Source organism: Metopolophium dirhodum, chromosome 6 (genome assembly GCF_019925205.1).
Source record: "Metopolophium dirhodum isolate CAU chromosome 6, ASM1992520v1, whole genome shotgun sequence".
NCBI lineage: Eukaryota > Metazoa > Arthropoda > Insecta > Hemiptera > Aphididae > Metopolophium > Metopolophium dirhodum.
Window position 1 is genome coordinate 30,431,382 of NC_083565.1, and position 72,089 is coordinate 30,503,470.

The 72,089-nt window shown below is 27.9% G+C and overlaps 3 protein-coding genes and 2 pseudogenes across 6 annotated transcripts in view; 2 read left to right on the forward strand and 3 right to left on the reverse strand.

Annotated features, from left to right (window-relative positions):
- Positions 1–20,290: 20,290 nt before the first annotated feature.
- Positions 20,291–23,634, forward strand: LOC132947678 (kelch-like protein 2; annotated as a pseudogene).
- A 75-nt stretch (positions 23,635–23,709) lies between these two features.
- LOC132947228 (uncharacterized) lies at positions 23,710–55,647 on the forward strand. Of its 3 annotated transcripts, none has more exons than XM_061017469.1 (16): positions 23,710–23,820; positions 23,886–24,183; positions 24,260–24,399; positions 29,590–29,746; positions 29,818–29,928; positions 29,994–30,291; positions 30,368–30,507; positions 47,137–47,957; positions 48,022–48,285; positions 48,356–48,540; positions 48,624–48,874; positions 48,938–49,216; positions 51,939–52,127; positions 52,238–52,279; positions 52,347–52,602; positions 54,936–55,647. In XM_061017469.1, exons 8-16 carry the CDS (start codon positions 47,698–47,700, stop codon positions 55,091–55,093), a joined length of 1,884 nt encoding a protein of 627 aa, XP_060873452.1. In that variant the 5' UTR covers positions 23,710–23,820; positions 23,886–24,183; positions 24,260–24,399; positions 29,590–29,746; positions 29,818–29,928; positions 29,994–30,291; positions 30,368–30,507; positions 47,137–47,697; the 3' UTR covers positions 55,094–55,647. The 3 variants fall into 3 exon arrangements, 2 of the variants coding, with proteins under 2 accessions (XP_060873452.1, XP_060873453.1); XM_061017470.1 differs by having other exon boundaries at positions 48,022–48,276; XR_009664858.1 differs by lacking the exons at positions 47,137–47,957; positions 48,022–48,285; positions 48,356–48,540; ... (4 more) ...; positions 52,347–52,602; positions 54,936–55,647 and adding an exon at positions 30,570–30,723.
- On the reverse strand, positions 37,289–39,088 carry LOC132947358 (uncharacterized; annotated as a pseudogene).
- Positions 39,904–40,808, reverse strand: LOC132946227 (uncharacterized). The gene is made up of 3 exons (XM_061016110.1): positions 40,460–40,808; positions 40,235–40,394; positions 39,904–40,007 (listed from the first exon to the last, which is right to left on the reverse strand). The coding sequence occupies exons 1-3, from the start codon at positions 40,670–40,672 to the stop codon at positions 39,904–39,906; spliced, it is 477 nt and encodes a 158-aa protein (XP_060872093.1). The 5' UTR covers positions 40,673–40,808.
- A 16,288-nt stretch (positions 55,648–71,935) lies between the features above and the next one.
- Positions 71,936–72,089, reverse strand: part of LOC132946793 (uncharacterized) — a 6,095-nt gene continuing 5,941 nt past the window's right edge. For both annotated transcript variants that reach the window (XR_009664775.1, XM_061016870.1), the window contains one exon: positions 71,936–72,088. Coding sequence is in view for 1 of the 2 variants with exons in the window: in XM_061016870.1 (XP_060872853.1) it covers positions 71,961–72,088 (128 nt within the window). In the remaining variant the exon portion in view is untranslated. The remainder of the gene's footprint in view (position 72,089) is intronic.

Sequence of the window (72,089 nt, forward strand, 5' to 3'; positions counted from 1 at the left end):
ACTTATATTGATATTATTAAATATTATTAATACCGTAGCCGGTTAAGGTGAATTATTATTATTTGTTTATTATCATATTTGTATATGATAATATATTTTAGACGTTTCAATTACCCACGAATAATATTTTTAAAATAGGTATATATATTACAAGTTACAACGAATTAAGAACGATATTGCAAAAATTAATTGCCGGAAATCATTAGTTTTTAACTGAAAACGACAGGGAAGTCTGAACTTGGCAGTCAGTCTTATTTTTAAGTTATATATATCATTGCCAATTGAAATTTTTGGTATTTTCATATGTACCAGGTGTGGTCACTCGCACACTGCGCTTGCTCGAACAATTATTAAAATCAAAAACATCCCTCGACTTGTTATGTAAAACCACCATGGGTGGGTTGTCAGAATTATTTTTGTATCATCAATTTTAAAACGTTGATTTACCTAGATTAAAAAAAAAATGAATTTGTAATACTTAAGCTCGGTAAACTTTAAGCGTTGTACGATTGCGTACAACACCGAAAATCGTGAACTTCGTAAGGCTATACCATAAAAACCAATGATTTGCAGGTAGGCGAGTTTTGGACAAGTACCTACATAGGTAACTTATAATAATTCATATTGTAAATTAATTAGGTACCAAAAAAATATAACTTCTCAAACACTGTGTCTATTGGCACTGGCGGGAGAATGTATTAGAATGTCTATAAACTTGCGGACCAGTTTGTATAGTTAAATTTGGCATGCGAACTATAATTGAAATAGAAAACCAGAATAGGTGCATTGCAGATCACAAAGATGTCTGTAAAAGAACATACGATTTATAAATATACCTATAAGTATACTGAGTATAATACTATAATATATAAATTCTTTGGATTTATCATAGTAAATAATATATTTTATAATATCTATGGCAATCGTCAATTGTCGAAATTCGTCGGCGACGGTTAAAAATTCTAATAACATCAGCAAATACTATTGTATTATAAATATAATATACCTATTGTATATTTTGATTTCAGTGAACAAAAAAATAAAAGGCCACAAATATAAACGGACAGTTCGTTAAACCGTATATATTATAATGTAAGTTTTAACACAAACTCGCAAATTTCGTTATGATCAGGTTATTTTCATAAAATATTTCGATACTTTCAAGTTTCAGTTCATCGGAGTGAGATGATTAGATGAAGATGGATGAAGATAGCAGTTTCTTCGCCGATGGCGGCACTCTAGCTACGTTTCACCGGAAGAGTAGATGTTTACGAGTAAGTTTCTTTTCATATTATTACCTTCTATTTTACATTTACTTTTTAAACTTAAATTAAATATTTATTGCCACGGACAATCTGTTAACTAGGTGGCGTAGAAGCATTTATAAGTTTAATCCCAATAGCGCAATTTATAAAATACGCGAGACCGTCTTCGTTTCTCCACACCAAGTTTAATACGCACCTTTTTGCATGTTATACAATACGCCGGGTATCACCTTAGGTTTGCGCGAAGTATTTAACCCAATATAATATTATTAATCTTTATATTTTATATTTTTACATACATAAATACATTATACACCTCATATATTTTATTAGCATACTTACACCTTTTTTAGTGTAGTTTATACCCTAGATGGTTATAGATATAGGTATTAAATGTCTTACAATTATATATTTTACTATAATTATTAATTTCATTATAATATAATATAACAATACACTTTAAATTAAATTAGTTGTTATCAAGACAGACAGTCTTAAAACATACTCTTTTCTGGACGTTTTCAAAACGTATTATGCTAAAAAAAAATTGCACAGTTGTCGTAGCATTCAGTTTCTATATCGACCCGTGTGACATAAAATAGGAACTATTCTTGTTTTTTTAAATAGTTTTTTCGAAAAATTTATGTAACGTGTATAGCTCATATAATTATGAATTTATAGTTAATGGAAATGCGGATGTTTATACTTCATAGATATTTTTTTAGTTAATAATCGTGTAAATAATTTGATTAAATAATCAGGTACCTACTCATCACTAGTATCAATTTTATTATATTACGTGTAAAATCACCGACACAAGGTGCATACTGCATTTAAAAAATTAAAAACATAAAATAAAATATAAAATAATGTTGTAGTAGAAGCTAGAAACTGTAGTTTATTCTTATTTATAATCCAATTAATGTAACCGAGAATGTAACAATTGAATTCATCATTGAATGATTATTCAGAGATCACTTGGGGATAAATGTAAATTAAATTAAAAATAATTAAAAAACATTTTGTGAAAGGAACAAGATTACTGCTAATATTTAAATCTTAATTATTATTAACAAATAAATACAAATAATAGATATTTTAATAGCTTTTTACTATTAACACTCAGTGTAAATATATTTTCTGATCGACTTACCTATATGTCAGTACCTTCTATAAAATAATTATTCATATCAAATAATCCTAACAATTTAATGCAAGGATTCTCATAAATAGATCTTACAGCAGCCTTAAAACACCAAAAATACATTTGTACATCATTTACAAAATTTTAGTTCCCTATTATGGTGTGGGTATTAATACAAACAATATATTGCTATTCGAAAACACAATTTCGTATACCTATTATTATTTACTAAATACCTACAATTAAACTAAACTAAAAATAAATATATGATTACATACTGGGTGCCTATAATATAATATTATATATGAAAATTGAATCTTTATTACAAATACTTATCGTTTACACAGACCACAAGAAAAAATAATTAAAAATATTAAAAAAATAAAGAACACATCATTGTAAAATTAATAGAGTCATCGATCCGCTCAGAATCTAAAATTATAGACTTGGAGTTTTAGAAATATAGTTGGTATTATAGTATTTGATGAATTTACTGTATACGTTTATGGCTTTATGTCAACTCTAAAATACAGTTATCACATTTTTATTTAATAATTCATAAAATACAATATACTCTAAGCGACAAACCAATAACTAATAATAAATTTATTACGTACTTACATTTAACTTACCGTGGCACAATCTATAAAGAAGTGTAGCTTATAATATTATGTAGTGTACCGACTAGACTCTAGTTACTTAACTAGACTCTTCGTATGAACAAGAAAAACTGATAATACTCAATAAATATTAATGATACAATTATTATTTGGTGTAGAATCTACATATTATATATGAAAAAAAAAAATAGAAATAATCCAACAATATTGTAATAATGCATTCGTGTCACTTATTGACGTATGTTATGTGTTAACGCTGCTGCGGACCTCCAACATGAGTATCACAGACCCCAGGGGGCCGCGGACCACAGGTTAAGAACCGCTGTACCTACTAGCTGAATACTATTTTCTTAAGTTTGTAAATTAAAAACTGTTTGGTAATTACTAGGGCTAGGGACTTTATGCCCTTAAATACCTTAAAATATGCATGCACTTATGCCCTGGAAAATGACTAATATTAATATGCTATTAAAATATGCATTAAAAAAAATCATAATACCTATTGAATAAAACCTTTTTATTTTAATATCTAAATAATATTTTCAAAATTATTAATTGTAATTTATAATAAAAATCTTTTATAAATAATAATATAAATATTTGATAATTTTTTTTCTTCTTACATTGAGTTTTAGTGAATCACGCATGTGGTTTATCAATAAGTAACAATGCGAGTGATCGGCGAGGAACACAAACACCAATTTTAAAAATATTTATTTTCTATAAATAAAACCATCATACTAATATCACAAGTCCAGGAAATCTATTTAAAATTAGAATTTTTTTATTTTATTATAAATCTTACACCTATATATTATAAAAAAAAATTTTGTTATGCACTTATAAATATAAAATGGTCAAATATGCAAAATATTAAACTATAAATTGTACTGCCATCAATAAACAATTATCAGATTCTTGATGAATTCTAATCCCGGAGTTGCTGAAAATTAGATTTTTAAATTGAAAATCAATGTGTTCATCGTTTAACTCTGTAAGTAATAGGCCTTTTGTATGTTTATTTTTAAGAATAAAATCAATTGTATGAGGTTAAGTTTTTAATTACATATTACGTATATAGTAGATGTAGTACCATAGTCTAGTATATAGTCTTGGTATAAAGTTTAACTGCCTGCAGCTGTAATGGTTAACTTTTTCGCACATATTTTTTAAGCGTTTTCATGTGAATACATTTATTAATCTAAAAAATAGAATGCAATTTCCATAAAAAAAAATATACAAAAATCAAATATAACGTTAATTTTGTTGATATTTCCGGTTTCGTTGAATTGATAGGTTTTTTTAAAAAGAAGGTTACCGCTACACGTTATCCCTTAATATTAAATATTTGGTGATTACTGGTAATTGTTAATCGCTTCTCAACATTTAAACTTACTAACCGGGAAGCGGTTACTAGACCCAAAGTTGGTCATGGTAACCAGTAACCGGTTTCAAGCCCTAGGTTCATCTAATAGGTTTTGAAAATCCTTAGTTTCTAAAAAACATTATATAATCAATTTTTAATCGATTGAAAATTATATTTAGATAATCAAAACGTACTTATTCCAGTTTTACGCCAAAACGTACTATTGTCCATGTTAAAAGAATAGGCACTAATCATTAACTATACCAAAACGAACTATTTCTGTAAATTATTCCAAAACGTACTTTTTTTTACGTTATGTCAAAACGTACTATAGCCCGTGTTGTAGGTATAGGGAAATAAAATAGTTAATCTAATGCGTACTAAAATATAATTTATAATTTATAATATTAAGTTATTATCACAATCATTAAGTTTGAAATTAAATTAAAAATATAATCCTAGATTATTAAACACATTTGAGTCGTTTTTAATAGAAATAATATATTATTAAATAATTTAAAAAATCTTCCTTGTCTTCAAAATTACTTGTCTATAAGCGGTTTATTTATATTGATAATGAATATGTTCCCGCGAATATTTTCTATGACCACGATGCAGTTATTGTTTGTTGCTCGCTTAGTCGCACGACGCACACTCGCATTGTTTTATAATAATAATATTAAAAATATTATAAAATATAAAATATGAATACAAAGAGAAGATCTAGAAATCTGGTGGAAGCCGCAATTAAAATGAACGTAAGTACATATTATACATTAATTTATTTTAATAGCTATATTAGTAGATAATTTATACTGTATTCTTAATTTATTATAATATGCTTATATTCTTTACTCTATGGTTTATAAGCAATAACTTTATAGGTAGTATAATCTATATCATCTGTTAAACATGTCAAATATAAGTTAAGACAGTAAACAATTATTACCTACATTAATGAAGTTGATTTAAAGTATGTGTTATTTGTAATTTCTTGTATGCACCGTCAACCTGATATAATAGTTAGGTACAAAAATCAAAATTCTACTCGATGTACCTACACAGTACCTACACTTCGTACCTAGGTAGTCAAAAAAGTATTAAATTAATATATTTTTTTTAATAACCTAGGTACCTATTTAGTTTGTATACATCATAGAGCATTGACACATATTTTTAGTATATTTATTCAGTAGGTATGTAAATTAATATTAGAAATTCAGTAGATGTAGAAAATAATACAGCTTTTGACTCTCAAATTAATTTACATGCTGAATATTATAATATTATAATATATTAATAATAAATTAAATTAGCTGAACCACAATAATATGATTAACTGTATTTTATACACTTTTCAGGAGATGCAAAAAAATAAAAACCATTTAAATATATATACCACTATAGTCATTGATTTAAATATCTACTTATTATTCAGAAACTTAATATCATATGAGTTATTAACTACCAAATAATTGGAGATACGACATTGGAATTAAGTATTTACGACTTACGTGTCATATATTAAGCATATCATTTTTGAATGATGGTAAAAAATGTTAAAATGCAAAAACAATAAATTGGAAATTAATAATATTTTTATTTTGGAAAAAGTACATTTTGGAGTACATTTTATTAGGTTTTCCAAAACGAACTATTTCCATTAAATTTTCCAAAACGTACTATTTCCATTAAATTAATGGAAAAGGTTTTGGATTATTGTACATTTTTATATGACAAAAAAATAGGGTTTATACTTAAAAAATGATTTTTTTTTTTTTTAAAAATCGCTTTAACTCATTATACTTTACATTTAAAGTGCTCCAGTTAATTGACAATGGTTATCGAAAAGAAGGTACAGAAAATCGCTTCTCCTGAAAAATCAGTATTTTGGCAATAGTACGTTTTGGATTTCCACCCCTCAAATATTCAGTACCTGATCAATAAAAATATGTTTTTCTTTAACAATATTATAAAAAGTAAATTTGATAACAATATTTGTTCTTTGGTCAAAAAACTTGAGAATTCAATACAAATGTTCAGCGTATTACATTATTACATTTTTATTACATTATTACATTGTTATTAGTTTATTACATTAATACATTATTGCGTTATTATATTATTACATTGTTATTAAATTAATACATTATTACGTAATTACATTATTAAATTATTACCACAGTATATGCAAATACAAATATACAATATACAATATGACATTATTTCAGCGCAAAAGTAAAGTTAGAAGGTATATAATCTATATGCTCTAAGACATACGACCGCGAAACGGCACATAACAGCTGGTGGCGAAGAGCCGATGGTACAGTGCATGAAATACGTGAAGCAAACCTACACTAACTTGGTACAAACAGCAATGGAGGACACGATAAACAGTTTCAGAATCCTGGCCGGACACAATAGTACTAGCGAACATGGGAGTGAGATAACAGGGGGAGGGGAGGAGGCTTTTAAAAATCTTTTAAACTCTATAATATTGGTACATTTACTGGTCTATCATGTCAATAGAACCACAACAGCAAAACAACCGCCTGACGAATTTCTTCGTCCAACGCCAAAACGAACGACGTGAACGTCCGTGTTTGACCACGGTTACAGACCCTCCATCCGTGTTTTTCGTCGTATTCGAAATCTGCAACTCTGGAGCATCACCAGCCAAATTTGGACGCGCGGGAATATTCGTCGTAGATATACACAGACTGCCATCCAGCAAACTCTTGGAATCATGAATTTCCGATGATTCCGGTCTCTGCGTATCGCTGGTGATCTGCCAAAACTTTAAATTTGGCGTTGATCGCCACCCCATATCTGCAGGTGTCTCGCCAGCTGAATTTGGACACACGGGAATATTTGGCGTAGATACACACAGCCTGCCGTCCAGCAAACACTTGCAGGAATCACGATTTCCCGATGATTCCGGTCTCTGTATATCGCTGGTGACCTGCCGAAACTTTAAATTTGGCGTTGATCGCCACCCAATCTCTGTCGATTTGGCTGAGGACATTTTACCCATTACGGTTATGTTAGGCAAAGATGCATATCTTTTATGGACCCGTAAACTTTTCATATCCCTGCAGCTATCAGCCAAAGGTTTTGGTATGTTTTTTCGTAAATCAGCGAAAATCAGCTGCATCATTTCACTCTCGGGTGTGATGTTGATATCGGACATATTTATCTGATAATATATAAGCAGAGTAATTAATAAATTATACGGAAAAAACGTTTTAACTAATTGTTGACCTCAGGAATGAAAAATAATTCGTAATGAAGACAAGAAATGAATATTGACACAGCTACGAATTGTATATTTTTCAAACATTCATGGCAACGAGATTTTTGTTGTTTGTGTAAATCTGAAAGTTTCTATTATTAAAAGGGGATATTAATTATTTGTTAAAATTTTGTTTTTTTAGTTATACTGATCAAGAATACAAAACTAAAAATATTTATTAATGTTTAAATAAAATCTATTATTTGTAAATTTGGAAAATAATACTAGATATTTATGACCAAAGAAAATTAGAATATACAAATCTAAATATTTTGCTGTTTTGAAGGATTATGCGGAGTTGCGGTGCACAGTGGGATATTTTCATAAAAACCCGGCCAAAATATTATAATATAAAGATTAACCAAAATTTGAATTTTTCTTTTTTCTCTGTGAAATAGAAACGATAAAATCAAATGACATACACATGGGCACGCATATGTACGAATGTTTATTATAAACTGTACAATATTCATAATAATTCATAGTTAACAAATCCTTTAATAATATGCTAAACATCGGATGATATAACAACTGATGCGCAATATTAGTCATAATTTATAATCATATTATATTTAATCATAATTCATAATCCGATTTCAGAATTTAGAAGCGGAGTTTGAATCTTCGTTCTAGACTATTTAGTTCTTACAGTCCTTCTGGATCTAACAGCAGGTAAGTCTTCATAACGATTGACAGCCTATTTAATAGAAGTTTATGATTATATTATAATCAAAAATAAGGATCCCGGTATATCGTTACAATAGCAGTTTAAAAATACATAGGCACAATTTTTTTTTAGAAGTATTTAAAGTTCAAATTTTGACAACTATGTTGTAGTTAAAAATTTATAAAATGTTCAGCTATTATAGCTAAGGATTGGAAATTAAAAAGAAGGTTCCACGTAAATAGGTTATATATAAATTACTTTATTCACAATAATATCATCAAATATACTTAGTAATATCAATATATCATAGGCTGACTGACTGTCTTCGCTCAGAATCGTTTTTATTATACAATTATACTATATAAATATCATTGAATTCAAATTTAACACTATCCCTTACAGTGACCCACTTGTAACCTACTGTACAGCAGAGCGACACCCACTTGCCCACTTTTTTTACTTTGTCCCTTATTGTATTCATGGTCAATACATGTGAACCTTTTAAAAATTTACATAAAAACAATATTATCGTAATTATGTTTAGTATAATAATATGCTGATCCAATTATATCATCATAAGATTCTCCAAATATTAATTATAAGACTTCAGAACTTAATAATAAAAGGATGTGATAGTAATCTTACTTAGACAGGTTTTTCAATTTTCAAGTTGGTGTTTTAAAAAGTCCATTTTGCTGGGTATTAGCCGTAGAAAAAATAAAACGTCAGATGGTTTTCAATTAGTGTTGGGTATTGTATTATTTGTGCAACATGTTCGATTTTCCAAATAAGACTTAAGTAATTTGTATGCAACTCCCCTTATGCCTATATTTTCCAATTTTAATAACAATAAGTTATGATCAACAGTATCAAAAGCTTTTTTTAGATCTAAGAAAACAACAAGCTTATATTTTTTATCTGTTTTTATATGTGAAATTAATATAGTTATTGCGTCTTCAGTGCTTCTTCTTTCCCGAAAGCCAAATTGTGAACTAGACAGTAAATTATTTTTATTTAAGAAATTAGTTATTCTAGTATAGATGCATTTTTCAAAAATTTTTGCAATATTAGATATTAAAGAGATTGGTCGATAATTATTGGGATCTAATTTGCATCCAATATTTTTATATATAGAAACAATATCAGCGTGTTTAAATTCACTCGGAAAATAATTTTTTTCTACAAATGAATTAAACATACACGATAAAGGTTTAGAGATTATAGAATGTTTGGATTTTAATAATTCTACACTAATTTTATCGGCACCTGGAGCTATATTATTTTTAAGAGAAAAAATGTTTGATATTATTTCATCTGGACTAATTGGCTCGAAAAAAATAGAATTTAAAGAATAATTGCATTTAGTTTTTAATTTGGCTTCCACAGAAGGTATTTTAGAAGCAAGTTTAGGACCTATATTTACATAATGATTATTTAATTTATTACAATCAATGTCGATAACAGTTTTCTTCTTATTAATTTTTAAATAATTGCAGAGTAATTCCCATTGTATTTTAGGATTTTTTTTGTGAATAATATTAATTTGTTTTATAAAGTGATTTTCACGTGAAATTTTGATATAATGCCTAATTTTTGATTTGTAAAACAATCCTAGAGATTGTTTTTTTCTAATTAATTTATTACGTATTTTTATAGAAGCAATAATTCCTTTTGTAATCCAAGGATTACAAACTGTTTTCGACAAAGTTGTTTTAATAAAATTATAATTATTTTGGTTATTAAAATATTTCGATAAAAATATATTTACATACTTACTATAATCCTGCGATGGATTTCCATCCGTGGTTACAGCAAGTCCGTTGGTCGTTTGATGTAACACTCCTTCCCCCCTACGTCTGTCATGATTTAGCGTCAATTCGCTATTGCATGACAAATTTCAGGGAGAGTGCCAGCGATGCGACCAACAACTTTTCAGTTCAGCCGGCGAGTGTGAATTAATTATGCTCGTCGATCGTATTTAATAACTAATAAAATTATTCTAGAATATTCGATAGACGTCATACGTTATCTACGGTTTTCCTCATATAAGTAAAAATACCACATAGATAATTATAATAAAATATTTGTTGACCTACATATTATTTCTACATACATTTATTTTAAATATTATTACTATAATGTATATATTCGTAATATAACATATAATCTACGCAAAAATATATAAATATATTTGTTAAAAACATATATATTTGTATTGGTATATTGGGTCTTGAAAATAATATAAAATAATTTTTTGAGCAATCGTATTCTAAAATACGATCCCATGGATGATAATCTATGTACCTATTATCAAATTTTTTAAATACAAACTCAATTTTCGAATGTCTACATTTTGTTAGTGTAATTAACCCGAATTATTGTCTTTATTCTATAAACGAAAAATTAAAGACGTGCTGGTTTATAATACAACTAATAACGATTTCGAATCATTGCCACTTTCCTATAAAACGGAAAAGATAAAGGCGTGCTGGAGTGTTACTCAATATATCTACTCTATAAACGAGTATCTGTATATGTTAAGGAGTAAACGTTATTATGATTATTATACATACGGAATGTGGATATTCGAAAATATTATGTATTGAATATATTAATTATATAATTATATTTTCAAGAAAAACATATCTTGAAATTAATATTGCAGATAATAACACTTAGAAGAAAAAAGAAAAAAAGAAATTATAGGATTGTTCTAAAAATAATTTTATGATCGTTAAAATTAAGTTAACATTATTAAATTAAATTACAATAATTTTTCAAATGTAATCAAATGTTTTTTATGACCATTCGTCAATATTTCCATCCCGTTATAAATAAAAAAGTAATTGTTATCCAAATTAAGATCTTGAACATCTTTTTTTGTTAATTTAGAAAGTCTATCGGGTAGAACTAGTTTAAATTCATTATCTAAAACAACAGTTAATTTTTCACCATATTTAGTTTTGATAAATTCGAAAAAAGATGTGTGGTATTTTTTTCTGATTTCCAATTCGCTAAATTTTACAAATTTTAAATTACTCCCGGGAATATCTAAAAGTGTCTTAAGTTTTTCCATTTTTATTTGTTTATTTATTTATTTAATTATATAAAACAAATTGTCTATATGTAATAGTATTGAGCGGTACATGGGTGGGAATATTCGTCTTCAATTTTTAAAATATTTAAATTTTACTAATTGTATAATAAGTTTATTTTTCAGCTAAAAACAGTGTCTGACATTCAACGAACAGATCGGCGGAATGTACGAGATAACACCTGCAATAAAATTCTATAAAATTTAATTTTAATAATGTACCATTATTAGAATTATCGTATAGTTATATATAAGACAGTAAATAAAATAATATATCTTCTATTAATTTGAACAGAAAACTCTTAACTCCTTATTCTTACTTGGTGTAATCTTAAACAAATCTAATTGAATTTTTATTTTTCTGTTAAAATCTATTTGTGAATTTTCCATTGATTTTTCCATCCAATAATTCGATATGTAAAGATGTTCCGTATTTTCAATAGCAAATATATACCTATTTTTTCCGCGATATTTTGTCATAGCAATGGCTCTTATTGTTAATTGTGTATTTTCCCCAATTGTCTCTAAACGTATGCAATCTTTTACTAAAGGTATTTTACATCAGATAATTCAACTTTAAAAGGAATAAAAACTGGTTTTTCATAGGATTTATATTTTTCTAAGTTAACACCAATTACTTGTCTAATACCTGAAGCTGTTTTAGTATCACTATTTAGTAAATATGGTTTTTTTGCTTTTACACCATGCCCTGCTAATTTAAATTCTGAAAATTCGCCTCTCAAATTACTATTGTAACTACCACAATATAGTTTCTTAACTAAAAAATTTTTTTCTGGTGTCTCATCGCAACATCTAAAATCTAATATTTTTGCTACCATAATATTATCGCAAAATGGCTCTGTTATTTCTTTAAAATCTTGCAATAATTGTTCTCCTTCTGTGTAATTAATATCCCCAACATTGGTAACTAAATTATTATTATTTGTATTCTCTGTTAAAATCTTAAGTAATATGTTCTCCATTGTTGGTTTAGCATTTTTTCCAAGTATATTTTTAATATAGTGTATATTGGTAGTTGACATTTAAATTTTCAACTACTTTATTAAAACAAATTCAATTTCTTTTTATATTTTTTATAACGGTATATAATGTAATATTTTTTCAGAAATAAACTAATTAATTAATTAATGTTATAATTTTTACAAGTTTACTAAAGTATAGCTTTCAAGTTTTCCAACAACTCTAATTTCGGAAATGTTAAGGTCGACTGGCAACATTTATGACATTTTTTCTACAACTCAAACACTTTCCAACAGCTCAACAACTCAACCTCTAAAATCTATAGTATTAGATTAACCACTCAACAGGAATCAACATCTCAACAGAAACAAAATCTCTATGGAATATTTTAAAAACTGTATAACTTTTAAAATCCTAAGACAAAATTGTGTATAATAGTAATGTGTTAAAAATTGTTTAACTTAAAATCCTAAGGCAAAATTGTGTATAAAAATATTGTTTAGGGTAGTTGAAACTAGGTAGTTGAAAGTATGGTTCGACTTTTTTCGTACCTATATGATTTTGTAAACCATCTCAATACACTAATTAGAAATCAAAATCAAAAAGATTAGAAAAATAGATAATAATTACGCGCACCCTATTTGGGTGCGCGTTAAATATCAATTTCTTTTTAATTCATTTTTATTTTAAATAGAACAATTCTATTAAAAAATATTTTAATTATTATTGCATTTAGATTTTCTTAAAAAATATTTTAAGAAATATTTCATTTGGAATTTAATTAATTAATTTCATAAGTTTTGCGAAAAATATTTTAATTATTATTGCATTTAGATTTTCTGATCTTTTTGCACATTGTTTTCTTTGTGATCTTTTATTGATATAATATGGACTGTGCCAGGAATGGTATATATATACTACTTACGTATCTTAGATACATTTGTATCTTGTATCTTGTATCTCGATACAACTATGTGAAGTATCGAGTATCTTGTATTGCGATACATTTTTAGTCAATGTATCGAGTATTTCATGAATTAATTTAATCGAAAAATACTCGATACATTAATGCGATACTTTGAAAATTTAATTGTTTACGATTATTTTTACTCATCAGAAACCACTTTTGAAAAGTTAGTGGTGTAATGGTTGTATATAAAATATAATATTATGTTACACACGTACTTTGAATTGGACTTAACGTCTGTAAGACTGTACCTTATTTTTCTACCATGTAATAGTAGGTACACCTTTCGCGATAAGGTAGGTAATGAACACGATAAAATTAGTAGATTAGATTTTTACACAAACACTGCCGGCTACACACCTGGTGTTCTGCTTTTTTTAATGATAAGGCTAAATCGTTAAATATTCTAAACAATTATCCAATTATAAAAAAACTTTTTATTAGATTTAATACCAGCTTATGCTCCTCAGCAAGGGTGCCCGCTAGTGAAAATTCAGGGGGGGGGACTTCCTTAATTTTTATTAATAATCAAACACTTTTATACTAATTAAATACTTTTATTAACTAATTGAACACAAATTGCAATTTTATTTTATTTTTCCCAAATTCATCAACAACTTTTTCAGCTAAATGAAGGTCTTCGATTTTTTTTCTATGTAAACTTAACATACATAATCCGGATAAACGATTCTCACACATTGTTGAACGTAACCAGGTTTTAACACGACGTAATGTGCTGAATGATGTTATGTTACTATTACTATTGAAATTTTTTTAATGTATACTATTGAAAGTGTCAATGTTTTTTATTTTATTTTTCATTCTTATTTCTTAATGAAGTGGCCACACCCACAATAATAAACAAATTTTTAAAAATCCAGTGACTAATTTTATTAAAATGTATTGAGTATCGAGTATCGAGTATCTTGTATCGCGATAGTCCAAAGCCAAGTATCGAGTATCTAGTATCGCGATACTCTAGAGCCAAGTATCGAGTATCTAGTATCTCGATACTCCAAATCCAGGTATCTAGTATCTACTATCTCGATACTGATTTTTGAGTATCTTGCCCATCCCTGGGTACCACCTACATATTAATATATTATGTTTTAAATTGAACTCTAAAATAGTTATATTTCTTAATTTTTAATACTCTAAAAATGTGATTAAGGAGTTTAATTAGGTACTTATAGTAGTTTTGTTTTAAATAGAGATGACACCACTATCGTTTGATGTACTCTGTTCGCAGTGAGTTGACCCACTCCCCCCCCCCCCCCGCCACGCGGAGTATGGTGAAAACGTTGTGACAATTTATACAGTTCACTACTTATAATACATCGTGGTGTATCCTGACGTGAAACTGTAGAACTCCAGTGAACTGTATTATCACAACGTTTTCCCCATACTCCGAGTGCGTAAAAAAAAAAATGTGGGTCAACTTAAAGCGAACAGAGTATAATAGATGTGGTGAACATGTATTTTTTTATTTTATTTTTATCGAAAGTAACAAGAGTATTTTTTGTTACTTCACCGGACATCCTTTGTTTCCAAAACTAGAACCGACAAGCGTATAGGGAACCACTATAAGACGTCACTACCTGCAGTGCCGTAAAAACCGGATGTGCAGAGTGTGCACCGCACTGCACAGTCCTCAGGCCTCATAATGTATTGAAGGGCCTCAAAAGATCTAAAAACTCTTATTAGACTATTATAAAATTATTAAAATATATAAATTATTTATCATTGATTTGGAAACGAAACCAATGTTATGTATAGTATCTATTAAATAATTTACTATTACCGTTATCCATGGCCCTATAAGAATTGATAAGTATACCTATATCATACATTTTTGTCAGTATTATCAAAAGACAATATTATTCAACTATGGTAGGTACTGAACACACGTTTTTTTCTCTGTCAACCATCAACATTTTGTGTAGAAACATTTTTACGCAAATCCAATTTTTGAATTTTATTTTTTAGTGTAACTCAAAAACTAATAACCATATAGTCATATAGACCTTTAAAGTTTTCACCATATTACATGATTTGAAAAGACAATTTTTCATGAACTTCTAACTCAAAATAATTTGCAAATTTTCGTCATTTTTACGTATTTTGTCAATATTTGAACTTTAGATGCTTATAAAAAAAATTGTGACGATGGATTTTTAATATTTTTCAAATATCTTATTAACAATATAGTAGGAGCCTTGTATTAAATTTTTGAGTTTTTCAACCAACAATTAAAATTTTATTAATAATTATAGAAAAAAAAACTGAAAATGTCCGTAAACAGCTCAAAATGTTTGGAAAATGTTATGGTGTATAGAAAATACTAATATTAACATTCAGTCATAAATTGCATGTACCTATGGTCATTTGTTTTAGAGTTGCACCAAAAACAAAAATCGATTTTCTCAAAAACAGATTTTGCGTAAAAATTTCCGTTTTTCCTTAATTTTTTTTCTGTTTTTCACGTCGCTTTTGAAAACTACTAGGAGATTTTTACTTTTGACCCCCCAAAGTACCAACTAGATTCACTTTCCTATCAGAAAAGATGACAGACACAAGAGTTTTTGTGGTATGTACTGAAAAAGATAATATGGGGCCACAATATTTGGTTTGCACACAGGCCTCAATAGTAGCCAGCTATAGTTACGGCACTGGTCACTACATTGTAACCTGGCAATTTACAATGACAATTTTACAAGAGATCCATTGTCCGTAAGACCTCGAGTTTCGCGACCTGCTCTGTTATCCACTAGACAATAATTGCAAAAATAGTTATAATATCTTAGTACCTATACCATAAAAACAATTAAAATCGCCGTAAAATATCGTGCTGCATATGAAAACATGTGTAAGAATTACAGAATCGGGAACTTCGTTAAACTATAACTTAACTATAAACAATAATAAGTTCGATTGACAAATTCTGATCGCACCGTCGTTCTTAATTCGACGAAGAAGGTATATAAGTTTAAAAAAAAAAATCAATATTCTTTATAGTCGCGGAAAGCTAGAGTGACGACGAATTATTAAAAATCCCAAAATACTGAACTTCATTAGGTCATATTATAACTTCAAAATCAATTGACACTGCCAAATTCTGAACGTATCTATCATCGTTTTTCGTATACCAACTGCGTGAGTTAATCTGTAAATTGAAAAAACTTCGATTACCAATTTTGACTTAATATTATATTTTAAAGTATAAACATTTTTAATTAACGTTTAACATAACTTTTTATAATATAACACAATCATAATTTATTTATAAATATATTGTTGGACTATAAGTAATGTTTGGTTGTTACCAGGTAATCTGTAAATTTTAAAAGCTAATTATTTTTTTAGTTTAGCTTGTTTGTATACCGCTATTGTATACTATTTATAACATTTTAAATTTACTTATACTGTTTAAATCTCATCAAACTTTACGACATGTCAAGTGAGACTAAACTTTTTGGCAATCCTCATTTTACATCGGGATATTAATATTGATCCAATGATGGTAAATGATGAAATGGCAAAAAGTTTTCTAACCTAAATTCAAAACAAAGACTTTTAGATTCTGAGCGGAGCGATGAATGTATAGACTTTACAATGATGTGTGTTTATTTTTATTTATTTTGTGTCTGGGTAGTACAACTTCAACGCTTTTCTTCGACTGTATCTTGTTCGATTTGAAGGGAATCTAGTTGGCGCATAATATAGGGAGGTAAAAATAGCCTTTTCAGCTTTTTTAAAGTAATTATTTTAGATTCTGAGTAGAGCAATGAATATGTATTGAATATTGATAATACAAGTACGTGTATTTTATTTATTTAATAGTTATATTTTCGTGTCTGAAAACACTTTATTTCTAGGATATTTTTATCCATCTCAAATAGTACAAACTGTCCGCCATATTGACAGTTATTACTATACCTAGTATCTAAAACCAGTGTTTGGAAGGAATGAGTTTCAAAAGGAACGGATTCCTGGAACGAATTCCTTTTTATAAAAAAAAAATGAGAAAATTAACTAGTTCTTTTTTTAAAGGAAAAATAACAAAATTGTTCGTTCCTTTCTAGTTCCATTATTTTACGCAGATAAATATGTAAATAATTGAAATTAAGATATATTTTTTTTAATGTGTATAATGTATACCCAGGCGCGTACTACAGGCCCACCGGGATACCGGGATAATAATAAATAATAATTGTTTTAAAATTGAATAATAATTGAAAAGAGAAAATTACATAAGCGACAAACAACAATTAATGTTGTTGGTTAGTTTTAGTTTCTGGTAATGCAACTTTTGGTGTACTGGATCATATTACTATTACGTATATCCGTTGAAAAACACATATTTTATTTTAGATTTCTAATGATTACTAGACAAGACAAAGCGGTATGCGGGTATACGGACAGTTTAGATTAGGCTCCGAATGTTTCTGTTTATAATAAAGTTATTTATAAATTACATGGATTATTTATTATCAATGATAATATTATTAACCTAGTACCTATTATACATTATTATTTTATTTCATTAATTTGAATTTCGTCGACGGGTTTAGTTATTTTCTACAATTTTAACAGTTTGAACTGATTGCCATACAGCCCAAACAGGTAAGTTTCTGATTATTCTTAATTTCTAGAATAATAAATGTCTTAAGTAGGTAATAAAAACTATTAAAGTAATAATTTGAATAAATTGAAAATAGTTTATAATTTTAAAGCGGTTTTAGATTTGTTGTGTTGAACCTAATTAGTGTTATATAATTATATACATAATAAAATAATAATCATATTAAGACAGGATTTTGAAATTAGTAGGTACACAGAAAAGTCAATGTAAAAGTTACCTAGATACTATTGAAACAATGAGATGTAAGTGGAAAAAGTATTACTACTTACTTTTTATTTTAAATTTTTCAATAATTCTTATTACGTAACTACTACTATTGTTGTGTTTCATAGGTAACATAATATTACTATGAATTTTGTTTATGTTTAATATATAATAGTTTGAATAAAAATCATTACTATTAGCATATTATTTAGTATTGACTATTGATCATAATAATATAATAAGGCGATCTTTCTCGGCTGGATTGTATGCACAAAATTTTGCGTTTATGGCGTTGTGTTTAATATTTATTAAGCCAGAATTGAATGCGTGCGGCTGATATAAACCTCGGAACAAGTAATAAACTTATTGTGTGAAAAAAGTACAAAAATGTTAAGAATGTTGAAAATTTAGTTTTTAAACATTTCATTCAACTATTTGTATATTATTTTTTCTGTATAGAATTAATTTTAAGAACATACTATTCATATTTTATAATTTATACTATGCAATCATTATCATTTAAATAAAAATAACTATGTTAATATTGTTGTGTATTTATTTTTTTTTATAGAACTTAAATTTAAATGTAGATTTGGTTTATTATTTAAGTTCATGTTAATTGAATAATTTTTTCTTATTTCTTCTGGCTTAGGATATAGGTATACATGAGACCCATTGCTATTAGTAAGTATAGTAAGTGGACCTTAAAATTAATATTTTTTTATATATAATTATATTCAATTTCCCGGTAAGGAAAATGGACCTATTACGCGCCTGTGTTTACCTATTGGTTATCGAGTATCGACGTTAAGACAATAGTTGGCCTGCAACTATTTAATGTTGAAGAAAATCTCAAAATAGAATTATAAAATATGTAGGTACCTACTCGTAGTTATATATTATAATTAAAAATTAAAGAAGTATGCATATGAAAAAAAAACATTGTGATGATTAAATTAGAATTTTTATTTTATTTGGAACTAAAAAAGGAACTCGTTCATTTTCCAAAGGAACGACAAAGGAACGAATTCTTTTTTTTTAAGGAACAAGGAACAGAAAGAATTGCTTTTTATAAGAAACTTGCCAAACACTGCCAAAAACAGTAAAAACCGTCCACGGTTTTAATTTTTTCTAAGTGATCGTACAAAGTGACCTACAACCATGCTGGTTGTGTCGCTGGTCCAATATATAGGTAGGTACCTACTATACGCCACGATAAACATATTGAGCTCTTTACGGCGGCTTCGAAGGTGGAACTTAATAAAATAATATAATAATATATTGATTTATTTGATTTATTGCGGTCGGTGTATTATTAATATATTATAATGTATTGTAGACACCCGAGAAGAGCGATATCCATAATACATATAGTTATATATACCTATTTAAGTCAGTTTTCCACGGGATGGATTCGAGATCGTTCGTTTTTCCGCGGGCAAGCCGGCCTCGCACAATCCACGGCCCTCTTTATAGGTAAGTTTTTATTTCGTATTATTATTACTATTATGTAATAGTATGATCTAACTATCTAAGGTGGTAGGACGTACCTAACTAGAATAATATTATTATAGTTCGCCAACCATCAGTGTATTCATTATCTGGATGATGATTTATGATAAACCACAGATATATAAAAATATAATTTTTATATATCTGTGTGATAAAGAGATAAGAAAAATAATTGATAATCCAATGATAGCCGGTTGATTAGTCGCATACGGCAATCCGCTGCATTCTGCCGTGAGCCCGTGACGGTAATATTGTAGTGATGAGAAATAATATTATGTTCTTGACGTTATATGCTGTCTACGTAATTCTTATTCTGTACTATTTCTATTGACTACAGAATAATATAATATAACACGGCTTTAAACACATATAATACTAACTTCAGGTTAACTACAAAATAAAATAGGTAAGTTCATACATAATATTAATATGTGTATTATATTGAATCAAATATTTTATCATGTTTTTAGGTACTCTGTATAGTTACCATACTGTATGTCCGTAAAAGAGATGGATTCGGTAAAACGTGTTTTACGATGGACAAGTGGCCAAAAGCAAGTTCTGAAAACCAACGGATGTAAACCTCAAATATACATAAACAGCTGTCACACTCACAGTTTATTTGAAGTCCTACAAAGTTTACGACGTTTTAGTCATTTTAACTGCTATCAAAATAAATAATAATAACGAGTTTTATGTTTTTAGAGAAGAAGTGTTATGTGATATTAAGTTAGAAACAGATGACGGTGTAATAGTGTGTGCACATAAAGTTGTTTTAATATCAGCTAGTCCATATTTCCGTGCGATGTTCACCAGTTTTGCCGAAGAGGATAAAGGTGTTGTAAATTTAAGAGAGTTTGACTCCAACATCTTACAACTGTTAGTAGATTATATTTATACTGGTGATATCATGGTCACCGAACATAATGTAATGGTAGGTATATAATATAAATATTTAATTTTTGATAGCCATATGCTATGTGTCAAATAAAAGGATGTAGTAAAGAAACTCAAACACAATATGGATTTTTATGTAGTGTTTACGGTGTACTTACCATAGGTCATACAATTTAAAAAAAGAAAAAGTTGGGCTAGAGGGTACTGGTCAGCTGTACGCATGATGAGTCTTGTGTATCACTATAATGGATGTGTTAAATTTGAATTCAATGATATAATATTGAAGATTATATATTGTTATACTATTCTTAAGTTTAATTTATATTATAATATTTATCCAAATAGTTTTTTCAGATTGCCATTTATTCCAAAATAAATAAATTTATATATAACCATAGTATAAGAAAAACGATCGTGAACTAAAACTAGGTCTGTCAGTCTATATAATAATTATAATTATATTTTTGAATTATAAAAAATTAATTTAGATTAAATTTGAGCTTAAAATATCTATTAAAAAGACTGTATATGCATTTTTTTTTAATTTTAAGTTACACTATGAAATAGATACATATGAGAAATATTGTTTTAGATTTTCAAACCTTAAACTATGATTTTTAAATGCTTATGAAACAAAATCATGACAATATCATTTGATAGGAAATCATTAGTTTACGGTTTGAAGAAAAAATTGTATGAATTTCTATCTTAACTGTTCATTTTCTTTTTTAAATCAACTAAAAACAATTGTGATGATATAAACAAGACTAAATGATTTAGCAGGACTTCACGTATCTTATATAGAAACACCCTGAAAGATGTAAATTTCTACAAAACTATTTTAAAAGATTTGTTTTTTTATGAATTCTTCCAAATTTACTGAAAATTAAAAAAATTGTATGGAGTTTTGAATTTATATATTAATGCTTTAAAAAACTATTCAATAAAATATGAAAAGTTGCAAATGTTGCAATTAGGTAAAATATAAATGTTCCAACCACATGGAATTTTTAAAACTTTTAGATTATAACCAAAATTAATTAAATTAATTATTTTTGTTTATTTGCTAAGGTTTTATTACCAGCTGCAATGCTCTTACAGTTGGATTATGTTAAAGACATGTCTTGAGTTTTTACTAAAACAACATCCTGCAAATTGTCTTGGTATCAGAGTATTTGCTGACTTTTATAACTGTATGGAATTGTTGTCAAGCTCTGAAGCATACATAAAAACACATTTTTTGTAAGTTCTATTAAATAACTGTCAGTGGATTTTATAAATATTATAGTCATGATTTTCAGAAATGTTGTTGAAACTGACGAGTTCCTATCTTTGTCTTCTAAAGAAGTGATTAATCTAATCTCCCGTGGTGACATTAACGTTCCATTTTAAAAAAAAAAATATGCCTCCTAAAATTCGTAATTGTTGTATATAATTAGGTATTGATGGGAAATCAATATATTTATGCTGTTTGTAAGGAATTTAATCGAATCACAAGATTCACAAATACTAATAACAGGTGGGTGGGTGTTTGGGTAGATGATATATCTAATAAATTACGTACATTTTTGCATTATTTAAAAGTTTTTAGCAGTTTATTAAATTAAGTATTTAATTCTACAGCTTGTTTGCTGATTACTAGGCTATACTGCTACAGTATGGAATAATAGGTGGTTATACTTTTGTCGATCTGAATAAAAGAACCCCACTTTAACTTTACCATACACAGCCATTTGTTATCTCAGACTTACAAGCACGCAAAATAAGACATTTTACGCTCAACAGATCATAGTTAGATCCACCAGTTCAAAAAAGAATGAATTGACCTCTTATAAAATGTAAAGGTAAGATTATTATTATTATTATCTAGGGCATCATCTAAGCTTTTTGTAATATTTTAATTTTATAGGGAGTTTATTATATTAAGATGTACAAACAATTTACAATTCTAAAATACTCAACTTGCTTTACAATTAAAATATGATAAAAATCCATAAGATGCCCTAGATAATAATCACACCTTTAAATTTTATAAGAGGTTATTCACTCTAATTTTTAAACAAACAGAGTTAAACGTTATTTGCTGATCGTATCATTTGGTATATTACGCATTTTTAGGACGTAGATAACAAATGTCTGTGTAGAGTCCTTCTAAGAGAACATAAGATGATATTTTAGAAGTTAACAGTTGAAAAATAATAAATTTGACTCGATAAGTTAAAAGTTATTACTGAAAAAATTATTAACTTAACTCAGTTTAATAAAAAGTTTATGTACTTTTTGTAATTAGTATGTGGATCACATAAAGAATGACTGCGTTCTTTCTAATTACTTAAATTATAATATTGTAATGTACAGTGTATATGTCTATTTTACATCACATGATTTTTTATTTTTTTTATTAGATAACTTGCGGCAACAGTGGTCATTGGGTGTGGGGGAGGGAACTGTAGGTTTTTAAATTGGGTAGGTTGCTATTTCTGTGTGTTGTGTTTTGGCAGAATTTCTAATGGGGCACCCGTAGGTTTCTGCCATGCCCCGGGTGGGGGGATGGCAGCACTTGTTCTCCGGACACCGTGACTTGCCCGAAGAAAATTGGTATTTTTTAAAAATCTTGAACCCCAAACTAACACCATATTATGTAATTATTCACTATTCATAAGTTCAATCGTTTAAAACATATATATATTTAATTTTTGAGCAATACCCTGAAATATTTTTTTGTTTTTATCTTAACAAATAAGTACCTCTTTACGCCAAGGAAAAAAAAAGTTTGCTTATGTAATTTGATTTAGTTATATATTAATTTAACCATATTTATTTGTTGCAGATATTTGAATGTGTTAGTAATCGGGTAAAACATGAATTAGATTGTACATATGACAGTTTGCCTAAATTAATGGAACATGTTCGTTAGTCGTTAGTACCCCAAGAGAATATATCAACAATTGTAGACGAGGAAACTCTTCTTAAAAATAATCCTAAATGTATGTTTTTTTCATCATTGTGCTTTTACTGTAAATTTATAATCTTATATAATATTTTATAATATTTTAAGGTGATGATTGATTTTGTCAATGAAGCTTCAAATTTCCATATTCTAAAGAAACAACGGCACATTACTATGCCACAAACAATTCGTAATTCACCTAGACAGACTGGACTTAAAGTATTACTGAATTCTGATTTCAAATTATCTTTTCAATACCATTCTATTTACTTATTTTTTTGCAGTGTCTTCTTGCCATGGATAGTGGATCAGGAATGAGGAAGTGTTATACAAGCTGGTATGATCCAGCAACCAAAATTATTGTATAAAAAAATAGAAATGAGTATGCAGTTTGGAGGAGGATGTCGTCTAGCCTTAATAAAAGAACATTTCGTTTTTGCCTTGGCTAATAAATATATTAATTCAAGATCAATTGAAATGCTTGACTTATCTTCACAATCACTCCAATGGAAATCAACAGTTAACATGTTAGTCGATCGCAATTTTTTTGCTGTTGGTGTATTAGATGATCGTATATACGCTGTGAGTTATACCATTAAATAACCTAACCTATAACTAATTTTGTGTTATTTATAATTATAATAATATTAAATGATAGGTTGGCGGAGCAATTGGTGTTCTCCTTTAAATAGTGCAGAGGTGTTTGACATAAGTATTCAAAAATGGCAATTGATATCTAATATGTATACTGAGAGAATGGACCCTGGTGTTGCAGTACTCAATAATTTTTTATACGTGGTAAACTTTTTTTTTAATTATTAGTTTTGAATATGTACATTTAATTAAATTAAAATCTGTAGGTAGGAGGTCATAACCACCCATCTTCTTTGAGATCTGTTGAATGTTATGATCCTAGCCTTGACACGTGGACACCAGTCACACAGATGTCTACAAATCGCCCCTGGTTTAGGAGTCTTAGACGGTGTAATGTATGCTAGGTGGTAGTCATAAAATTGTTTTAAATAATTTTAATTTTCTATTATATTATCTCTGAGTAGACTTCTATTTAAAATAATCTACATATTTTCTTTAAATATTTTACTGAAAATAAGGTCTACTTATTTACAGAGTAGGTAATAGCGTAATACCATACAGTTGACTGCAGTATCACACATTTTTGCCCTTCACCTAAATTATTTTTAGTAGAAAAGAGTAGGTTCTAATTTGTAAAACAGAAGTTTGTATCGACACATTGCACTCTTCAAGTAGTACAAAATAATCCCCATAGGTACTTTAGTATATACAAATTTCTTTCTATGTAATGTTAATTCATTGAAAATGTATTGTGTATTGTTGTCAACTCAGCGTGTTTAGAAAGACTAATACAAATGGAGTAACTTTTGTTCTAAGCAATATTTAATAATTTATTTTTTAATTTATCTTTAATATTCTTATACAATACTAAATACTATTTCATAGCAGTATATAACATAAAGTAACATACATTAACAGTATTTGTAAATAGCAAACAGATGACTATAATGACGTATGCCTCCACGTTTTTATGTTTTTTGGCCTGGATACACGTTTTTCGTTTTACTGCTAATTATTTTGTGATTTTCGTTGTCATCGTTATTTATTAACCAAAAAAATTTATGGTTCATAAATCATTTACTTATAGATGAAAAGTACCGAGTTATTCTAGATAACCTTCACGCGATATGCATAATATACAAAATGTCCCTAAATATCCTATTCCTTGCACTGCCCAGATTTTTACGAAAAGGTGATATGTATACAATTTGATTATAATATTATATTGAAGTCTGTCTACAATATATGAAACCCGTCGGAGGGATGTGACCGCGTCGTCAAAAGGCGTGAAGTAGCTGCCCTCGCGACATATGGCTAAAGGTGTAACAACCCCCGAGGGAATGGTCTTATACTCCCCGTCACACAGTGGTTATCAATGTCTACAATATACTACAAATTATTTTTCATTACACTCATAACAGATTATGACAAATTATGTATCAACAATAATTGAAATAATACTATAACATTCTAAGAGTCAACATATTTTGATAATTTCATCAAGTATTGACAATTTTTGAATAAATTACTTATCTGTATTGGTTTCTTAGCTAAGTTTTTATTTTGGTTTTCCGGACGCTCTTGAAAACTTCTAGAAATGTTTTACTAATTATCCTTCAAAATACCATTTGAATTAATTTTCCTACCAGAAAAGATACTGAAGTAAGGTGACGAAAGACACAATCAATTAAAAATTAAACACATTAGTGTAAAATCAATATCGCTCCACTCAGAATCTAAATTATCTCTCAGTAAACTTCTAACTAAATCATCTACATATTTTCTTTAAAATATATTCTTATGAAAATAAAGATTATTTATATTCAGTGTAGGTAATAGTATTATTATTCTATACTGTTGACAACGTATTTTTGACCTAAATAAATTTCAGTAAAAAAAGGTTAAGTTCTTATTGAATAACAGAAGTTTGTATTAACAAAAGACACACCTTAAGTAGCACAAAAAAAATGAATGAATTTGAAATAATTTGGTTTTGCCCAACGCTTTTAAATCAAATTAATGGTGTTAATGTATATTATTATGTTATTTTTTGTTATGTTATATAAACTGTAAATAGACACCTTGCCCTCATCGTATGTACGCTCTGAGCTAATGACTCTCTAGAATAAATTCAGATCAGCACTGTTAGCTTTGTTTAGGTACAATGGTGTGCGTTTGTCGAGCCTACGGTATCTAAGCCTGGGCATAAACGAGTTAAACAGTTGATGTTAAGTTAATTTTAACCTTTTAAAATTTTATATTTACTAACTTGACTAATGTTTATTGATATAAACTTAATAAATAACGAGTTACTTTTTATCAAATCCAAGTTAAGTTAATTTATAAATAATTAAATAATAAATATAATACAATTATTATTGATGATACATATGATACTTTTTATTATTTTAAACCATATTACTGACTATTTATATATTAAAAAAAAAATGACTTAACTTAACTGAGCTGAAAAAAAAATTAGGATACCTAACTATAAACTTTAAACTTATTAAAACGATTTCAATCAACTTAACTTAACTCAATTAAAAAATATTATCATTAACTTGTCCAGGCTTACAGTACGATCATCGCTTCTCGCGTATGAATCACTTATTGACAACGTGTCTGAGGTTAATGTGATGCTAAAATGCGATATATTACTGTAGCCTCAGCGATCTTACTTCTCTGGCCTGACCTATATTAATAATAAATTAAACATCTTAAGATATAACCCACCTTATAATTTTATATTGATGACCGTCTACAATCTACCATTTTTTGTACGTAACGTTAATTTATTCATATTAGTCAAATGTGTATTGTACGTAAAATGTATAATTGTGTACAACATAGGCCATAGGGTGTACAGGATGACCTGACAAATGAAATAACTTTTGTTCTTATCAATATTTAATGATTTATTTTGTATTCATCTTGAATATCTTAATACAATACAAATATTACTATTTCATAACAGTTTACAACATAAAAAAACATACATTAACAGCGTTTGTGACTCGTAAAGATTTGGCTTTATGATTACGTATGCCTCCACATTTTTATATTTTTTAACATAAATAATAAAGTGTAAACGTTAAAATAATAAAATGTTTTACCTTGAGTAAGCTTTTCGTTGTCATCGTTTCTTATAAAACAAAATAAGATTTGAGTTATTGTCGAGTGTTCGAGTTATTCTGGCTGGTAACTTGGACGCGATATGCGATCTACACACATTGCCCCTAAATTTCCTAACCTGTGCGCCGCCAGTTTTACAAATTTTCCGCGATTCTATAAAATTTGAAAATTAAATTGTATATTATTTTAGTTGCCGACTTACTTATAATACTTTTACACTAATTTACTACCCGATACCATTTAGGAGGGGTCTGTAGTGTGAATTATATCGAAAAATAATTACTTCACGTGGACAATTCTCAGGCCTAGTAGAATTGTCGGATTTTGATAACTATTTTTTGATCTGAAGGAAAAAGATTTCCTACATACCGCATCGAACTCCGGTTTTTTAATTTATTAAAACATAAATTATGGGGTATAAATCATGTTCACAATTCTTAAATGTTTGTAAATATATTTAAATACCTACTTTCCTAACCCTTACTTACCCCTGTCGGCTGTCTATGTAGGTATGTATGTATTATTTTTTTACCTACCTTAACACCTTATAAGGCACAAGAAAATACTGGCAAAAATTAATATTAAAAAAAGGTGTGTAAGTAGGTGTCGCTCTGCTGTACAGTAGGTTACAAGTGGGTCACTGTAATGGATGGTGTTAAATTTGAATTCAATGATATAATAAATATTATTTATTGATTGTATAAGAAAAACGATTCTGAGCGAAAACAACCATCCAGCTAATGATATTACTAAGTATATTCAGTGATATTAAGGTGAATATAGTAATTTATGTATAACCTATTTACGTGAAATCTTGTTTTAAATTTTCAATCGTTAGCTATAAAAGTTAATGTATAACATTTTATAAATTTTTAACTACAAAATAAAAAAACACACGTCATTGTAAAATCAATACATTCATCGTTTCGCTCAGAATCTAAAATTGTGTATCAAATAACTAAATAGAGAATTTGTATAAAAATTACATTCTAAATAAATTTAGAATTTAATTATTGATTTATCAAATTGTTTGATTTTGTCGAAACACAACTGTAATAGTTCTGTATAAAATAACATAAACTAATTATTTAATATTAACCATGCATTTATATAATTATATGGTATAAAATATGTATTAAAAGTTGTAATGTTAGGTAGGTACGGACTACGAAGTACCTTATTCTATAACTTATATTACGAGTTAGGACACATAAGTACCTAGTTGGTGCAATTATAATACATAATAACTAAATAATTAATAAATACACACTAATTACTATTTAGAATTTACTATATTGCACATTTGCACCAATTGTATTGTTGTAACTTGTAGAACTTATTACTTGTCAATCGAATTTCAAAAATGACTAACTAGTTAGGTACCTACCTATACCTTCACGTGTAGGCTCAAACTTAATATGATCCTTATGATGCTATCAATGTGTTGATTATAGTATATACCTATAAATAAATTATACTATTGAAAAGATATAGTACATAAACATATTATATCATATTAATCAATACAAAATATTATATTCAATTTATACATTATTAATTATGCTTACAATAAAATAGTACTTTTTATGTGTATAAAATGATTAAATTAAATATTTAAAATTAATAATAAATAATTTAAATTTTAACTTTGATCGCGTATTTGATAAATGATAAAAAGAAAATTACCTAACTATTAACTACCTTATATAATATAATATTGTGTGTTGCGAGCGTTTATTTGAAAAAAGTAATTTACAATATTATACAATATATTATTATCATTATATACTTTAAGTGCAGTATACAAATATTTGTTTTGATCATTACTTAAGACTTTGGGAATCGGAATTCATTATCTTGCAAAGTTGCAAACTTATTAATATTTAACACTAAATAGGTATGAATGGTATTCTATTTGTAGTGTACTTTATTTCTGAACGAGTATTCAAATTTAAAACTATTATGCCCCGGGTGGGGGGATGGCAGCACTTGTTCTCCGGACACCGTGACTTGCCCGAAGAAAATTGGTATTTTTTAAAAATCTTGAACCCCAAACTAACACCATATTATGTAATTATTCACTATTCATAAGTTCAATCGTTTAAAACATATATATATTTAATTTTTGAGCAATACCCTGAAATATTTTTTTGTTTTTATCTTAACAAATAAGTACCTCTTTACGCCAAGGAAAAAAAAAGTTTGCTTATGTAATTTGATTTAGTTATATATTAATTTAACCATATTTATTTGTTGCAGATATTTGAATGTGTTAGTAATCGGGTAAAACATGAATTAGATTGTACATATGACAGTTTGCCTAAATTAATGGAACATGTTCGTTAGTCGTTAGTACCCCAAGAGAATATATCAACAATTGTAGACGAGGAAACTCTTCTTAAAAATAATCCTAAATGTATGTTTTTTTCATCATTGTGCTTTTACTGTAAATTTATAATCTTATATAATATTTTATAATATTTTAAGGTGATGATTGATTTTGTCAATGAAGCTTCAAATTTCCATATTCTAAAGAAACAACGGCACATTACTATGCCACAAACAATTCGTAATTCACCTAGACAGACTGGACTTAAAGTATTACTGAATTCTGATTTCAAATTATCTTTTCAATACCATTCTATTTACTTATTTTTTTGCAGTGTCTTCTTGCCATGGATAGTGGATCAGGAATGAGGAAGTGTTATACAAGCTGGTATGATCCAGCAACCAAAATTATTGTATAAAAAAATAGAAATGAGTATGCAGTTTGGAGGAGGATGTCGTCTAGCCTTAATAAAAGAACATTTCGTTTTTGCCTTGGCTAATAAATATATTAATTCAAGATCAATTGAAATGCTTGACTTATCTTCACAATCACTCCAATGGAAATCAACAGTTAACATGTTAGTCGATCGCAATTTTTTTGCTGTTGGTGTATTAGATGATCGTATATACGCTGTGAGTTATACCATTAAATAACCTAACCTATAACTAATTTTGTGTTATTTATAATTATAATAATATTAAATGATAGGTTGGCGGAGCAATTGGTGTTCTCCTTTAAATAGTGCAGAGGTGTTTGACATAAGTATTCAAAAATGGCAATTGATATCTAATATGTATACTGAGAGAATGGACCCTGGTGTTGCAGTACTCAATAATTTTTTATACGTGGTAAACTTTTTTTTTAATTATTAGTTTTGAATATGTACATTTAATTAAATTAAAATCTGTAGGTAGGAGGTCATAACCACCCATCTTCTTTGAGATCTGTTGAATGTTATGATCCTAGCCTTGACACGTGGACACCAGTCACACAGATGTCTACAAATCGCCCCTGGTTTAGGAGTCTTAGACGGTGTAATGTATGCTAGGTGGTAGTCATAAAATTGTTTTAAATAATTTTAATTTTCTATTATATTATCTCTGAGTAGACTTCTATTTAAAATAATCTACATATTTTCTTTAAATATTTTACTGAAAATAAGGTCTACTTATTTACAGAGTAGGTAATAGCGTAATACCATACAGTTGACTGCAGTATCACACATTTTTGCCCTTCACCTAAATTATTTTTAGTAGAAAAGAGTAGGTTCTAATTTGTAAAACAGAAGTTTGTATCGACACATTGCACTCTTCAAGTAGTACAAAATAATCCCCATAGGTACTTTAGTATATACAAATTTCTTTCTATGTAATGTTAATTCATTGAAAATGTATTGTGTATTGTTGTCAACTCAGCGTGTTTAGAAAGACTAATACAAATGGAGTAACTTTTGTTCTAAGCAATATTTAATAATTTATTTTTTAATTTATCTTTAATATTCTTATACAATACTAAATACTATTTCATAGCAGTATATAACATAAAGTAACATACATTAACAGTATTTGTAAATAGCAAACAGATGACTATAATGACGTATGCCTCCACGTTTTTATGTTTTTTGGCCTGGATACACGTTTTTCGTTTTACTGCTAATTATTTTGTGATTTTCGTTGTCATCGTTATTTATTAACCAAAAAAATTTATGGTTCATAAATCATTTACTTATAGATGAAAAGTACCGAGTTATTCTAGATAACCTTCACGCGATATGCATAATATACAAAATGTCCCTAAATATCCTATTCCTTGCACTGCCCAGATTTTTACGAAAAGGTGATATGTATACAATTTGATTATAATATTATATTGAAGTCTGTCTACAATATATGAAACCCGTCGGAGGGATGTGACCGCGTCGTCAAAAGGCGTGAAGTAGCTGCCCTCGCGACATATGGCTAAAGGTGTAACAACCCCCGAGGGAATGGTCTTATACTCCCCGTCACACAGTGGTTATCAATGTCTACAATATACTACAAATTATTTTTCATTACACTCATAACAGATTATGACAAATTATGTATCAACAATAATTGAAATAATACTATAACATTCTAAGAGTCAACATATTTTGATAATTTCATCAAGTATTGACAATTTTTGAATAAATTACTTATCTGTATTGGTTTCTTAGCTAAGTTTTTATTTTGGTTTTCCGGACGCTCTTGAAAACTTCTAGAAATGTTTTACTAATTATCCTTCAAAATACCATTTGAATTAATTTTCCTACCAGAAAAGATACTGAAGTAAGGTGACGAAAGACACAATCAATTAAAAATTAAACACATTAGTGTAAAATCAATATCGCTCCATTCAGAATCTAAATTATCTCTCAGTAAACTTCTAACTAAATCATCTACATATTTTCTTTAAAATATATTCTTATGAAAATAAAGATTATTTATATTCAGTGTAGGTAATAGTATTATTATTCTATACTGTTGACAACGTATTTTTGACCTAAATAAATTTCAGTAAAAAAAGGTTAAGTTCTTATTGAATAACAGAAGTTTGTATTAACAAAAGACACACCTTAAGTAGCACAAAAAAAATGAATGAATTTGAAATAATTTGGTTTTGCCCAACGCTTTTAAATCAAATTAATGGTGTTAATGTATATTATTATGTTATTTTTTGTTATGTTATATAAACTGTAAATAGACACCTTGCCCTCATCGTATGTACGCTCTGAGCTAATGACTCTCTAGAATAAATTCAGATCAGCACTGTTAGCTTTGTTAAGGTACAATGGTGTGCGTTTGTCGAGCCTACGGTATCTAAGCCTGGGCATAAACGAGTTAAACAGTTGATGTTAAGTTAATTTTAACCTTTTAAATACTAACTTGGACCCGATATGCGATCTACACACATTGCCCCTAAATTTCCTAACCTGTGCGCCGCCCAGAATTTTTACGAAGAGATGATAGTATACATTATACTACATATTATATTACATAATATACGACAAAACTCGATTATAAAATTATATTGACGACTGTCTACAATACACGACAATATTAACTAAAAGTTACTTAAACTCGTTATCTTTTTTTGGTACTAACTTTTAATTTAATAGGTTACCATTGTATCATGACTTATCGTGTTCACATCAACTTAATATTTTATGTACAGATGTATAATGTATTAAAATCAAATTACATTTTTATGTCACCCATTCTTTTGAATTGTAGTTTGAGATTTTTTTTTGCGTTAGTTTTTATCGTATCTCTTCTAGATGAAATAATTATTGAAATGTCCTAGACCATACACAGAGAATTTCTAAATTAATAAAGTTAATATATCATTACTGATTTGAGTTTGACATATATTAGGTATAATATATCGGTGGGCGTCGGTCATCCCATAATTGGAAGTTTATTTTAAATTAAATATTATTTTTTAATCAAATAATACTGAAAAATATATATATATATTTGATTACGGCATCTGAACATGTTTTTTGAATTTAAGTAACTATATAGCATTATAATTTATTTTTTCTTAATATGAACTGTAGTTGAAACAAAATTAAGTCTTAATTAGATTTAAAATCCAATTAAAATCCAATTTGCAATTTGTAATTGTTAAAAATGTTCTAAAGTCCACATAAAATTAGTATAATATTGTTAATAACGTTTACTCGTTAACATATATATATATATACTCGTTTATAGAGATGATATATTGAGTAACACTCCAACACACCTTTAATTTTTCCGTAATTGGAAAATAGTAATAATTCAGAATCGTTATTAGTTGTATTCGTTCCAACACGTCTCTTATCTTTTCGTTTATAGAAAAGTGACAATCATTCGGATTTACACTAATAAAATGTAGACAAAAGTAAATTGATTATAAAAAATATAAATAGTTATGGATTTTAAAAATAAAGATAAAGAATAAACCATCCCGGGGATCAATATTTACCATAATATGATGTTTAAAAATATTATTTTTTTTAAAAAACCTTATACATCATTCAAATTCAACTTACGAGGATTTAGAAAATTTTATTTAGGTATGAAAACGTCCAAAATTTACCAGAGAATAAAAAAGTATATTTAATGATTAAAATTTAAAATAAAAAATATTAACGCCTGTCTAACTATATTAGATAAACAAATTAAAGAAGACTGTATTAGACATAATTTTGTTTCCGAATACGATGATTTACATATCGATGTATATTATAACGGTGTAATAGAGTTAAAATAAATTTATGTAGAAATAATTGTATACCAACACTGTAATTTTCGCCAAAAAAACAACCCCTAAAAAAATATATATGTAATTTATATTAATCCACCATAAGTGGACTTTAGTAAATACGACAAACTTGGTATAACTTTGATACTTTAGAGTTAAATCCATACAGTTACGTACAAACAGCACGGGGTCTGCGATCTACCGCAGGTGATATATATATAAATTATTCAATACGTAGGTATTACTTATTATTCATAAAACGTAATACTTAGGTACCTACCTCATTTAACTTTATATTATAATAAATGATTTATTTTAATAGTATAGCTATAAATGCACCATCTTTTTTAATATTTGTACATTCGGACTTTGTAGTTATTATATACATTTTGTAAAATAACGGTAGTATATTATAATAATTATAGTATATAATAGTAATATTAGTATTTTGACAGTAGCGTACACAGGATCATGAAATGGTGGAGAAGGGCTAAGTATAAATTAAACCAAGTATTTGCAATTTTTGTATATAAATAACACCTTTCTTAGGGGTGAATGGGAGTGGAGGGGTAAACACTCAAAACTCCACCCTATAACGCACCACCACATGTATTTTGATACCTGTGATTATTTTGGTACCCTAGCCCAAATTTTGAAGTTACGACATTGTAATTGAGCTATTAATTTTAATTTTTTTCTATAAATGTTAATAAAAAAAAAAAAACATTTTGCAGATTAAAAATATTGAAAATGTAATATAAGTTTTTTCATGAATTGTTCATTTACCAACTATCAAAAAATATCAAAAATACTTATTAACAATATTTTTGAATAAGCGTTTAAAGTTAGAATTGTTACGAAATTTATCAAAATCATAAACATTTGAAAATTATTTTGGAGTTTTAAATTCATAACAATTTAACGCATAGGAGGGTAATTGCATTATCACAATAATCGCTTCATCTGAAATTATAATATGTGGTCGACGCCCAATTTTTCAATTACCTATTTCTATTTACAAATTACAATCTACTTCTTAGTTCTTAACTTTTCTCATTAGTCATTACAATAAACAAATAAGTGTATACTCTAAAGCCTATGATTAAGACAAATTACCAAGTATGTACAAAGTACAAAGTAGGTACCAATGTTTCAAAATATATAATTTAATAAAATTATCATATTATTGTACATGGCAATATAGTCCAGTATATAACGACTACCTATCCAGACCTTTTACTAAATGGTCCAAACAGTTTATAATATTTTGTATAATATAAATTTATTTTATTAAATATTTATACTTAATAAGGTAATTATTAACAATTGTTAGTTATACGTTTTCATTTCATTTTAATGCAAATTATACTTGACCACAAAATTCAACCTCGGTAAAAAATATAATTCATAGTTTATAATTTGTTAATTGAAAGTTGGTAAACAAGAATCGTGAAATCTCAATGTCAAATGCAATACCCGAAATATTTTTGTGTGAGTGGCAAATAGGTGGACAACGATAGTAGTTACCTACCTAACGACTGTGTGAAATCCAGACGAACATTAGCTAAATCGTAAACGTTTTCAGAGAAGATCATCAGAGATAAGGCATCTAATGGTTCTATTAGTGATAATTAGTTCATTTAAAATTGTCAAAACTGTACGATTTTCTTCGAACCACGCAAGTTTTGAATACAGAGTACAGACCATACTTAGATACTGTAAATGGCTTAAATGAATTGAATACTAATAGGGAATATCGCTTTTTTACAGAACAATGTTATATAATGCATAGTATACATTATATTTATATTTTATAGGTAAGTACGGTAAAAGGAGCCCAGTGCCAGTTTTACAAATTTTCCGCAATTCTATAAAATTTGAAAATTAAATTGTATATTATTTTAGTTGCCGACTTACTTATAATACTTTTCCACTAATTTACTACCCGATACCATTTAGGAGGGGTCTGTAGTGTGAATTAAATCGAAAAATAATTACTTCACGTGGATAATTCTCAGGCCTAGTAGAATTGTCGGATTTTGATTACTATTTTTTGATCTGAAGGAAAAAGATTTCCAACATACCGCATCGAACTCCGGTTTTTTAATTTATTAAAACATAAATTATGGGGTATAAATCATGTTCACAATTCTTAAATGCTTGTAAATATAGTTAAATACCTACTTTCCTAACCCTTACTTACCCCTGTCGGCTGTCTATGTAGGTATGTATGTTTTATTTTTTTACCTACCTTAACACCTTATAAGGCACAAGAAAATACTGGCAAAAATTAATATTAAAAAAAGGTGGGTAAGTACCCTGTGTGCAAAATATATTCTCATAGATATTACATAGTAGTCACATTGAGACATGTGAAGTTTATAATTTTGACTCAGAAACTTCTCTGAGACATTACCGTGATGCTTAATGCCCGGTATTGTGAAGTTAGTGCATGCGATGTCACAAGACAATGGTCTATATTCCGTCACATTGTAACTTCCATGTGCAGTCACCCATTCTCATCTCATTAACTTCACATAAAGCTCACATATGAAATTGTTCAGGAAAAAAACCAAAAAAAACTCTCATTAGTTGTCTATACCGTCGTCTATGTCAGAATCGAACCGGGTACCCCTAACTTAATGAACCTACGCCTAACCTACTGGGACAACCTACTGAGATATAAAGTAGTGTATTATATGGTATATTTAGCTTCTTTAACAATCACGAGTTCAGTAGAACACATTATAACACAGTCGACAATGAAACCTCCCCAAATAGGATATTTAATATATATATAACGGATACCTCCCATTAGCTGACACCTATTAATTTCCAACGTTACTTTTGGGAACGATAACTATCATTAATATATTCTCATTTACACCTTCGAATAGTGGACATTTCTGTCAGTCCTGGTGGTGTCTGCTATTCAGAGGTTTTACTGTAGATTTTTACTTTTCACATATTCGACTTTCATAAATTTATTTGTGTTGTTTAATATTTCTTACCTTAATTGTTAACTTAAAAGGGGGGTCAAAGCTTTAGTGTCACCTAGTTCGTTCAAATTTTAATAAGTTCATTTAGAGTGTTTAAAATTGATTGTGCCTATAGGCTATACTTATTGACCATAGTAATATAGTATTATATGCTTTAAACTTATAAAAAGTATTAAGTATTAACCTATTCAAGCTTACCTGTTACAAGTAATAATTATTATGTATTAAGAAAATTAGGCAATCCAAACCTTGTATTCGGTAAGTAGGTATCTACCTTGTTACTATACTTATAGTTATTAAACTAAAATTATGTACCTATAGGTACCTAAGTAAATTTAAAAACAAGTCATTAATTTCAATTTATTAAAAAATGTAATTCTTTATTAATATTATTAAAACTTTAAACTATTAAAACTATAGTAATTAATAAAACAAATTTATAATTTAGTGACCAAGCATAAGAATATTTAGTAATTTATTGTAATTTATTGTAATATTATGATCTATAGAACTAGGATAGGCACTTATCTGTATCTTTAATAAAGAGAGAAAAAATACATACAAACATATCAATTAAAATGTAACTACTGTTTATTGTTAAGTAAAAAAAAAATAATAATAATAATAATAAAATATATACAAAAAAATGATATGGTATGTAACAATGCAATAGCTACTGACTTGTGAACATCAATTGGGAATGAAAAACATTTAAACATTATAGAATCCACATCTATTGATATTAGTGGAGGTTTTGGAATAATATCATGAGCATAAAATATTTTTATGATATCTGATGACATAGGATGGTGGAACATTAGAGATAGGTTATACTTAAGAACTTTAAATTTAATTGTGCCATTTATAAATTTAAGTATGTGTACTACTTTTACTAAACCATGATCTTTTACATAAATAAAACTATCTTTTAAGTTTGAATTATTTACAAGAAAATTTTCAAAAATAATTTCTTTATAATAGGTTTCATAAACAGACTTATTAACTGAAGGGTCATAATTAATTTCATTTTTGAGAATGGGGTAGTTAAGTTTAACAGAAGTAGATTCAATATTTATTTTTTCTATTACACGGTTATAAATATCTTCAAGGGGATACCTTGCATTCTTACAACTTTTTTTTACAAATTGCAAATAGTTTTCGTATTTGAATGCAGAAAATCTATCTAAACATCCGTGTGTTAGTACAAAGTCTGCAATATGAATTAATCCATGCACATTGTAGCCTACATATTCTGGACCATAGTGAGAAGGATATTCACTTACAAACTTTTTCAATAACATTTTAGCAACGCTGTTGTAAGTATAACATGTTCTAGGACAAATTAATAATCTAATAGCACAACATAGAATCATAAAATGGTTATAAAAAGTAGTTTTTAAACGTCCTCTCAAAAAAATTGGTCCTGTGTATATTAGAAAAGTCCTAAACTCGCTAGCTTTCCAGTACTCAAACTCATCTAATGGCCTTGGTAGGCGATTGAATTCAACAGGCAAAAAAGATTTAATGTTACATAATTCTTCATAATACTTTCAGGGTTTACAAGCCGTACTGGTTTTTTACCTTTCACCCAAAAACTTAACAATTTTTTCATAACTCCTTAACAGACATTGTGCATGTATTCTAATACAACTACAGATGGTATATCAACTGGCAAATCTTCTAAAGGACTTATATCTTTGTGATAAAATTCATCATTTTTTTCACGGAATGATAGGTTATTTCTTAAAGAAACATCCATATTTAAATATGCCATACGATTGTTTATGAAATCACCTTCAACAGTGCAGGAATTACACCCATGGTACGCATTATGACCTTTAACATTCAAAATAAACGCTTTTGCCGGAGCGTCACATACAATTTGCCCAACCTTAAATTTTAGTATTTTATCATTTATAGTAATACCATACAATAAAATATTTTTCATTTCACTTATAAATTGAGTTAAGTATTCATGGCTTGAAGTAGGTTTTTTATACTTACCATGATATAATCCAACAGGGATTACAACTTGTGATAAATGTTGGATATTTACAAAAGAAATAAGTATAGGCCAAACACTTGATTTTGAACTCGATGTGAGAGGTAACCCAACAACGTTCATTCCCAATTCTATTATAATGTCTGTATCAAAACTATCAAGATGCATGATTAAAATCTTAGACATCATAAATTCAACACCAAAATGAATATATGACCCTGGATGTATACTTATGATTCTATGGTCCTTTAGTTTTGGTGTTTTAAGTAACGTTCTAGCAGTTCGGGGTAGATCATGGCCTTCTGATATCAATATTACTAAAAGTGCATTCACACAGTTATGGGATACATGGTATTCCATTATCCATTTATTTAGTTTTAAATCTAAGGAAGTTTTCTCTGCATTGTCAGAATTAGTTATGTTTTGAAATACCATTGTCGTTAATATTATTGTCACTACTAAATGTTATCCTAGTATTATCATCTAATTGTTCAGAAGGTTGCAAAATATTATCAATATTATTTGTTTCTGTATACACCTTTTGATGAAAATTATTCAAATTGTTGAGTATGTGAGGCTGCACGAATGGTTCAGAAATATTTTGGGTCATGTCAGGAGATGACTGTTCAGTTATTTTACTTTTAATACACCGTAAAAAATTTCTTTTAGACATTGAATTCATATCCTTTTTTCTCCTTATCTATTATTTAAACAAATTGATAAGATATTTAGTAATTATAATAACAAATATATTTAATTAGATGCAATATGAATAAATACTATGAACATTACAAAATATACTTAAAAAATCATGTGTTTATGCTTTATACACCGTTATAAAATAAATTTAAAAATCATGTATTTATACTTTATACACCGTTATAAAATAAACTTAAAAATCATGTGTTTATGCCTTATACACCGTATCTATAAAATATTTTTAAATAATATTTAAACAAACTTAAATAAAAAACATTTCATTTTTTTTCTCGTGATTGCCGTAGACTTCCATTTTTAAACCAGTCTTTTACACTGCTCTCAAATTCCAATTCACTCGCTTTAAATGTCTTTAAGCAAACATCTGAAAAATAACATAAAACCAGATTAAACCAATTGTTTATTGGAGAAAATATAATTTACGGGATACCATTTAAATTTGTTACAAATATTGAAACAAATATTGTGGATACATAACGACAATTAAAAGTTGTTATTATATATATTATACTAAAATCATTAAATATATTAATATATTATATTTTTAAATTTGCTTAGGCAAATAATTTTTAATAAATGTAGTTAAATTACCTTCTATAATTGTTGTTAGTTTTAATTGCTTCAGCGGGTTATTATTCCTAAAACCTGTCCATGAATATTGAGTGGCTAATTCATTAGTAAAAACTCTTGTGAATACTCTTTTGGTAAAATTGTGAACATTAAGACCACCAATTTGGGTTACAAAATTGATCTAAAAATGCATTTAATTGATGTTAACAGCTGTGTTGTAAAAGTTGTATTAAAAATGTTACTTACCATTTGTTTTTCAAATGTAGCGTCTAATAGTTTTGTTTCAATATTTTGAAGAGCTTTAACAGTTGCGATTGGGAACAAACTAACTAAGTTATTTTCATTATTTCTATTTAAAGATATACTGTCTTTCATTATTGTATCCAACTTCTTATCAATACGTTTGACATATGCAAGTATGGTAGCAATTTGTTCAACCATATTTTGATGATTTTGCATTTGATTCACTACAAAATTATGAATTACAATAAATTAAGAATTATGTTAACATTTATATTTACAATATGTACTTATTTTCAATTAGTTAACAAACAAATATTAGGTAGGGACTTATAAATGGTTATAAAATTAAAATAACATCAGTCAAAATTATTTAGTATTAAGATACATACATGGTATAATATTACTATTTGTTTCCAATGATAATATTTCTGGTATTGGTTCTTCTAATATACTGCCATTTACACAATTTAGTGCACCTGAAAATTCAAACAGTATGATTACAAGTTAAACACTATCTTAGTTCCTGAATATTGAGCAATATTTCATAATTTTGTATCTAAAAATCATTGTTAGTTTAAATAAACGTTGCTTATGTAATTGAAATGTTAATACCTCAAAATATTAATATTATTGCTACAAAACAAAGTTTATAAAGAATACAGTAATTTTGTGTAAATTTTAGACATACACGAAATAACATTTACTACTAGATACAAAAAACTAGAAAGCTGTAATACTGAATTATTTATATACATACTTGTTATGCTTTGAAACATTTCATTATCTGTTTGAAAATAATCTGAACTTTGCGTGTTGAATAGTCTACTGACCACTGATGTTTCATCATCTAATACTTAAGCTGTTTCTGCTGTCTTTGTAGCTGTTTGGTCCTGGTCACTTTTTTTAACTTTTATTGGACTCAATGAAGCACTGCTGAAAGCTAAAACAAATTGAAAATAAAATAATATTAATTATTATGAATATATAGACTTGTATGTTTATTATTTATTTATATTATACAAATTAATATTAAGTTAATTAATTTTAGAAATATTTGAAATATTAATTTAGGAAACTTACAGCTGTCATTATCATCCTGTAATGTCTTATAAAATCTTCTTTTCTTTTGTAACACAGGTGATTTTGGAGTAACTCTTACCATGTGTTCTGGCTCAGAAGCAGATGCAGAAATAAATATCTGCCTTTCTTTTATTGAAGCTTCTTTATAATTATCTAAATATATTCAAGAGGTTGAATTAATTAACAAAATTAGTTTTTTAAAAAAAATTGAGATATAATACAGAAAAAATTTAAGTTGAACTATTGTAAATTGTCTATAACTCATCATAATAACTCATAATACAAATAGTAAATGTTGAGATAGGGAAATAGGTATACTGCAGAAGATAAAAGTAATAATAAAGGTATACATAATACAATAATTGTTGTTACGAGGCATAATATAAATTGACAATTAAAAGCCCTACTAGCTACTATATAAGGCAAAATATATTCTTTAGTATTATAAAAATGTCTATCCAGTGTTAACTGTACTACAAAACAAAAAGATTACTTATAAACTCCCTATATAATACAGGGTATTATGTTTATAATTTCAACAAAAACATTGTCAACAATTTGAAATAAAAATTAAAAATTTCTTACCATAGTATTGAGATATTATTTTAACCGGATATGTTGGCCAATCAATGCCATATTCAGCATAATCTGATATTATTTAAGGTATGTTACCAGTTTTTGGCCATCGAGATATACACATGTTGCCACATGAAATAATCCAACTGTATGGTATTACCGAATATTGGTTTTCTTTCTTGAAATAACCAACAGTCCACTAAATTATATGAAAACATTGATAAATACAAAGGCATCTAAATATTTTTATATATATATATGTATATGTATATGACACTTGGTAATCTTATGAAGACATACTTAAAAGTAATTTCCAAACAGTAAAAGATACTCAATTCTGTCACCTTTATTAAGATGTTTTAATTATTTACAAATTACATTGAATACCAAAGAAATGTAGATATAGGTATTCAAAATATTACAGGAAATGTTTAATTCATAATTTTATTATATTTAGGTATATTTTACAGTGTTTTATACTAGGTACCTATTATAGACTATAGTAAGCATACCTGAAGTTAAAACAATAAAAAATATATAGGTAGGTATTACACATCATGTAACAAAAAATATCATAACACATGAACAAATCAATAAAAAATGATATTATAAATATAAATAATATAATTTATTTTGGTTAGCAAGGCTAGAAAATAATAGTTAAGTTCTTAATAGTTTAGTTTAACCTTAAATTATAAATATAAATGGTACATGTAAACCTTGATGCATGTAAACTATAGGTAATCAAAACAATTTTTAAAATGACCAGTGCTATTTTTGAGGATTGTAATTTTCCGCACAAGTGAAGTAAAACATAAACACATAATTTTTACCAGTTTTTTTTTATTTTGATTTAAATTAGTGGCGGATTTGAGTGTTAAATCTTAATTGGAAATTAATTGAGACTTGGCCCCTTCAACAATTTCCGACTAATCGGCTGTTGGATCCGCCACTAGTTTAAATATGTTACCTTTATGGCGCTATTGCTATATAAACAATATAATTATAATAGTGAAAATAAACTAATATTACCTACCTATACCTTCACGTGTAGGCTCAAACTTAATATGATCCTTATGATGCTATCAATGTGTTAATTATAGTATATACCTATAAATAAATTATACTATTGAAAAGATATAGTACATAAACATATTATATCATATTAATCAATACAAAATATGATATTCAATTTATACATTATTAATTATGCTTACAATAAAATAGTACTTTTTATGTGTATAAAATTATTAAATTAAATATTTAAAATTAATAATAAATAATTTAAATTTTAACTTTGATCGCGTATTTGATAAATGATAAAAAGAAAATTACCTAACTATTAACTACCTTATATATAATATTGTGTGTTGCGAGCGTTTATTTGAAAAAAGTAATTTACAATATTATACAATATATTATTATCATTATATACTTTAAGTGCAGTATACAAATATATGTTTTGATCATTGCGGTGACTTAAGACTTTGGGAATCGGAATTCATTATCTTGCAAAGTTGCAAACTTATTAATATTTAACACTAAATAGGTATGAATGGTATTCTATTTGTAGTGTACTTCATTTCTGAACGAGTATTCAAATTTAAAACTATTATCATCATAACTCATAAGTCATAAGCATACACAATGCGCACAGAAGCAGCAACATAATTATAATTAACATTATATTGCTCATAAGTAATCCAGTAAATTTTTGTTGAAAGACTTACATAACATATTTATGTATAATGTATAATTAACATTTAATGTGGGAAGTATTAAATTTAAAAAAAAATTAATTAAAATAAACGATAAAAACATTCCTAATTTGATTTGTATAGGTACAAAACTTAAGATATTTTAATTAATTAAACTACAATTTTCCGGGACACCGGTTTGGTTACAAATTGTTACATAATAAATAATATAATACCAAACAGTTTTCTAGTCAACATTTTAACCTTGGGGTGCCTGGATAGCACACTAGCACTGCACCTGTATAAGTTTATGTTTAAGACGTAAATTACGTATAAAATATGTTAATAACTAATCCACTCTTAATGGGATGTCTGCGCACTATTTGTTTTCTCTCTTTGACCCACGCGCAACATAGGCATAACGCATTTGCGCAGAATCGTTTTTTCTATGTTTCAAGTAATCTTAAAGTAAAATCACCCATCACAAAAAAGATAGAGAATAATATTTTTGAGGGAATGTCATATGGATTTTAGATTTTATTGTTATTTGACTTTGTATTTGAGTTTCAAAATAAACAAAAAAATGTTGTAAATTTAAATGATGTTTAAATTGTTTTGAAACAATATTTAGAGAAATCGATATGACATTCCCTCAAAAATATTATTTTCTATCTTTTTTGTAATGGGTAATTTTACTCTAAGATTACTTAAAAACATAGAAAAAATGATTCTACGCAAATGAGTTTTGTCTATGTTGCGCGTGGGCCAGAGAGAGAAAACCAATAGCGCGCTGACATCCTCTTAAGAACTTTTTTGTAAAACATTTCAGTAAGTCAAAAAGCTTAAAAATGTAATACGTACGTTTTTATAATAGCTAAAATATTAACGGTACGTAGGCATCATGGTTATTTTCTATAAGCAATTAAAGTTCAAATTTCATCAAAACTTATAAAATATTAAATGCGTATAGCTAAGGCTAGACAATTTAATACAAGGTCTTTCATACAAATAGTTCATACTTTTACCGAAAAATTACAGATAATTTATGAAAATTGGTACGCTAATACAATGTTTTTCAAAAATAAATTCATATTGGTAAGATATATATGAAGTATACGTCTTGCTTACTATAGTTGACAGTTGAAACTTGATAAATATTTTTTTTTTCAAGTAATAATAATACGTCAATGGGGGGAGGGGGGCTTCAGCCCCCCCACTTGCGGACGCCACTGACGCACACTGAATGGAATAACATTTGATTTTTTTTTATATAATTATTAATTATTTCGATATCGTAATAATTAGTATTTTTTAGCACACCTAAATATTTCGATATAATTCAAGTAATACGGTTTATTGAAGTGGCTTACATCAAAACTACCTAGTACAAACATTGTAGAGAAGAATTTTTTTTAACAATTGTAAGAAGCCCGATTTTTGATATTTTTTTTAATTAGTTGAATAATTAATCGATATAAAGTTAAAAACCGTGTTAATTTACCATGTGATATTGGACGATTGGAATACGATATTAAAAATCGGATTCCTTACGATTGTTAAAAAAGTTCTCCTCTACATTTTTTATAATAGGTAGTTTTGTTGTAAACCGCTTCAATAAGCCGTCTTACATGAAGATCAAAAGTATAGTTTTTATTTGTATAAAATTCGGATACGAATAGGGCACCCTTTTGAACAAAATATAGCATAAAAATACGGTTTCGTAATTCCAGTAATACGGCTTATTGAAGCGGTTTACAGCAAAACTACCTATTATAAAAATTGTAGAGAAGAATTTTTTTAACAACCGTAAGATGCCCGATTTTCGATATTTTTTATTAATTGGTTAAATAATTAATCGATAAAAGGTTAAAAACCGTGTTAATTTACCATGTGATATTGGACGATTGGAATATGATATCAAAAATCGGATTCCTTACGATTGTTAAAAAAGTTCTCTTCTACAATTTTTGTAATAGGTATTTTTATTGTAAACCACTTCAATAAGCCGTATTACTTGAAGAACAAAAGTATAGTTTTTATATGTTTAAAATTTGGATACGAATACAAAAATTAAATAATATTTGTCACAAAATATAATATAATAATCATTAATCATTATCTTATCTGAGTGCTTATAAACTATGTACGGGCGCACGGCTGCGATATAAAACCGGTTTTGACCAATGGTGCGGTACTGCCGTTATCGCGCGCGGGGTGGTGGTATGAACACCTAGTAGTATTGAGTGCTGCCGCTGCCTATAACGAGTCCGATTTTTGATATTATGTTCCAATCGTCCAATATCGTATGGTAAATTAACACGTTTTTAAACTTTTTATCAATTTATTATTTAACTAATCAATAAAAATATCGAAAATCGGGCTTCTTACGATTCTAGAAAAATTCTCCTCTACAATTTTTGTAATAGGTATTTATCCTGTAAAACGCTTTAATAAGCCGTATTCCAAGAATTACGAAACCATGTTTTTATGCCATATTTTGTCTACTATAGTGCGCCCTCTTAAGCATAGACCGTAATTTAAAGTACAAAGTACAAATGTATTATTATTTATAATATTTTATCGTACCATAAATGGCGAATAATATACGTAGAATACATAGTATTTTTATCGTATTTTACGTCTGGTACGGTTTTAAAAATATTGTACTCATTAACGTGCATGTGCGCAGTACGCGGTGTACCGCCAGCAGCGCCCTCTCGTCCTATCATACGAACTTCTACTATTGCCTGTCTATAAGACTATAGTCCGCTTCACGAAAACTGTCGGGTGACCGCAACGGTCCAAGCGGATTATTTGTTGTAGTGGTTATTAAACAATTTGCCGCGCTTTTCGAATACGGACGCCGTATAAGCATGCCTATAAACAATAAGTATTCGTCTTTTTTTCCCGCTTTTTTTATGCATAAAACGTAAAATCGATTTTGTTTGATAAAGGATGTATTATTTATAATACATACTAATTTTTAAAATAAAAATGATATTAAATTTTTAAATATCTAATTATTATTATTTATTATAGTATTCGACAAATATTTATAATAATAAAAGTAAAAATACAAATTATAATTGTACATAATACTTGAATACCGACTTACAATACAATATAACAACAAAATACAAAAATCAAAACTTAAAAAACAAAAAACTTAACCTAATAATATAAGTAAAAATATATAATTTTTTAATTAACATTTTATATTACAATTAATTTCAATAATCATCGTTAAGGCTGCAAATACAACAGCAATATAAAACACCCCTCTATTTACTGTATACGTTTTCAAAAACGGATAAACGTGGAATGTAGTCCGCAGGAGAGCCAAACATTTGAAATTTAACAATAGCGCTAATAGTTACGCGCCGCTGACCCGGACCGCAACAGGTGGTCGCATAGAATGAGAACCATTGTCTACAGGCTGGGTGAGGTCCGGGGTACGACGGCGGTGACCTGCCAGTTTTCGTGAAGCAGACTATAACGACACCGAGCGAGAACGCTTCTCGTTTGCGCATCGAAATGACGGAGCTCCACGGTTTCCTACCCAAATTTCTTCCACTCTACCATCTAGTCGCCGCCGTAAATTCCCCCACTCGCTACGCACAACCGGTGGCTGAGATCGGACGAATTTTGGTCGCCACCCAGAAACGTCATCTCGTTGGCGTTAGTAACTTAGTATAGTACAAGGTCTGTAGTTGTCCGTTACTCCGATTTTTGATCTGCGGAACATTTATCACGAACGAACGCGGTCGGCGCCGATCAATAGGGCAGCGTCTCGATATCCGCTCTTTCGATCGTCTTGGACAACGACCATTGTTACATTTGCGCACTTGCGTGACCCGTCTGATTGAGCGAATATCAAAATCCGGTACGATGACGACCAACTATCTGAAACAAAAACGTGACCACGACGACGAAATCGTCGTCGTCCCGGCCTACTTGTCCACCAACTCCGCGAATACGAACACTACCACAATCCTGGACTTGCCGACCGAATTGATTGAGTATATTTGCTGCTATGACTCGTTGACATTGATTGACGTCTTGAACCTTGCTGTTTCGCATTCCAGACTCAAAAAATGCTTATTCCACGAGCAAAACGCTCGCCTCTGGAAATCCAAATTCATACAAAAGTACCTATACTTGTGTTTTGTACTTTTTTTTACTTGCTTATAACGGATATTGTATTTGTGTTAGATACGGTATGTTGGACAATGAGGAATATGAAGTTTTTATCGACGAACAAAATACTTGGAAAGACGAGATCATGTTGCGTATAAGTTTGGATAAAGCTGTACCTTCTGAAATTATACAAATGCCACAGAAGTTCATGAAGTTTGGAAGTATACCATATCATTTATATCCGTTTAGTCAATATTTACACTCAAAAAATGAAGGCCATAGATATTATATTCTATCAGCAATTGCAGCTTATTGTAAAAAACTACCGCGGTACGAATGGTATTTTTGTGGTTTAGAGTAAAGTAGAATAATATTTGACTTACCAATATTTATTTTTATCATTCAACAGTAATGAAAATTATCATGTATTGTACATGGCACATCAATTTCTTATGTATTCGTGCCAAGTGTATTTTGGTTACAAGTTACGTAATTTCATAAGTTTACCAATGGTAGAACAAACTGTTGAACGAGGATTTCACTTACTTGAACGTTGGTGGTGTCCTACGGTTATCATACCTTATCGCGATATAAGTAAGTCTACACTAAAAAAAGTTAGGTAATTTTGATACATTTGTAATGAATGGTGATAATTTTGTTACTAATGTTTTTCACAGATGAAAGTTTAAATAATATAGCTATTGATGTGTGTAATCGCATTTATTTAGCAAACCCAGTCCATCCTCTGTTTGAACATAACAACTGTTTGAAACAAATTGTTGAACGAGGGAAATTCAATCTTTCTAATGATTTATTTGATGAAACCAGCACAATGTTTATACTTGACCACATAAGACAAATCATATTTTCAAATGATCAACTGGTGTGTGATTGTACCGATGACTTAAATTGCTATTTGTTGTATCATGTATGTTTTCATCACAATGATTTTATTATTCATAGTCGATTATGATACAATTAATTTACCTAGGTTATTGAACGGAGAAAAGGTTCTGTAATTTTGCTGTGTGTAATATTTGAATCGGTTGCTAGACGATTAGGAGTAAAAGTTGGTATAACTGCAATGTCTGTTCACGATAATTATGACAATTTTGTATCTTGGTCATCTTCATGGCCAGGAAGCAAACATAACAAGCCTACATACTACTTGGTAGACATTGCTGATCGTGGTGCCATATGGATGGCTACAGTTATTGAAAACACAACAGTATCGCCAATCCGCAGGTCGACTGGAATTTATGTACTTGACGTAAGTACTTATAATTTATAAAAATATATTATAGCTCGTATAAATTGAATGCTAATAGGTACTTGTACTTAACTCTTAGGTCATGATAACAAAAATTCTATTTTTTCATTTAGTTAAATTAAATTTTTTTTTTTATTATTGGACAAAAATTTATACATTTACAATCTGTATTTACATGTTATACAATAATTAAATTTGATGATATTTGATTGACGGGAGGGGGAAGTCATCCAGTGATGGAAACCGGTGGAAAGCTATCAACAGACACCTATAATAGTTTCCTATAAAGGTTTTTTTAATAATTAAGAAATTATAATTAAGTACCATAAAATATGGTGAATAGAAACAAATGCAAATGTAAATGTTGTTACTTTGATGTCCATCCTATGTGTTATCAATATATTTTCTACATATTATGAATTGTCAACATTTTGGTTTCAACAAATGGTTTTTATCAACATTTTTATTCAAATACTATAGAAAAATATAAAATATGTGGTCTTACAGAAACACAACTATATAAAATTATGAATTAAGAAAAATTAGATTTCAGAACATTATTCAGGAAAATTTATTTGTAGAGACAATACTGGAATATAAATAGCTAATAGGGTATAGGCGATAGGCGATAGGCGATTATATTAATCCACCATATTATATCTAAATAAACTTGGTATAACTTTGATACTTTAGAGTTAAATCATTACGTACAAAAAGCACTGGATCTACCGCAGGTAGATTGCCTACCTGATAATATACTGCTGTGAAACAGAATTTTTATTCCAGGCAACAGAAAAGTTAGGATAAATTTTGAACACCATACACCGACTATTAAATACGAATTGAACAAAGTTTGAGTCATATAGAGTTGGTATATTTAACGGGCAATGAAGTGCACAGAATCAGCTAGTATATTATATAAAATTTGACTCGACTTACCTTTAAAAATTCAAGATTACTGATTAGGATTGCAAACATTCAACGCGCTTATTTCCAGTAGTCACTGCAAAACACAAATTAACTAATATTACAATATCAGAGACGACAGACTCGTGAGTTGTGGATTGAAACAGTATAACATTTTTAAATAATATAACTAGGGATGAGAAGTTATAGGAGCTAAAATAGACAAAATATGCATGCAAATATACAAGGAAAAATTATGATATATGCATAAAAAATTTAAATATATTATAATATGCAATTTTTTCCATAAATAAAAACATGTTTAAAATAAATTAATATAAATAATATTCCATTAAATTTGTTTCTATTAAAATATAAATAATTTTTAACTGAGTGATAAAATAATTAATATAAGTAAGTGTATTGAATATTGATTATATATTGATAGTCAGGTGATTTGATCTAAAAAAATAAAAATGCAATTTTATAAATTATAAGTTTTGTAATATACTAATATATTTGTTAATAATTTTTCAAACCTGTAAATTTGTTGCATTGAACCACCAAAGTTTTTTTAATATTTTCGACATCCAATCTCCGACGATTATCCGAAAGAATATTTTTGTATCGTGAAAAACTTCTTTCCACATCAGCTGATGTTATGGGGGCATACTTGAAGTAAATAAGATCATTTCCGGTTAAGTCTTCTGGCAATTCGTCCATAGAGGTGATTTCTCCATTTAAAATTTTTGAAATATTTCGTAAAATACTGAATCCATTATTTTTTTCCAAAACATTATTTAGTTTTCGGTTTATTGCGTCGCCTACTTCACCAACTACGTCATTTAATTTATTTTGCACCGATTTAACGACAGATATTGAATCAATCAATGAAATATCCTGTCGTTCAAGTTGCGTGATTGTTGATGTTAAAAAACCATAATTTGAATGAATAAAAACCAAGTTAGCTTCTATAGAATTTTCACTTAAAATTTGTTTAGCTTCTTTAATAGAAACAGCATCATTTGAATCTAATTTTTGCAATACACCATGTATTTCTTTAAAATGTTGTCAGTAGTATGAAGCAGCATTGATCAATGTTCCATGTTATATTATATAACAATAATAGTATACTGAATTATATCGTAGTATAAACGAAATATATAAACACAACAAGTGGTACAAAGCTACAAGGTTGACGACTGTGTCATTGATTATCATTTATATTTATATAAATACTGATTCTTAGAACAACAAAATATAATTTTAGGTATTATCGTATCATTAATGTTATTCTGAATTAACCGGCAATACCCGAAAAAATAATTGTGATCGTTCAACTCCTTTCGCGTGTAACACACTGTGGAAGCAAGTCTTTTTAAGTGTAATTAATAATATTACGTTTTAATGTATAACCATCCGACCGGTGTTGTCCGTGAGATTCGCAGCAGTATATTATCAGGTAGTCAATCTACCTGCGGTAGATTGCAGACACCGTGTGGTTTGTACGTAAGTGTATATCATAATATTTTTCAGACATTTTTTAAAATGTATTTACCTTAACCTTGAATTTTATTTTGTTTTAAACCAAAATATACGCATGGCTTAAAATTAAATCATCCAATTGAGTGAGTTGAATTTTTTTAGTAGTTTATATAAAATAAACTGTTTCTGACTGTCCACCTAACTTATACCAACTGAACTACCAAAAACTACTGATTATAAAAACAATATAATATTTAAAAAAAAACTTATAATATATTACACAAAGATAAATCACATTTACTGTTAGGTAATATATTTATATTTTTTTTAGTTATTTTGGACATTTAGTCAATGCGTGGAAACGATCTTTTGGCCAAGGGTAAAATCACGTAAATATATTTTGGATTTCCAAAAACTTTTAAAACCTGATGATTCTCAGCTTCAGTGTCGAAGTCAAAAAACACTTAAGGCATATGACTATTGTCAATGTCCCTTAATCAGAAATCCAGCTAATCCAGATGTGAGTATTTTATTATTCTGCAATACCTTACATTTTACATAAGTATCAGATATATTATATACAATTTTTACTTCTCAATATCATTATTATTATTTATTAACTGTTTTCAGGCTCCAAACCATGAATATGAGATGAACAATATTTTCATACAAGTAAGTGATTAAACTTATTGTATTTGATAACTGCAATATTTAACATAAATCTTCTTTTAATGATCAGTGGCAAGACGTTTTCCCCATGGAACCAAGAACACGTGGTGAGAGTTATGATCCTAAATTTTCAATTGGGATGATAATTGAATATCCTAACGACCATTCAAGCAGATACACTACACGTGGTATTGTTGTGGGCTGGAAAAGAGTGTCGTCCGAAAACTACCCAACAACTGTTTACTTTGTACTTGGCAAACATTATAAAAAAAACATTCAAATTTTTGAAAACGTCATATTCGAAAAATTTGCGGAAGACAGACCTGGTATGTCGGAATTGATTTTGACTATTAGCTGAAAATGATTTTTTTTCATAGAAATTATATTCTTGCATTTAAATGCCTTTTCTTATGGTTATTCTATTTTAATCAATCGCTTTTGCATGACAATATTTTCCAAAAAGTTTAATTAACAAAAAGATATGATTTAAGACAAGAAATATACCGTGTTCTTCAACCAAAAATACATGTATGGCTTTTTTTAAATAAATTAAAACCAAACGTAAATGAATAATTTAATTATTTCAAAATTAAGCATAAATCATAATGATTTTATTTATTTTGTCAATTAGATTAATCAGATTATGACCTATAAGGACCAAAAAAAAAAAAAGAGGGACCCAAAGGCCAATATTTAGTTGTAGACCCCTATCGATAATAAATAAAATTTATATTTTTAAAATTTTAAATAATACCTATAATATTTATATTACTTAAGTATAATTACACAACACACATAACTAACACTATAAAATATATATTTCATCTATCAATATATATATCAGTAGTGGTCAAACTTTTTTTTTTTATTAAAATCTGAGCATCTTATATTTTTCCTTTGAGGATCGACTAACAAAAAACATTTTTTTTTGTATTTTAAGTCTTAATCACTCATGTCAATATTAATAATAAGCGTACCCGTACAAAAAATAAAATAAAATAAAAGTGTTATGTTTTCTAAAAAAAAGTTGTTTCACATTACATATTCAAATAATTTCAAAATAAGTTTCTTAGGTTTTCTAAATAGCCATTTTCATCATCTTCATATTTCTAAAATAGAATAAATAAAATTGAGTGAAAATAGACCAAGTTAAAGCAAATTAAGTTGTTGTCTTCGTTAGAATAATACCTAGTTATTTTGGAAAATACGAATCACATAAACGATTGTAAGTATCTAATAATCAGTGGAACTTTGCAATATTATAACTAGTGGATAATGCAATTTCACCTGTTTTTCAAAAATTGAGACTTTAATCTGTTCATATAACATGTAAGATGATTTTTTGATACTCATTTTGTAAGTAACATTTTACTATGTCAATTTAATCATGTACTGAGAATGTATAAATAATTTTTCTAATGTAACACAAAATACCTACTAAATAGGTATAAAGTAGATTGTCATAGAAAAATCCGATATATTGATTAAATCATGTCATTCGTATTTCACTAATATAACTATTATTTGTACAAAATCAACAAGTTAATTTTCCTTGAATTTGTTCGATTCTCTTTCAAAATTAATATTTTTTTTTTAAATAAACCGTTTTAAAAATATGATCAAGAAAATAGTTACTTCATTAGATATAGATCAATGTTAAAAAATTAATTTCATAAAAATAAAATTTTGAATTTTTGAAACAACAATTTTTTTTTTTTGCCATTCCATTAGAATTCCCATAGGTACTTATTGCAGAACAAAAAAACCAGATTCAAATAATATAGTGATTTGCACAGAGATACAAGGGTGATATGGACTTTTGGGACATAGTATATAATAATATGTATATTATATACAAATGATTTTGGGTTTATTATTAGGTGCCTACTTGGTATTCTTGTTAATCATAAAAGCTATTGATGCCATATTCACAAATTAGATTTCATTGGGGCCCCCATTAGTTTTTATGATGTGATTAAGAGGTTTATTAGCTAGATAATAAATTGGTAGGACAGAAAGGAATGTGTAAGAGGCTGTTAAAACTAATAGTGCTCAAAGATACTTTAAACTTGAGGAAGAAGAGAATAAAAAAAAAGGATATATTACGAGAGTAACAATATCCCTTATATTAATATTGTTGTGAACTGGTGCCTAATACTAGGTTGGATTTCAAATGTCTCCCATAAACATTATAAGGTCTATCATTTAACCTTACCTAGTTAATAACTTCTAATGAAAATGAATAATTTCACTATTCATAAAGAAACTTTTGATTAATTGTAAATTATTATTGCCATGTGTGATGCAATTGTCTAATAAACATAAAGTATAGTATTAGTGTATTACTAATACAATCTAAAAAAAAAGTGTTTAAATAATTTAAACATTTAATTATCTGTGACTTTTGATATTTAATGCGATACAATACATTTTTTGTATTATTTGATTTATCAACTTGCTTTAAATAGTATTGCTATGAACCAAACGAAATTCTTATAATTATTTTACAATCTTTATAATATAAAGCATATTATGCTTTTATTTAACAAATAATTATATTTTTTGTATTAAATTGATGCTATGTTACTTATAAGTGTAAACAATAAGTCATATTTGTATTACGTATGGTTTCTGAAACATCAAAAAAATTTTGTTACAGGAGAATTGCAGCGACAACTAAATCCAGACAATTACCTTGCCATGAACATTGGCAAGTTTTTCACACATTTCAGTCATGAGTTGTGCGCTTTTGTGCCGATTAATAGTTTGGCACAATTTTATCCCGATGATCTATCTTACACTTATGCTCAGTTATAATTAATAATATGTAATACATAATAATATATTATAATGGTATGTAAATAATTCTATGTTTTTTTAAACAATAAAAGCATATTATCTGCATATTAACAAGTTTAAGGAATATTTAAAGATTATTTAAGGGTTTTTTTAGAGCATAGATATTAGCATCATATTTTAAGTTTTTAAGAACCTAAAAATCTGCGCTTTAGCGATAAACAAAGCGTTACCAATGCAAAATCGGTTAGAAAATAAATATAAAAGAAACTTGGGTGGCGGGGGAGGAGAAGTTTGCCACCCCACAAAAAAAAACATGTAAAGCTTTCTGAAAATATCTGCATGCTTCCGGTCAATTAAAGTGATTAAGCTACATTTAAATAATATATAACGCTTTTATTTTTTATTATATACTTGTAATTTACATTTATCCATCACACTGATATGATTTATATTATATATATTTATCTATAATAATTATAATCCTCATTAGATAAACTAAAAACATCGTTTTATTTGAAAAAAACATAATTTTTCTATATTTTATTATAAATTATGTATTAATAAAGATTTGTCAACAGAGTACATACTTCTTTTTATTATTAATACGTTTGGACATGTTATTAACATATTTTGTTTTACATTAAATTTCACAATATTGGTCGATCAATAAAACTGCATTTTATATAAATTAATTTTGGATAGAAACAACTGTAAGTTAACGGGTATGGAACTTGGAAAAAAAGTGTGGATCAGTAAAAAAAATAGGTTAAAAGTCCTACAAGGCGTTGGCGGTGAAAACATATTTCCTTCTTCGAAAGGGATGTGCGTTTAAAAACTACAATGACTTGGGAACTGACAACTGACTATAATAAGTATCACAAAAACACATAAAGAAAAACTAAGGTCTAAGACTAATAATTACAACTGAATGAAGAATACATGCAATAACTAGTTCTCATAACTTATGAATTATGAGATTATACAATAACTTGACCTTCTTCGAGTGCATCACTTTCTGTGGGTATATAGTACCTGAATCGCGGTAAAAAAGTCCGTGGTTAAAAAGTCCGAGGCGAAAAAGTCCGGTACATATAATATTAGGTAAAAGAAAAATACGCGATGTGATGCACAATCAAACTTCCATTTAGTATTAATATAATGATTCATATATAACTGCAGTGTACTGTCTTCTTGAACGCAAGTCAATGTCTATTTATGAAGAAATGTTCAAACTTATTTTAACTAAATGTGCAGAGCACGAATTATTTCCCGATCCAACCTACTTAAATGTTGATTTTGAAAAAGCTCTAATTTCTGCCGCTCAAATAATTTTTGATTCAAATTTGACTATTAGAGGCTGTTTTTATCATTTGTGCCAGTTCTTACAGAAAAGTCCAAGATTTAGGGCTAATCAAAATGTATAAAAATAACGACGAATTTAGTCATTTTTGTGGAATGATGGACGGTCTTGCATTTTTTCCTCTTGAACATGTTTTCAAAGGAATGGCTTACCTTAAAACAATTGTTTCTCCTGAAGGAGAAGATCTTTTAAATTATTTTGACGCAACCTACGTAAATGGACCAGTTAGAAAAGTAGGGGTATGGTACCAAATTCAAATTAAAAAAATAAGTCCACTTTTTCCTCCGAATACTTGGATTGTACATAAAACAACGATTAATGGTGACTACCGAACGAATAATGTATGCGAATCGTGGAATAACAGATTTAGTCATTTAGTTGGCCACAGTCATCCGACTATTTGGACACTAATCCAAAAAATGAGATTAGAAGTAGCGGCAGATAATGCGAAATTAGCTATCGACAGCATGGGAGAGCCGGTAAAAAAGAAACAAAATTCAACACAGTTCCGACTAGTTACTTTATGCCAAAGAATAGATAATTATTTAATTACCATTGAAGAATTTTTAGAAAAAGTTGGCCATAATATCAGAACAAGGCCTAGATAAACATTAGAATTTATTTTAACATATTATATTTTATATGACGTATTATGTATATTTTTTTGAATTAATAATATTTTCGATTTTTGTATATATAGGTAATAAATAATGATATAGTAAGAACATAATTATTGCACTTTTATAATTTATATAATTACAATTTATATTAATACCAACTGGAAGTTTTTTTTACCTAATTATATGATTCGGACTTTTTAGACCTCGGACTTTTTCACCGCGGACTTTTTAGACCTCGGACTTTTTCACCGCGGACTTTTTAGACCTCGGACTTTTTAACCACGGACTTTTTACTCGGACTTTTTTTCCTAGGACTTTTTTACCACGGACTTTTTGGTAGTTTACCATAGTACCTATACAGCCAACTTGATTGCTGAACGTTTGACTTGATTCCACAAGTATTACGTAGGTACAGTGACAGCTCGTACAATTCCATCGGAGTCAGGGTAAACTTTGCGTTAACACGGATAGATATGAACTATGAAGCTACTTAATGGTGTTTTATATATATATATATCTATATAGTATATATATATAATCAAACGTGTCCTGACTGGCTGATCAACGTACATAGAACCTAAACTATAATAGCTAGAATGCTAGCTACTAGATACCTGAAATATTGACAATACTTCTTACCACCGACTACTGTTCCCAATTTTTTTCAAAATTCACATTTTAAAGAGGTTAGGTTAGGGCTAGGATTTTGATATTCACGATGAAAATCCAAAAAAAAATAATTGTTTATAAATGGTTGTTCTTATTTTACAGGTTATAATATAAATAGTGGAAATTGGTAGAAATGTATTCGTAATTTGTATGTATAAATAGTTGCCATTAGTTACTCGGGCAGATGAGGTAAAAGGAAAAAGTATCCATAAAATCTTCGCATTTATGTCCTCGAATGAAGAAATTATAGTTTAAAACAAATACGAGTTTATTTGAAACATTTTTTAGGGGCAATTATAATTCCACGTTTGTATAGATATTATAGTATATAATATGAGCCTTTTAAATAAATTGTGAGATAGGTACGGCGAAACCACTATTCGTTGCACCCGTGCGCACGTCTATATTATTATTATATTATATAGTTTCGGATATTCGGCAAACAATGATATTATTAAAAATTTTAAAACATTATTTAATTAAGTAATTCAAGATTATCGATGACTTAAAATAATTTTAAGAGTTTCAACGATTTTCGAATAGGTATCGAATATTTCAATACCAGTAATACAACTCAATTTAAACCCCAATATGTCATGCACATACACTGATCCAATTCTCTTGAATTTATTTTATCTTATCATAGATAGTAATTTCGTCGGAAAATATTTAAATATTATTATATAGTATAAAATATATTGTTCCTAAATAAGACCTATCTATGTCACGGTCAACACGTGACACGCGTACAACTATAAAGAAGAAACATAATAATATTTAGTTTTATTTAATAATCTCAAATAACATGTAAAATAATATGTAATCAATCGCCACGAAATGAAAAAACTAGATAAAAAAATTGGTGCTGTACGTTCGCTTGTATAGGTACACAATATTAATACACCGCTATTACATTTAGACGGTGGTCGATTAGATATTATATAGATTCGTTAACCTTCTTCTAACTTCTTTATAGTCTACTGTCTACTAAGAATTGCGGAATAAAAATCCACAGGAAAAAAAATCCCAAGACTACAATATTAATCACAACCTCATGCAAATGGTTGAACAATTATTTTTTAAACGTTAATTTTATTAGTATTTAGTATCTATAATTACCACATTATCAATATTTAATTACAAAATAATACGTATATTATATTATAATATTTTACTATTTTGTATCATTCAAAAAAATAATATATATATAAATATATAATATTATAAATAATTTTCTAAAATTTGAAACGACAACCCAGACAGCATTCTGTAATGATAATAATATTATTAAAATTACTTTATACTAATATTATTCATGATTATGTTATAATAATATTTTTAAACAAAAAAATGTTGTCTGAGAATATTATAATTCACATATTTTTGTCGTTAAGTTGAATTACACATAACATATTATCGTAATTTAAAACAATATATTATTTATAATATTATCATTAATATTCTATTATCACTACATATAATTTTGAATGATATAATATAGTATAATATAATATAACATACGTGTTTGTAATTAAATATTAATAATGTGGTAATTATAGATACTAGCTAATTAACGTTCAAAAAATATTTGTTTAACCATTTGCATGTGGTTGTGAGTAATATGGTAGTTTGGGGATTTTTATTCCGATTACCGTCTACTAAGAGCCTATAAAAGCCAATAACAAATAAACGGATTTTATCATAATATATTATAATCAATTTTTGTTATTAATGTTAGTTTTAATGATATGAATATAATATGATACATCGTTGTATACACGATTATAAAGAACTTTATATAAGATCTTAAAATTGTAATCTGTACAGTTGGTCGTTGAACGAAATGTTACTTAAAAATTAACCAAAAGTAGTTCACGTGCTAATAACGTAGTTGTTACGTTGTGCCTTAATGAGAATGTGTTCAGAAGATAATTTTCAGTGGTCAGATTGTCAGAAACATATTATATTATAGAATCTAAAAAACCATACATGCACAGTAGGTACTACATTCTACATGTCTTGTACAGACGTACAGTATACGAGAAAATATACGAACGGCGGCCGGAAGCTATTAGCTTGGGAAATTGTAGTATTTTACAATAGTGTATAGATTAAACTGGGCATTGGTAGCGTTAAAATCGAGGAGTAAATACAAACTAATGTGTCGATAAAATAATATAAAACTTAAATCATTTGACAGTTTGACACTAATAAAATTATTAAAATTCATGTGGTGTTAATATATTATGTTAAAAAAAAACTATTTTAACATTTATGATAATTTAATGCTCATTACAAATGATAACTATACGCACAGGCACAATATGGAAATGATAATATCACGATGCATAATTTTATATTATACAGATGTATTTTGTTATAAAAATGAATAGATCATAATATGAAGCGTAGGTAGAGGCTATATTTTTTAAATGTACATGTATATTATAATATATAATTTATATATATGACGAAAATTTAATTATGGAAATATGAAGTAGCTAGTTAGTATCCAGAATAGTTAATCGCAGACTACAAAACCTGTATTGCCTGTAAGTAAAATTAAAAGCGTAATCGATACTATTCGGAAGTTGCGCAATATAATAATTAGACATTTGAACATTCAAATTGTTTATATTTAATAGATTTATATAACAAATAATCTTTATCCAGAAAAGTTCAAATTAAAGGTCAATATACATAATAACATTGGGGCTATACAATACATAATAATTACTTTAAACTGATTATTTTACGAAACAAAATGTATTACTAACAGTTATTCATTTTTATATTTTGTACTGTTACCTATACCAAGGAATTATTGTACGAAATGGATTACCGCTGAATAACAACTATAGGTATCATAACAATAATATTTTGTAAGTGCCTTAATTACGAGTGAACATTGTTTAGACGCAATAACATTCAACTCAGAGCACAACTAATAGTTTTTAAAATTACCATTTTATTCTTAAATTATAATATTATTTTAAAAATGTATTTTTCCTATTTTCAGATATAAAGTTCCTAATATTATAATAATTGTCATTCGAATGTACGTTTATCCGTTTATCAATTTATCGTTAATAAGATTTTATTGTATTTACATTTTACATATTATGATTATAGTATTGTAGTATTAATGTATTATACTATGGGTAGGTTTGGAAAATTCATTGAAAGCCTTGGTAAAATAATGGCGTAATTACGTGCAGATGTATGACGATCTTTAGTAGACTGGATACTAAAGCATATTATAGATATGTATTATTGTATTAAGTATTATTGAAATGTTGTGCATCATTGTAAGTTCGTCTGTGACCAACGACACTTAAATATACGCATTGGGTATTATGAAACTATTTTATCACTATCATTAGTAACATTTAGATCGTTGTCAATATTCTGAGTATGATTGATCCACAATGTGTTTGTCACAGTGCATGGAATAATTGCGTATCTGGTATCTATCATCGATATTTGGGCACTTCCGTGGGGGGCTTAACATTTTTGTCTTATCCATTAGCGTAAACATACATTTTTAAACACTTCAACCTACTAATTAGTGGCTACTCAGTACTCCTACTTTATTCTAGCAGAGGCACCAAGTATATATATAGGTATATTAAAAAACACAATTTATTTTGACATCTAGTGTGGTTTGTTACATTCAGGGAGGGCTTAAGCCCCCCCAAGCCCCCCCCCAATATCCACCTATGATGCGTCAAATTAATAATTTATTAATAATTAATGATAACTAAAAGAAATATTTTTTTGCTATAGAAATTGACATAATATTGTGCAATGTGTATTGGCTATTGTGTGTATAACTGTATAGTTAGCTGATATTAATACGAGTATGTTACTATGTTGTACTACCCATGGCTAAATATATAGGTATGATCGCATTGAGACTCATTTTCGTTATGGGCTACGCACGTACAATTATTGCATGTTTTAGCATGGAAAGGAATCTCAGCTGGCAGTGATTTTTGGATTTATTTAGCCAAGAAATTAATAATTTGTAAGGTTTTGTTAGCAAATAAATTGAAGTGATAAAATTCACTGCCAGTGGCGGCCATGACACCTGCGTATCACAGAGTTGCGATCATATCTATATATTTAGCCATGGTACTACCGTTAACCTACCGTTAACAATATGTCAATATTCTTCAAAAAATATATAATTACATAATAATTATGCAACAATATAATATATAATTGTTATTTGTTTTAAACCAATATAACAATATAGAAAGTATGAATCAAGAATTCAAGATCAATGATCATAACTCATATTAAATCATGTGTAATTTAAAATGTCTAAAATTATATATCAATTTAAACGATATTAATAATTAATAATGATTATAATGTGTAGTATTTAATAATTGGATATTATATAATATCTATACATACAAAACATTATATAATAATATAGCAAACCACAATAATAATTATAGGTTGGTATCTACGAGCAACTAACAAATTATTTTACTATGCCTAATTGCCAATTTTAAGTGTTTTAATAGTAACTTATCAGACATCAGTTAGAATCATAGTTGTTATTATGAGTTATTGACTTTTCTGACGCAATTATATTATTAAGTTGGTCAAAAACGTATACGATGACGCACATTTGGTCTAACCTTTATTGAACCATTTTTGTCCGGACGTGACTTTTTATTGATAACAATATTTTAAGTCCCTGCAGTGATGAAATAATTATTCAGTGTTAGTAGGTATAGGTTTAATTGTTGGGTCTACTATATTCTGTGTGCACTGATTCCCAGTATACAGATAATTAATATAACAATTATTAAAATGATTTATCAAATAACAAAGAATTTCATGTGAAAATTGATTTGCGTATACAAAAACCCTAATTTTAGTCTTAATTTACAATAATAAGTACCTAATTACTAATTGAAACTTCGTTTACGTTGTACGAGGTGTTACATTTTTTGAGTGTTTGTTAGATACCTTTGACACGTTTTTAAAGCCATTCTCTATGGAGAAAAAAGTTGCTGCCCACTTTAAATCTTGCACACTGGTTTCCACAAACAAATCGATATAGCGTATTTATGTAAATATTGCGTACTTTATTTTACGCCTAGCCGGCAGTACAATGTACAAACAATTATCACTATAACATATATATAGTATTTACTATATTATTATCAATATTTGTATGGCCTACGGGACGAATTTTCTGAAAATGGTGTCAGTATATCACTCTACGGGTTTTTTGTGGATTCGAGTACAAGAACAACTACTATAAAATCCCATGGCTGACAGCGGTGGCGTTATTAAAAACGACATAATAATATGTCAGTCGATAAATAGATAGAGTTCCATATTAAAATATTTATATTATGATGTCAATGGCTGCGCAACACAACTCCACAAAATTGCGGAACCATGAAGATTTTAGAAACTATATTGCATACAAGATTCCGACGATTTAATATACTTTGTAAACACGATTTAACATGGTTTAGATGCAACGTAGCCATACCAAAAAACATGTAAAGACAAATATATAATTGTAACCTACATATCGTTTTGTTTAATGGACGATTCTCAACCGACGTTAATGACTTCCTAATAAACGGATTTCTATGTAGATAAAATGAAAATACACAATACATATTTATATATTAAATATTATGACTTTTGAATAAGCTATATGAAATCTGATAAGAAATTTGCACTACTCAATTTATTAAAATAACACTAATTTTATTTTTATGTATTACTTAATAACATTTTTACATTTTTCCACATATTATATTCTGTATCCATAAGATTTGTGATTTATAATACATATTATAATATATTGTTTATACGAATAATATTATACGAATTTTTCGTTTGACCCACTCGCCGTGGTAGTAAGTTGGTACTCTGGTGAAATATGGATCGACTTATAAAAGCGGTGCAGTGTGTGGGTGCCACTAAACTGTATACCTACCGAACATATAGCGCACAAAACACAAAATCGTTACACATTTACACGTATAATATACGGGTATATTATAGGGGTATCGTGGTAGTGCGTTGTTGTAATATTATTATATTATTTATGATGATCGTAAAAATAACATCAACGGACGAACTGAGGTCACGATTTACACGTTCAATATAATATTACAATATTGCAATAATAACAATCGCGGAATGGTCGTGTAGTCTTAAAACAAAACGAATACGTTTAAATATAGTATCGAGACGATTAACGACATAATATAAATCAAAACATAACAATGTTATACGCACTCGAAAAATGCATCAATAAGATGTTACGCGGACTACGCTACGGAGCCTGGTAAAAGATGCGAACGGAATAATTAAAGGCGATCACCGTCGCATCGCGAAAATATTTGCAATTATACAATATAAAATGTATGCGAGTACACTGCAACAGTGCAGGACACAGAACACGGTGGCCAATGTATACCTACTTATTCCCTATAACATATTGCACTATCGGATTATGCAAACGTCATTCTCGTGAATCGTAATAAATAAAAAAATTTGCGCTGACTTCTCAGCGGCCACAGTTTCGAATTGTGATGACCTTGTGAATCGCACGCGGAGTATTCGCCGCGGAATTGCATATTTCTCGTCTTTACAATATTGCGGTGAAAACTCTTCACCTGTTGATGGAGGTCGAAACCAAGCGCGGTGGAGGGTTAGGTATTTGGGTTAAACACATGCGATTGCCGGCCGTGTGTCAACACATTAATACGAGTAAACGATATTTGCCTTTTAATTGATACTAGCTGAATCCGTCCGCCGGTTACACTAATACACACTATTTTAGCGTATTGTCTATAATATTGATCTTAAGCCACCAACACCATTTTTACAGCGACTTTGTGTGATTTTCGGCACAACATTGTGATAAACAATTATTACAGTATACCTATAATTTATCAGTATAGTATTAACCACGATGTTTTCAAGTTGAGGTGCTCGCATATAAGTGCAACTATATAGGCCTTTAAGTTAGATGAAGGGGGAGGGATTTGTAGTTCATACATTTTTTGATCGAAAAATAACATATGGATGAACGGACATATTGGGTCACCCTCGCACAGTTGCATAGTAGTAACACTCTATTAAACATTTGTTGTGTTATTTTATGACACAATAACACATTATAGGTACCCAATTAATTTTTTTTAATTGTATAACAAATATTAAGTTAACAATATTACGTAGGTACAAGTACATTATACATACATTTACCTTTTACACAAAATATTTGAGCGGGCTTCAAACAATTATAACAATTTTTAATTATTCAAAAGGGATAGGAAATTTAAAAAATAATTATTAATTAGTTAATTACTCGCGTGTAAATTCATCTAGTATTGGTTTATAGCACGAGTGTTTATGTATGTGTATCAAATAATAATAATTTTAAATTGTATAAGTATAAGTTAACCTATTTCATATAGACTATAGCCTATAAGAATAAAACTAAAATAAAATATTGTATTTTCATAACGTTCATTGCTATGCATAACTTAACAATAATTAATTGTAGCCAGTTTTTTGTATTCATTTAATTTATTTGACAAAATACATGTACATACTTTTGTTTTTTAATTATGATAATTGATAATATACCATATTAATATAATGGGCGCATGTAAACTCCGACACAGGTACCTTTTTTTACTGTAAACTCCGCCAGTAAAAAAAAACAGGTAAAATTGGGATTATGTAAACTCCGCCACTGAAAAATATCAGGTAAAATTGAGGTCATGTAAACTCCGCCAGTGAAAAAAATCAATGAACAGTATAAAATTAATATAATTATTATTATAAAATAAAAAAAAGGATAATAATAATAATCAGTAGTCGTCCACATTAAAATATAATAGTTATAGAAGCCAAATATAAATAAAATTAAAAATTATCTTACGGATAAGAGCGTACAATTGATATAATAATTTTCATAATATTAATTAATAATCGTCCATATTAAAATATAATAGTTATAAATAAATAATACATTTTACATAAAATATATCAAAATGAAGTCAAAAATTAAAAATTCTCTAACGGCTAAGAGCATACAATTCATATAATATAATATTCATAATAAAAGTGGTGGAGTTTACATACACCCATTTCAGGTAAGAAAATAAAACTGCTGGAGTTTACAATAGACCTTTTAATTACCTTTTTATCTAACCGGTATTCTGGCGGAGTTTACAATCGCCCAATATAATATATCATTTATCCGAAATTCGTCGATAACTTTCCTTTGACCGTAATAAAACGATAACATTTGAAAATGACCTTTTTAAAAAGAACCAACTAAATATTATAATTTATAATAAATAGATAAGCAACTTTTAGATCATTCCTTCTTGACTCTTGTAAAAAAACGAATTATTTAGGTAAGTGCATGGTTGTGTCTGTATATGTACATTATACAAGTGACTGATCACAACATTTTATAAATTTTCTTTGACATTAAACATTCATATAATAATTCAATATATATATATTTTAATTATTTATACCTATTATAATATCTATATATATTTTTTTTTTATTTATATAGCTTATTATATCTATATAGTATATATATATATAATCGACCGTGTCCTTACTGGCTGATAAACGTATATAGAACCTAAACTATGATAGCTAGATACCTGAAATATTGACAATACTTCGTACTACCGACTACCGTGTAGTAGTGCCCAATTTTTTCAAAATTCACATTTTAAAGAGGTATTTACACTAGGATTTTGAGATTCAGTTTAACGATGAAAATCCAAAAAAAAAAATTGTTTATAAATGGTTGCTATTATTTTACAGGTTATAATAGTATAGTGGAAATTGGTAGAAATGTATTCGTCATTGTTATGCATAAATAGTTGCCCTTAGTTACTCGGGCATATATGAGGTAAAAGTAAAAAATATCCATAACATCGTCGCATTTATGTCCTCGAATGAAGAAATTATAGTTAAAAACTAATAACGAGTTTATTTGAAACATTTTTTAGGGACAATTATAAGTCCACGTTTGTATAGATATTATAGTATATAATATGAGCCTTTTAAATAAATTGTGGGATAGGTTCGGCGAAACCACTATTCGTTGCACCCGTGCGCACGTCTATATTATTATTATATATAGTTTCGGATATTCGGCAAACAATGATATAATTAACAATTTTAAAACATTATTTAATTAACTAATTCAAGATTACCGATGACTTAAAATAGTTTTAAGAGTTTCAACGATTTTCGAATATCGAATATTTCAATACAAGTAATACAACTCAATTTAAATCTCTATACGTCATGCCCATACACTGATCCAATTCTCTTGAATTTATTTTATCTTATCATAGATAGTAATTTTGTCGGAAAATATTTAAATATTATTATAAAAAATTTCTAGACTACAATATTACTCACAGCCACATACAAATGGTTGAACAATTATTTTTTAAAATTTAATTGTATCAGTATTTAGTATCTATAATTACCACATTATCAATATTTAATTACAAATACGTATATTATATTATAATATTATACTATTTTGTATCATTCAAAAAATTAATATATATATAAATATATAATATTATAAATAATTTTCTAAAATTTGAAACAACAACCCAGACAGCATTCTGTAATGATAATAATATCATTAAAATTACTTTATACTAATATTATTCGTGATTATGTTATAATAATATTTTTAAACAAAAAAATGCTGTCTGAGAATATTATAATTCACATATTTTTGTCGTTAAGTGTAATTCAACGTCAATAACGAATAAACGGATTTTATCATAATATATTTTGCGATGTAATAATCCTGTAATCTGTATAGTTGTGTTCGACATTGTCGTGCAAAAGTTTTGTAATAATATTACTATTGTAATTTCAACGATACAACTCGAAACAAAAATTTGTAGCGAGGAAAGTAAATTATAAGACGTGTTCAAATCGTCAACACTACAAGAAAAAATATTATTTTCAATACTTCAGCTGCGATCGCGCCGCACAGCAGCTGCTCAAACACGCCGTGTAATGGGTCTTTTCGAGGGGTTCATGAACAGAGTAGAGATGTCCGCGGGGTATTATCACTATACCAATCGTTAAATTTTAACAACGACGCATTCCGGACGAGTGGCCTTGGGGTTATTGCTACAGTGTCGGCGGTTTTTGTGTCTTCTTCTAATACCATACATTGTGAGTGTACGTGCAGAGAGTGTACGTAGTGTGCGTGCGCGTGCGTGACCTCGAGCACACCTGTATCGTATATATAGTCAATAACTTTAGTCGTATAGAATACGTGTTTGTTTGGAAACAGCGTGTGGCGTGTGGGAGAGAGATAGAGGAAGCACTAAGGGGAAAGAATATTATTATATTTTCTTTACCAAGGTTATAGAATGTTGTACAGGTACAAGGTACATACAGTGCTACAGCCAAATACTGAAATAATTACATAAGAATATAATGTATTAAACAAATTGGTTAAAATTAAATTAATCAGCATGCACTAATGAACATTTCATAAAAATATAAAATACAATAGAACTAATTTTATTACTAAAACTTCCTCGGGAAAAAAAATCTCCGATCATAGGAAAAAAATCCCTACACTACAATATTACTCACAACCATATGCGAATGGTTGAACAATTATTTTGTAAACGTTAATTGTATTAGTATTTAGTATCTATAATTACCACATTATCAATATTTAATTACAAATACGTATATTATATTATAATATTATACTATTTTGTATCATTCAAAAAATTAATATATATATAAATATATAATATTATAAATAATTTTCTAAAATTTGAAACAACAACCCAGACAGCATTCTGTAATGATAATAATATTATTAAAATTACTTTATACTAATATTATTCATGATTATGTTATCATAATATTTTTAAACAAAAAAATGTTGTCTGAGAATATTATAATTCACATATTTTTGTCGTTAAGTTGAATTACACATAACATATTATCGTAATTTAAAACAATATATTATTTATAATATTATCATTAATATTCTATTATCACTACATATAATTTTTTGAATGATATAATATAGTATAATATAATATAACATACGTGTTTGTAATTAAATATTAATAATGTGGTAATTATAGATACTAATTAACGTGCAAAAAATATTTGTTTAACCATTTGCATGTGGTTGTGGGTAATATGGCAGTTTGGGGACTTTTATTCCGATTACCGTCTACTAAGGGCCTATAAAAGTCAATAACGAATAAACGGATTTTATCATAATATATTTTGCGATGTAATAATCCTGTAATCTGTACAGTTGTGTTCGACATTGTCGTGCAAAAGTTTTGTAATAATATAACTATTGTAATTTCAAAGATACAACTCGAAACAAAAATTTGTAGCGAGGAAAGTAAATTAGACGTGTTCAAATCATCAATACTACGAGAAAAAATATTATTTTCAATACTTCAGCTGCGATCGCGCCGCACAGCAGCTGCTCAAACACGCAGTGTAATGGGTCTTTTCGAGGGGTTCATGAACAGAGTAGAGGTGTCCGCGGGGTATTATCACTATACCAATCGTTAAATTTTAACAACGTCGCATTCCGGACGAGTGGCCTTGGGGTTATTGCTACAGTGTCGGCGGCTTTTGTGCCTTCTTCTAATACAATACATTGTGAGTGTACGTGCAGAGAGTGTACGTAATGTGCGTGCGCGTGCGTGAGCTTGAGCACACGTGTATCGTATAGAATACGTGTTTGTTTGGAAACAGTGTGTGGCGTGTGTGTGTGAGAGAGAGAGAGGGAGTGACAGAGTAAGCACCAAAGAAATATTATTATATTTTCTTTACCAAGGTTATAGAGTGTCTTAAAGGTACAAAATACCTATAGAGTGCTACACCCAAATACTGAAATAATTACATAAGAATAAAATGTATTAAACTAATCGCTTAAAATTAAACTATTCATCATGAACCGATGAACATTCCATAAAAATATAAAATACAATAGAACTAAAATTATTACTTAAAAATATTTATAATTCATAACATCGTATTGTACAAAAAATATGTGAGATATAATGATATCCCACCGAAAACACTTTCTAATTTCTGCATACAAATTTAATGATAAAACGATAAAGTTCATAAATTATAACGATTAGTCATAATCTTAGTAGTTAGTACACTGTGTATCCGTCGGATACTATGTTTTATAATAGTTTACACGTAGGTTATGATCAAAACCATAATTTTGTTTTTTGGTGGTTGAGACTTTAGTATTTTACATTTTGACTACACTATACCAACAGTTTTAAATCTTTACACAAAAACAATTATTTAGGAACAATAACTAAAATATAGTCATTACTTACTACTTAATAATCTTAGATCACAACTTTTTAACTTATACATGGAACATTTTTTACATAGCTGTTTCTTAGGCATTAACTCGTGGAATCGTAGTTATATTTGGTATATTTTATACTTTTTCAGAAATATTCGTTAAAAACGGTAGAATGATGGGAGCAATTTTATCAATACGATTTTTTTAAATAATTTATTATATAATAGCATAAAATATTATCATATTATATTATAAAGATGTTAAAATATATAACAATAGAGGATGTCTGTACGCCAACCCGTATTTATGGTAAGGTATGAATCTGCATCCAGCAAGAGAAAACATTAAGTTACCTACCTAATGTTCAGTAGACAGTAGTACAAGTGTAGTTTAGTTAACTTTAATCTTAGAGTGTATTTTAAAGGTAGCACAGTAACTGTGTTCCTTAAGATCTAACTTCAGCGTAATATATTTAGTTTCCATCCATACGCTTGTCGATTATCGACGTACATTAACTTTATCGTTTGTTGTAGCAATCTACGATTATTTAATAAACTGTAGTGAAAGTTGATCGAATTATTTCAAATTTCAAAAAAAATTGTTTGAAGGCTCTTTTGAGAGTAAACATTTTTAAAGAGCTAGAACCTATAATTAATACGATTTATGACCCATAAATTGTATAAAACGTAATTATTTTAACATTAAATTTTTAAAAATGTTAGGTCATTATAAAGTAATTTTTGGTATTTCTGTGGTCATTTTTTAAGTCATTTGTTGATGTTTATAAGTCATTTTAACATTTTTTTGTGTGTGTATTTTTTAAAGATTTTTAGGTCATCAAGTTCCGGGCCTAGTAATAAGTAATAAATAATAACAAATAAGTACCTAATAACCATGTGCTAGCGTGACGTTCTTATAAATTTACTCTTAATTCAATCATTAGTACAAGGAAAATGTAACTCCAGCTCTTCGAAAATAATGTTCATATAATTAAAAATTAACAATTTGAAAACTCATAAGAACTTAATAAGTCGAGTAACTTTCAGGAATCGTTTATCGAATGTAATAATTGGTTATTGAGAACAGATAAATTCCGATAACCATTCATTAGGTTATCAAATATAAGCGTTTGTTACACATCAAAAATGTAGAACGATTTTTTAAGCAAATCTCGTAAAAATATAATAATTGATCGATTTTGTTATGTTTGAATAATAAAAATAATGGAATAATATTTTAAACGTAATTAAAGAAAAGCGGGTAAGTGATGGATGTTGCTCTGCTGTACAGTAGGTTACAAATGGGTTAATGTATAATGGATTGTATTAAACTTGAATTCAATGATATATCATTGTATAAGAAAAATGATTCTGAGCGGAGTCTGGTTATTTTATATTTTTATTATTTATTATAGCCTATAAGTTGAATTAATTGTATAATTTTATTTTTTATTTGTTTCTATGATGATAAACAAAGCGTTAGAAATTAAAATCCCATTTTCAGCGGTTTTTCAATATTTTTAAAAATGTTTGTAACCAAATGTTTCTTATATAATTAATTAGATATATTTTAAAAATGTTTAGGATCAAATGTTTTTACATGATTCATCCATGATACTTTTAAACTATTTGCAGACAAATAAACTTTAACCAATTAACCAATATTCTAATATGACTTGTATATAACATATAACATACAACTATAACATATAACTACCTATGTTGTATTTTGATGAAAAGAATATATGATAAGGAAGAAGAAATGAGTAGAAGATTTAATTAAGTTCAAAAAAAAAAATATCATTCAATTATAATTAATCAATGGATTTATTAATTTTTTTAATTAATGGCATGTTCATTTTTGATCATTTTTTTGTTTTTTTAGTTTTTCTCGCTGTGCAGCTTGAGCTATCCAATTCTTCAATGGTTTCTCTACTTCCATATTTGGAATGTCTGCAAATTTTTTTATAGAGCGGACTGCTTC

Coding starts and splice junctions, on each gene's coding strand:
- LOC132946227 (XM_061016110.1), bottom strand. CDS start 40,672: ATGCAAAATCATCAAAATATGGTTGAACAAATTGCTACCATACTTGCA. Junction 40,395..40,459: donor CTACATTTGAAAAACAAATG/GTAAGTAACATT, acceptor ATGCATTTTTAG/ATCAATTTTGTAACCCAAAT. Junction 40,008..40,234: donor ACTAACAACAATTATAGAAG/GTAATTTAACTA, acceptor GTTATTTTTCAG/ATGTTTGCTTAAAGACATTT.
- LOC132947228 (XM_061017469.1), top strand. CDS start 47,698: ATGACGACCAACTATCTGAAACAAAAACGTGACCACGACGACGAAATC. Junction 47,958..48,021: donor AAATCCAAATTCATACAAAA/GTACCTATACTT, acceptor TATTTGTGTTAG/ATACGGTATGTTGGACAATG. Junction 52,280..52,346: donor TGAACAATATTTTCATACAA/GTAAGTGATTAA, acceptor TTTAATGATCAG/TGGCAAGACGTTTTCCCCAT.